Below are 72,089 nucleotides of genomic sequence, written 5' to 3' on the forward strand. Positions count from 1 at the left end.
GCCATGATCTTAGTTTTCTGAATGTGGAGCTTTAAGCCAACTTTTTCACTCTCTTCTTTCACTTTCATCAAGAGGCTCTTTAGTTCTTCTTCACTTTCTGCCATAAGGATGGTGTCATCTGCATATCTGAGGTTATTGATGCTTCTCCTGGCAATCTTGATTCCAGCTTGTGCTTCATCCAGCCCAGCATTTCTCATGATGTATGCCGCATATAAGTTAAATAAGCAGGGTGACAATATATAGCCTTGACATACTCCTTTTCCTATTTAGAACCAGTCTGTTTTTCCATGTCCAGTTCTAACTGTTGCTTCCTGACCTGCATACAGATTTCTCAAGAGGGTTTTTAGGGCAGTGAAAATATTGACTAGGATATTTATAATGACGGATATATGTCATTTTGCATTTGTCTAAATTCTGAGAATGAATGACCTCAAGAGTGAATCCTAAGGTAAACTAGAGACTTTAGGTGATTTTGATGTATCACTGTAGATTCATTCTTAGAAAGAACTACTATTCTGGTGAGTGATGCTGATAATGGGAGGAGGTTTAGCATGTGTGGGGTAAGGAGTATATGAGAAAACTGTACTTTCTTCTCAGTTTTGTTGGTAATCTGAAACTCCCCTATAAAAGAAAAATTTTTTAATGTGGTAAAGATTCAGAGACATTTTTCCTAAAACAGACTTACAAGTGACCAACTGGTGTGTGAAAAGATGCTCAATATCACTAATCAAGGAAATGTCAATCAAAACCACAATGAGATACTATTTCACATCTCCATGAGATTATTGCAACAATAGCAATTGTTTCTGAGAATGTGGAGAAAAGGGAACCCTTGTTCACTATTAGTGCAAATGCACAATGGTACAGCATCTATGAAAAACAGTGTAAGAGGTTCCTAAAAATTAAAAATACAGTTCTTATATGATCCATCAATCTCATATTTGGTGTTTATCTAACATAATTGAAATCAGGATCTCAAAGAGATATTAGCACCTCAGTGTTCATCACAGTACTATTGACAATAGCCAAGATGTGAAAACAACCTAAATGTCCATTGATATGGATAAAGATACAGGTAAAGAAAATCTTGTCTCTACATACAATGGGATATTATTCAGCCTTAAGAAAGAGGAACTCCTCATTATAAAATAGCAGGGATGAGCTTTGAAGACCTAAGGCTAAGTGGAATGTCAGGCACAGAAGGACAAACACTGCATAATTCCACTTTTATGAGGTACATAAAATAGTTAAAATAGAATCAGAGAGTAGAATAGTAGTTTTAAGGGGTTGGGACATGGCAGGGAATGGGGAGGAATGGGAAATTGCCAATCAAGGTATATGGTTTCAATTATGCAAGATGAATGTGTTCTAAAGCTCTTCTGTGCCTATAGTTACACTACCGTATTGTACAGTTAAAAACTTAAGAGGGTAAACCTCATGTTGTGTTCTTACTAAAATAAAACAAAAATTTAAAAAAAAACTTTAATCAAATATTTGTGTAAATTTGCCTCTCTGAAATGTTCCATAAAGAGATATAAAGCTATAAAATCCTCTTCACCAGTAACTGTTCTTAGACTTGATAATTCACTGTTACTCATTTTACTCACTAGAATCTAAAAAAAAAAAAAAACAGTTTCTGCCTCCATTTTTCATTTTGCAGAGTCATACTATTCAACAAATCTGTTCAAGAGCACCTTTAGTCATTTTACCATCCCCTTCAAAATTTTACAATAGCTTTTCACTGCCTCTCAAAACATAACTGTCTTATCCTGGAATTCAGAAACATCTATAACATCTTAGAATCTGTCATAACTATAGCAGGATCATCTGCCACACTACTGACATTGAAGCTGAGCCCATAGAAAAGGGGAGGAAGCTCACTGCAGACAGAAATGAAATCAGGAATATCATTTTTAACTGAGCACTGGTCTCTCCAAGCCAAATTTTACTGTTCCTAACTCCAAGGAATAGGGTGAACTAGGTCTTGATCTGTGTTAGTGGCGATAGTGAGTGCCGTCTGGTCTATAGAGTGGTGGGTAGGACACGTTAGCAGTGTCATCTACCATGATGAAAGCAGAAACATCTTTCAGAACAACAAAAGTGCCAGCAAGTCCAGTGTTCTTACCTGGAGAATCCCAGGGACGGGGGAGCTTGGTGGGCTTCCGTCTATGGGGTCACACAGAGTCGGACACGACTGAAGTGACTTAGCAGCAGCAGCAGCAGAGTTAGAAGTAGTTTCCATCAGAGGTGAGAAGATTCTTCCAAGGGCTTAATAAGGGGCTGGATCCAAGCCAAGAACGTCTCTGTTGACAGCAGGAACAGGCAGTGTTATTTAGACAAGGCAGTTGGGTAGTGCAGTTCAGTTCAGTTCATTTCAGACACTCAGTCGTGTCCAACTCTCCGTGACCCCATGAATCACAGCACACCAGGCCTCCCTGTCCATCACCAACTCCCGGAGTTCACTCAAACTCATGTCCACAGAGTCGGTGATGCCATCCAGCCATCTCATTCTCTGTCGTCCCCTTCTCCTCCCACCCCCAACCTTTCCTAGCATCAGAGTCTTTTCCAGTGAGTCAACGCGTCGCATGAGGTGGCCAAAGTATTGGAATTTCAACTTTAGCACCAGTCCTTCCAATGAACACCCAGGATTGATCTCCTTTAGAATGGACTGGTTGGATCTCCTTGCAGTCCAAGGGACTCTGAAGAGTCTTCTCCAACACCACAGTTCAAAAGCATCAAGTCTTCGGCGATCAGCTTTCTTCACAGTCCAACTCTCACATCCATACATGACCACGGGAAAAACCATAGCCTTGACTAGACGGACCTTTGTTGGCAAAGTAATGTCTCTGTAATGCAGTAGGGTTTCCAAATTCTATGGGCTGAGCATGCAGGTATGCTTAGTAGCTCACCTATCTCCAACTGTTTTTGACTCTTTGGACTATAGCCTGCCAGACTCCTCTGTCCATGTAATTTTCCAGGCAAGAATAATGGAGTGGGTTGCCATTTCCTCCTCCAGGGGATCTTCCCAGCCCAAGGATCGAATTCAAGTCTCTTGTGGCTCCAGCATTGCAGGCATATTCTTTACCTGCTGAGTCATCAGGGAAGCCCCTTTGGACTGAGAATTCTCTATAATTGTAATTAATAACTTCAGCTAAGGGAACATGGGGTTGCCCAGGGTTCATGCAATTAATTCTGCAAACTGATATCCTTAATCACACTTTACATAAAGATCCTATCTCACTGTCAGGTATAACATTCTTCTGATTGGCTCAGATCCCATAGAATTAAGAATATTCATCAATGGTTGATACAGAAAGTAATAGTAACTACAGCAAGTTTCTGCTTTTGTGCTCCTGAAACCAGGCTAAAATCAGAGATCAAGATGAACAAGATTTTTGAAAATTTAGCAGTCTTTCTTTTAGCAAAATTATTACTCAGTGAGTAAAGTCTGTTTTCTCATATGCCGATTTTGAAACTACCTAGGGTTTAGTGGATCTATTGATAGGGATTATATACTGTAAGGTATTGAAAAACACAGTCACATGCTTCATATTTTCTAATGTAAACAAATTAAGGCAAGTTAATTTTTTAAATTCCAGACTTAGAATTCAATAAAGTCTTTTTTCTTAATAGTACAAATGAGCCTATTGACAAAAGAGAAATTGAGTTACAGATGTAGAAAACAAACATACAGTTACCAAGGGGGAATGAAGAGGGGAGAGATAAATTGGCATATTGGGATTGACAAATGCACACTGCTATACATAAATAGATAACCAGTAAGTACCTATTGTATAACACAGGTAATTCCATCAGTATATATATACACAAATAAAGATGTATGTGTAACTGTTCCTTGGAAGAAAAGCTATAACCAACCTGCTGCTGCTGCTGCTAAGTCACTTCAGTCGTGTCCGACTCTGTGCGACCCCATAGACGGAAGCCCACCAGGCTCCCCCATCCCTGGGATTCTCCAGGCAAGAACACTGGAGTGGGTTGCCATTTCCTTCTCCAATGTGTGAAAGTGAAAAGTGAAAGTGAAGTCGCTCAGTCGTGTCCGACCCTAGACGGCATATTAAAAAGCAGAGACATTACTTGGCCAACAAAGTTCCCTCTAGTCAAAGCTATGGCTTTTTCCAGTAGCCATGTATGGATGTGAGAGTTGGACTATAAAGAAAGCTGAGCGTCAAAGAATTGGTGCTTTTGAACTGTGGCATTGGAGAAGGCTCTTGAGAGTCCCTTGGACTGCAAGGAGATCAAATCAGTCAATCCTAAAGGAAATCAGTCCTGAATGTTCATTGCAAGGACTGATGCTGAAGCTGAAACTCCAGTACTTTGGCCACCTGATGCAAAGAACTGACTCATTGGAAAAGGTCCAGATTGAAGGCAGGAGGAGAAGGGGATGGCAAAGGATGAGATGGTAGGATGGCATCACCAACTCAATGGACACAAGTTTGAACAAGCTCCAAGAGTTGAAGATGGACAGGGAATCCTGGTGTACTGCAGTCCATGGGGTTGCAAAGAGTCAGACATGACTGAGTGACTGAACTGAACTGATAATTGACTCACTTTGTTGTAATTAACACATTTTAAATCTATTATACTCCAATAAATAGATAAGTCGGAGAAGGCAATGGCGAGCCACTCCAGTACTCTTGCCTGGAAAATCCCATGGATGGAGGAGCCTGGTAGGCTGCAGTCCATGGGGTCGCTAAGGGTAGGACATGACTGAGTGACTTCACTTTCACTTTCACACATTGGAGAAGGAAATGGCAACCCACTCCAGTGTTCTTGCCTGGAGAATCCCAGGGACGGGGGACCCTGGTGGGCTTTCGTCTATGGGGTCACACAGAGTCGGACACGACTGAAGTGACTTGGCAGCAGCAGCAGCAGCAGCAAAAGATAAGTAAAATAAAAAACAGTGGATTTTGGCAGTCTTTAGCAACTGTGCTGTACTGTCCTGTACTTAGTCACTCAGTCATATCTGACTCTTTGTGACCACATGGATTTTAGCCCAGTAGGCTTCTTTGTCCATGGGGATTCTCCAGGCAAGAATATTGGAGTGGGTTGCCACGCTCTCCCCTGGGGGGTCTTTCCACTACACTTTACTACTTTATCCTGTTACTACCCCTGCCAAAAGAAGTCAATCTTGTACTAAGAGAGTACAGCAATACCATGATGAAAATAGAACTACTCCACTGCATAGTGACATCAACCATGAAAATAAAAAGATGCCTGCTCCTTGGAAGAAAAGCTTTGACAAACCTAGACAGCATATTAAAAAGCAGAGAGATTACTTTGCCAACATAGGTCTGTCTAGTCATAGCTATGGTTTTGTCAGTAGTCGTGTATGGATGTGACAGTTGGACTATAAAGAAAGCTGAGAGCCAAAGAATTAATGCTTTTGAACTGTGGTGTTTAAAAAGACTCTTGAGAGTCCCTTGGACTGCAAGAAGATCAAACCAGTCAATCCTAAAGGAAATCAATCCTGAATATTCATTGAAAGGACTGATGCTGAAGCTGAAGCTCCAATATTTTGGACACCTGATGTGAAGAACTGACTCATTGGAAAAGACCTTGATGCTGGGGAAAGATTGAAGGCAGGAGGAAAAGGGGATGACAGAGGATGAGATGGTTGGATGGCATCAGCAACTTCAGGGACATGAGTTTGAGCTGGCTCCTGGAGTTGGTGATGGACAGGGAGGCCTGGCATGCTGCAGTCCATGGATTTCCAGAGTTGAACATAACTGAATGACTGAACTGAACTGAACTGCATGTGCCCAGGTGCCTGCAAGTCTGCAGAAATCTACCCTAAGTAAAACAAACAAACAAAAAAATCTTTACAATAATCATCATGTTAAAAGTGCTATGTGTGAAACTATGATATACCCAAAAGTCATACCCAAAAGAAGTATGTCATGTCTTTTGGTTGTTGTTTGTTTCTTTCAGCTTTTCATTCAATCCTATTGTGCTAAAGAGAAAAGAAAAGCAATAAGCACTTTTATACATGATTGAATAGTGGTTTATTTACTGTTTCCATAGAAAATGCAGATATCCTGCAAAATGTAAAATAGGAAATAATTTCCATCCTGTAAGGATTTTAGCTTTTGGGTTCAGAACCTAAATTTCTACAGGCATATGCCAAGCAGGTAATAAAAATGGCAACAGCGTTCTTGTTAATTCATAATCACTATACCTATTTCATTAAATGAAAATATAAGCATAATACTTTACACAACTGTGCCTGGTATAGGGGATTATAGTTTAAATTGGAAATCTTAACAAAAGATTTTGAAAATTAAAATAACTAATTACTTTTAATGATATAATACTTCCATTAGCAACAGAAAATCTGACTTATTTTTTATTTACACTAACTTATTTGTCAGATCTTGTATTTTGTGCTGTACAAATTTAGTCTCAAATTTTATCTGTTGTGGTAAGGCATATTTTAATTAAGGTTTAAAATAGAAAAAATAAGATCTTTATATAGCAATGTTATCTAAGATTGTGGTATAAAACCCTGCACAATATTTTAAAAGTTATTTTTAGAATCCTGGCAATTGGAAATCATCCCATGTATTTGTCAGAGTCCTTTCTTAATCTTCACAGTAAATACCATTTTTAACATTTTATTTACCTAATCAATATTTATTGAGAAAGGCAAACTGATCAATGTTATTTCATTATTTCATAAACGGTTCAGATTTTAGCCCCATGCTTTAAAAAATGTAGTTCAGATGATTCTTCCCTTCACCAAATCAGTGCTGAGGACACATTTTGTAACAAACATTTTTCTGGACAGTCACTGAAGGTATTGTATGAAGATGAAAGTCTCTGCTCTCCCAGAACTTAAATTGTAATGAAGAAACAAAAAAATTAAAAATATGAATGGTTAAGAAAGGCCTTTTTAGGAAAGCAATTAGTAGACTGATAAGCAAATGATAAAAAGAGGTTGTTACACAAATATTTAAGAGAATAGACTTTGATTTGAAGAGATACTTGTTTCTGGATACAGTTGCTTCTGGATACTGATGGTATAATAGGAAAAATCAAAACTGCATAATGAGTTTCTCAATTTACAGTATCACTAGGAGAGAGTAAATCATGGGAGACAACTATGAAAAGTGTTTATAAAGGGTGTAATTTCAAACAGTCTACTCTTTGCTGGTGAATCAAAATGAGATTCTCCCTTGAATACTATTATTGTAGCATAAATTTAAGAAAATTCCCAAATACTGCTTAATACATCTGGCACAAGCATACAATAATTTCCCCTAAAGTCTGGAACAGATGGAACAAAATACTATTGCTATTTTTCTTAAGCGAATTGTGCTAAGTTCACAGCACACTCTAGAAGATGATTCACAGGTGTATTTTCAGAAAAGAAAAGCTTAAATTTTTTTGGATTAGGAATTCTCTTTAATTACAGTTAATTCATATGTCTCCATAGACAGAGTGTATTTCTTTAGTCAAGAGTTAGTTAGTTCAGTCGCTCAGTCGTGTCCAACTCTTTGCGACCCCATGAATCACAGCACGCCAGGCCTCCCTGTCAAGAGAGGCAATACCAAATTCTAATTGGATTTCACTATTAATCCATAATATTGTTTCTCTAGAGAAAGTAATAAAATCCATCAGAATACACGGCTATTGTTGAAAGTCACTCTATATTTACTACGTGTGTTTGTCAATGGACACTAAATGCCTAGTGAGTTACTCTTATTTAATCTGCTGAAGAGTCTTACTGCCTTCAGAGGATAAAGAGTCCCATCTTTAGATAACAAGCAGAAGGTAATGTGAGTAATGTCTAGATATTGTTCAGAGTTGTACCGGAATGTTGCCCACCTAGAAAATTCCTGGAGAGTGGTATTTTTCTGAAAGTCAATTATCATCCCACTGATGTCCACTGAGACATGAAGGTCCAGAGATTGTAAACTGCCCTAACTGAGGAAAATGTAATGGCTCTAGGAGTGACATCACTCCTCAAAAAGTAAAATGAGGAGTTTACATGCAGTGGGTAAAATTTCCATGTGAAAAGTTTTAGTTCCCATTCAGATATGATAAAAACCCAATGCAAGGGAACCAGTTAGAATCTTGAGGATGATCCTTAAACTAACCACTGAGATGTGATTATTGTTTTAAAGTACCATATGTAAAAATGTTTACATCATAAAAATAAACTATCACCCATTCCTGTGAGTCATCAATCAAATACAGTCTCCTCCCTATTTAAAGGATACAGTTATTTTACTAACGTGTGTAGTTGAGAGGCAGTGTGACAAATGGTTAAGAGGTTGACTTTTGGATTTGTCCATTTGGGCTTAAATTTCTGTTTATTCACTTATTAACTGTGTACTTTAAGCAAGTTATCTAAATTTTCTATACCTCAGTTTCCAAATCCTAAACTAAGAATTATAATTGCAATTACCTTTTAAGACTGTGAAAGAGCAAAAATATTTAAACACATACAGTGCTTTAAAATGCCTAGAATATAGTAAACATTCAGTAGATATTAGTAGTTATCATCATTATTATTCTTAGAATTAATGAGGATGCCAACCAGGTGCTGGTAGATATAGATGTCAGTCAATTAGTAATAAAGGAGTGAAGAAAGCAATTAGTATTCTCTGGGAAGTGTGGGTAAAATGCAACAGAGCCACTAGAGAGTAATTAAAATAATGCCTGAGGTCAAAGGTCCTATAAATGGGAGGCATCTGAATGTGCTTAGGGGAAATCATCATTGAAAGAATAAGGAATTCAGAAAAGAAAATCACTGAGCAACAAACTGTAGAAAATTAAGTAGGATGGCGAGGTCTTAGTGGAGGAGCAGGAAAGAGTTACCCTTTGACACTGTAGGAGAGTAATTTTGAATTGTTATAAATATATTTTGAGTAATGTTGACTAAAAAAGATGTACAACTTGAAAGTTCAAGTTAAGTTTTTTGGGGGGCAAAATAAAGACTGCAGCCTGGGAGGCAGCAACTCAAATAACTTTCAGAGACTACTCCCCAGATGCAGTAGGGGAAGGTCAGTATATAAGGCTTTGGTGAAGGGGGAGTTCAATACCATTAAGCACTCATTTTATAAAAGGTTTTTTTGTTCGTCATGAGGATCTGATGTCACCATGAAGGGATTTGGTGCTTCTCTAGATATGAGGAGATGCAAGGATTGAGATCATAAAATTTGTTCCTAAAAGCATCCAACCATCTAACGACCTGTCCTACCAGATTCCCTGGAGCACAGAATGCCACACTCCACACTGAACTCCCTCAGTGGTTGTTGAAGGTCAACAGCCATAGCAGCACAGGGTACTCCATAGAGGCAGATGGCAGATGCCTTTGTGTTGTTCAGTTGGCAATGTTCTTGATAAGTGTCAGTTTGTAATTGACAGTAAGGATATGAGACTATATAAACTCTCATTTGGTGGCTAAATTTTTTATTTTCAGAGAATCAATGACAGATATTTATGAAATGAAATCATAGAGTCTTATGCTAAATTTTGAGTGAGAAAATAAGAATTTAGAATCACATGGGACAGGAAAGAAAGAGAGATGATCAAAGAAAATTAAAATAGTGACTGTACATTGAAGACAGATATGGTTGTAGTTCATTAGCTACAAATAAAAACTGTCTGAACCTTGCAGTACATCCTTCAAAAGAATACATTTTCTTTGTACAGAAGTGAAAAATATCAGATTGGAATAGTGATTTAAGGGGCTTGAATTTTAATAGAAATATAAGAAAGGTATTAAGAGATTCTTTGTAAAAGGAGTTGAACAGAAAGAAAAAAGCAACAGAACAAGAAGAATGATGAATTTAAGAAAATTTGAAGAAATTTGTCATCTGGGTCTCTGTAACATTGAATTGTGGGTTAATCTCAATGGTAAAATGGCTGTCTGAGGAAGGTTTACAAATAGCTGTGAAAAGAAGACAAAGTGAAAAGCAAAGGAGAAAAGGAAAGATATCCATCTGAATGCAGAGTTCCAAAGAAGAGCAAGGAAAGATAATAAGAAAGACTTTTTCAGTGATCAGTGCAAAGAAATAGAGGAAAGCAATAGAATGGGAAAGACTAGAGATCTCTTCAAGAAAATTAGAGATTCCAAGGGAACATTTCATGAAAAGATGGGCTCGATAAAGGACAGAAATGGTATGGACCTAACAGAAGCAGAAGATATTAAGAAGAGGTGGCAAGAATAAACAGAAGAACTATACAAAAAAGATCTTCAACTCAGATAATCTGAAGGTGTGATCACTCACCTAGAGCCAGGCATCCTGGAATGCGAAGTCAAGTAGGTCTTAGGAAGCATCACTAGGAACAAAGCTAGTGGAGGTGATGGAATTCCAGCTGAACTATTTAAAATCCTACAAGATGATGCCGTGAAAGTGCTGAACTCAATATGCCAGCAAACATGGAAAGCTGAGCAGTGGCCACAGGACTGGAAAAGATCAGTTTTCATTCCAATGCCAAAGAAAGGCAATGCCAAAGAATGCTCAAACTACCACACAATTGCACTCATCTCACATGCTAGTAAAAAAAAATGCACAAAATTCTCCAGGCCAGGCTTCAACAGTATGTGAACCGTGAACTTCCAAATGTTCAAGCTGGTTTTAGAAAAAGCAGTGGATCCAGAGAACAAACTGCCAACATCTGTTGGATCATCAAAAAAGCAGGAGAGTTCCAGAAAAACATCTATTTCTGCTTTACGTGTAGAAGGAAATGGCACCCCACTCCAGAACTCTTTCCTGGAAAATCCCATGGACAAAGGAGCCTGGTAGGCTACAGTTCATGGGGTCTCAAAGAGTCAGACACGACTGAATGACTTCACTTCACTCACTTCATACTTTATCACTGGAGAAGGAAATGGCAACCCACTCCAGTATAACTGCCTGGAGAATCCCACAGACAGAAGAGCCTGGTGGGCAATGGTCCACAGGGTCGCAGAGAATCAGACACGACTGAAGTGACTAAGGCACACACACTGCTTTATTGACTACGCCAAAGTCTTTGACTGTGTAGATCACCACAAAGTGTGGAAAATTTGGAAAAAGATGGGAATACCAAACCACCTGACCTGCCCCTTGAGAAATCTGCATGAAGTTCAGGAAGCAACAGTTAAAACCAGACATGGAACAACAGACTGGTTCCAAATATGAAAAGGAGTACATCAAGGCTGTATATCCTCACCCTGCTTATTTAACTTATATGCAGAGTACATTATGAGAAACGCTGGGCTGGAGGAAGCACAAGCTGTAATCAACATTTCCAGGAAAAAAATCAATAACCTCAGATATGCAGATGACAGATGCCACTCTTATGGCAGAAAATGAAGAACTAAAGAGCCTCTTGATGAAAGTGAAAAAGGATAGTGAAAAAGTTGGCTTAAAGCTCAACATTCAGAAAACTAAGATCATGGCATCTGGTCCCATCACTTCATGGCAAATAGATGGGCAAACAGTGGGAACAGTGGTTGACTTTATTTTTTGGAACTCCAAAATCACTGTATACAGTGATTGCAACCATGAAATTAAGAGACTCTTACTCCTTGGAAGAAAAGTTATGACCAATGTAGATGCATATTAAAAAACAGAGACATTATTTGCCAACAAAGGTCCATCTAGTCAAGGCTATGGTTTTTCCAGTAGTCATGTATGGATGTGAGAGTTAGAATATAAAGAAAACTGAGCGCTGAAGAACTGATGTTTTTGAACTGTGGTATTAGAGAAGACTCTTAAGAACCCCTTGGACTGCAAGGAGATCCAACCAGTCCATCCTAAAGGAAATCAGTCCTGAACATTCATTGGAAGGACTGATGCTGAAGCTGAAACTCCAACACTTTGGCCACCTGCTGTGAAGAGTTGACTCATTTGAAAAGACCCTGATGCTGGGAAAGACTGAAGGTGGGAGGAGAAGGGGATGACAGAGGATGAGATGGTTGGAAGGCATCACCGACTCAATAGACATGAGTCTGATTAAACTTTGGGAGTTGGTGTTGGACAGGGATGCCTGGCGTGCTCTAGTCCTTGGGGTTGCAAATAGTCAGTAATGACTGAGCAACTGAACTGAACGAACTCAGTGCCAAAATGGACAGATAGAATTGTGTCTTAGGAACAATGCAAGCAAAAGTCACACAGTCTTGCCTGACTCTTTGCAACCCCATGGACTATAGAGTCTATTGAATTCTCCAGGCCAGAATACTGGAGCGGGTAGCCCTTCCCTTCTCCAGGGGATCTTCGCAACCCAGGTTAAACTCAGTCACCAGCATTGCAGGTGGATTCTTTATCAGCTACACCACCAGGGAAGCCCATTAGAAACAACCCATTTCCGTTCCGTCGCTCAGTCGTGTCTGACTGTTTGCGACCCCGTGGACTGTAGCCTACCAGGCTTCTCCGTCCATGGGATTCTCCAGGCAAGAATACTGGAGTGGGTTACTGTTTCCTTCTCCAGGGGATCTTCCTGACCCAGGGATCGAACCCGGGTCTCCCGCATTGGAGGCAGATGCTTTAACCTCTGAGCCACCAGGGAAGCCCCTTAGAAACAATGGACTGGTTCAAAAATTGGAATGGAGTAGGTCAAGGCTGTGTATTGTCACCTTACTTTTTTAACTCTAATGCAGAGTAGATCATGTTAAATGCCAGGCTGGATGAATCAAAAGCTGGAATCAGATTGCTGGGAGAAGTATAAGCAACATCACATATGCAGATGATACCATTCTAATAGCAGAAAGTGAAGAGGAACTAAAGAGCCTCTGGACAAGGGTGAAAGAGGAGAGTGAAAGCTCTGGCTTAAAACCTAGCATGCAAAATCTAAGATCAGGGCATCCATTCCCATTACTTCATGGTGAACAGAAGGAGGGTAAAGTGGAAGCAGTAACAGATTTTCTTTCTGGGTCTCCAAAATGCCCATGGTTGGTGACTAGAGCCTTGAGATTAAAAGAAGCTTACTCTTTGGAAAAAAAGCTATGAAAAACCTAGACCACATATTAAAAAGCAGAGACATCACTTTACCAACAAAGATCCATATAGTCAAAGCTATGGTTTTTCCAGTAGTCATGTTCAAATGTGAGAGTTGGACCATAAAGAAGGTTGAATGTAAAAGAATTGATGGTTTTGAACTGTGGTGTTGGAGAAGACTCTTGAGAGTGACTTGGACAGCAAGGAGATCAAACCAGTCAATCCTAAAGAAAATAAAGTGTGACTATATTAAAAAGCAGAGACATTACTTTGTCAACCAAGGTCCATCTAGTCAAGACTATGGTTTTTCCAGTAGTCATGTATGGATGTGGGAGTTGGACTATCAAGAAAGCTGAGCTCTGAAGAATTGATGCTTTTGAACTGTGGTTCTGGAGAAGACTCTTGAGAGTCCCTTGGATGGCAAGGAGATCCAACCAGTCCATCCTAAAGGAGATTAATCCTGGGTGTTCATTGGAAGGACTGATGCTGAAGCTGAAACTCCAGTATTTTAGCCACCTGATGTGAAGAGGTGACTCATTGGAAAAGACTCTGATGCTGGGATAGTCTGAGGGCAGGAGAAGGGGATGACAGAGGATGAGATGGTTGAATAGCATCACCAACTCAACTGATATGAGTTTGAGCAAACTCCAGGAGACAGAGGACAGAGGAGACTGGTGTGCTGCAATCCATGTGGTCCCAAAGAGTTGAACACAACTTAGCAACTGAACAACAACAAAAACAGTGCTATTTTGAGGTTTACATTTTCTGAAGGATACATGTGTGTTCAATGATAAAAATCCAAGCTGTAGTCTTGTACATTAGAATTTACTGTGTAGGAGATAGCAATCATTAAGATTAAGATGTATCAGGCATTTTTTGTTTTTCTGGTTCTTTTTGTTGTTATTATTTCTGATTACAAATATATCATTAGGATTTTTATCTAAGGGATGCAAATGATGCAGAAATAATCAAAGAGAAAATTGGAATGCCACATTCATCCCACCCATCCCTCCAAGAATCTCTCTAGAGATAACCACTGTGAAAAATTTTATAAATGTTTCCTTAAATGGTACAATACAGTATGTGTGTGTACTCTTGTAACATTTTTTCCTTAACAATTAATATTCACTGAGCTACTTCATCTTTATTTTACTACTGGAGTACCTCATGCATACTATAATTTATTTAACTGCTTTTCTAATTACATCAATCTGTATTCAGCCAGTGAAACAGAAACACTCTGTAATCCAGATAAAGGGCTATAATAAGAAGACCGGAGGTAACAGCACAGATGTCATGGGAAGCCAGAGAAATGAGGCTGGTAGGTTACAGAAGGAGACACAGAATCTCAGCCTGAAGCACTGATGTGGGAACTGCCACCATAATCAAGAGGCTCTGGGAGAGGTTCCACTAAATATCGACAGTGGCAGCAGCCCACCAGGAGCTCTCCAGCACTCACAGAGAAACTGCTCTAAATCTCTCATCTCCCTAGGCATCTGGCTACAACCAACTTCTGAGAATAAAAGGATTTCTGCCTCTCCTCTGCCTCCCAAGCATTTCCAGAGTAATACCACTTGGCAAACATTGCCCTAAACCATAAGGAAAAGGAAAAACACAGCCTTCTCTTTAGCAAAGCAAAGGTGACTTTAAAACAGAGGGAGGATGCTGCTGCCAAGTTGCAAGAAGGAATGTAACAAACAATAGGAAATTAGGTTGTTTGTGACTTTTGACACTATAAAGACAACAAGGAAATCCGCACATTCACCCTAATGGGAAAAGAAGAGATATTTTTTATGACATGATCATTGAAAAAGCAAGAAAGATCCAGAAAAGCATCTCTTTCTGCTTTATTGACTATACCAAAGGCTTTGACTGTGTGGATCATGACAAAATGTGGAAAATTCTGAAAGAGATCAGAATACCAGACCACCTGACCTGCCTCTTGAGAAACCTGTATGCAGGTCAGGAAGCAACAGTTAGAACTGGACATGAAAAATCAGACTGGTTCCAAATATAAAAAGAAGTACGTCAAGTCTGTATATTGTCACCCTGCTTATTTAATTTACATGCAGAGTACATCATGAGAAATGCTGGGCTAGAGGAAGCACAAGATGGAATCAAAATTGCATAGAGAAGTATCAATAACCTCAGATATGCAGATGAAACCACTCTTACGGCAGAACATGAGGAATAACTAAAGATCCTCTTGATGAAAGTGAAAGAGGAGAGTGAAAAAGTTGGCTTAAATCTCAACATTCAGAAAACTAAGACCATGGCATCTGATCCCATCAATTCATGGCAAATAGATGGGCAAACAGTGGAAACAGTGGCTGACTTTATTTTTCTGGGCTCCAAAATCACTGCAGATGGTGATTGTAGCCATGAAATTAAAAGACACTTACTCCTTTGAAGGAAAGTTATGACCAACGTAGACAGCATATTAAAAAGCAGAGACATTACTTTGTCAACAAAGGTCTATCCAAGGCTATGGTTTTTCCAGTAGTCATGTATGGATGTGAGAGTTGGACCATAAATAAAGTTGAGCACCCAAAAATTGATGCTTTTGAACTGTGGTGTTGGAGAAGACTTTTGAGAGTCCCTTGGACTGAAAGGAGCTCCAACCAGTCCATCCTAAAAGAGATCAGTCCTGGGTGTTCATTGGTAGGACTGATGTTGAAGCTGAAACTCCAATACTTCGGCCACCTGATGCGAAGAGCTGACTCATTTGAAAAGACCCTGATGCTGGGAAAGATTGAGGGCAGGAGGAGAAGGGGACAACAGAGGATGAGATGGTCGTATGGCAACACCGACTCAATGGACATGGGTTTGGGTGGACTCCGGGCGTTAGTGATGAACAGGGAGGCCTGGTGTGCTGTGGTTCATGGAGTTGCAAAGAATTGGACACAACTGAGTGACTGAACTGAACTGAACTGATTTTGAAGCCAATGACTGCTAGAAAAACATGAATAGGTCAACAGAGTTGGGTTTGTTGCTTCGTTGCATAACAACATTCAGGGAGTTTGTTGCTGGTGGTGTTGGGTTGTAGGAGTCCTTTATATAGTCTAGATATAAATCTCATCAGATTTATGATTTACAAATATTTTCTTTCATTTTTGATTGCCTTTTTACCGTGTTGATAGAATATTTTGATTTATAAGGTTTTTAACATTGACATCTATTTTTTTTTGTTGTTGTTGCCTGTGCTTTTGTTGTCATGTCCAAGAAATCTTTACTAGAAAACTACTTATTCTTTGCACTCAATGTTTACTCTGGTTCCTTTATTAATTTATCTTATGCATTTATAATTATTTGATTGATTCTCTTGGACTTTCTATGTAGATCATCATTATATATCTTCCTTAAACAACATTTATAACTCATTTCCTTTTCTTATCTTGTGGCATTGGATAAAGTCCAGTAATTTTCAAGATACATTTCTGGAAAGCTTATCTTAATGAATTCTGAAATGTCCTTTGCATTTTGGCAGTATTTGGAGAAAGTTGAAGGGTATGAACCAGATCCAAAATATTTACTGAATAATGCCAAGGTAATTTCAGAGAGCAAAGCAGAAATATGGTGAGAGAGAAGGGAGACAGATTAGTTGGATAATTCATCAGACAGTAAGGAGCATATTAATATGGAATAAGAATTCATAAACACTAAAATTCTGCAAATAAGGATAGAGTAATGCTTGCTTTTCCAGGGCCATCATGACTTATAAAAATGATAGATGCTAAGATATTGGTGTCAAGTACCTTTACAATTCATTGTACACTTTATTGTAATACCAAGGCTGCCTGAAATTTCTAGAAAGTATTTAGATTGATTACAGAAAGATGGTAGAGAAAGACAGAAAGACAGAAACAGAAAGACAATCACTTTATGCATTTCTATGCTAGTGATCAATAACCTCAGATATGCAGATGACACCACCCTTATGGCAGAAAGTGAAGAGGAACTCAAGGACCTCTTGAAGAAAGTGAAAGAGGAGAGTGAAAAGTTTGGCTTGAAGCTCAACATTCAGAAAACGAAGATCATGGCATCTGGTCCCATCACTTCATGGGAAATAGATGGGGAAACAGTGGAAACAGTGTCAGACTTTATTTTTTTGGGCTCCAAAATCACTGCAGATGCTGATTGCAGCCAGGAAATTAAAAGAGGCTTACTCCTTGGAAGGAAAGTTATGACCAACCTAGATAGCATATTAAAAAGCAGAGACATTACTTTGCCAACCAAGGTCCGTCTAGTCAAGGCTATGGTTTTTCCCATGTTCATGTATAGATGTGAGAGTTGGACTGTGAAGAAAGCTGATCGCCGAAGAATTGATGCTTTTGAACTGTGGTGCTGGAGAAGACTCTTGAGAGTCCCTTGGACTGCAAGGAGATCCAACCAGTCCATTCTAAAGGAGATCAATCCTGCGTGTTCACTGGAAGGACTGATGCTAAAGCTGAAACTCCTATACTTTGGCCACCTCATGTGATGAGTTGACTCACTGGAAAAGACTCTGATGCTGGGAGGGATTGGGGGTGGGAGGAGAAGGGGACAACAGAGAATGAGATGGCTGGATGGCGTCACTGACTCGATGGATATGAGTTTGAGTGAACTCCGGGAGTTGGTGATGGATAGGGAGGCCTGGCGTGCTGTGATTCATGGGGTCGCAGAGAGTCGGACACGACTGAGCGACTGAACTGAACTGAACTGGCTGATGCTAGTGATGGAAGGGAGAGTGTTAGTTCTTTGCTTTCTGAATGATAGTAGGAAATCTATCTGGTCAGGGAATTTATTCTTATAGATCCATTATAATATTTAAAGAGTTAAATAATATTTGAATAAGTGAAATAAATAAATATTTAATCACTGATAATTATAGTCAATAAGAAGTAAAATAACAAATTATCACTGTCACATGCCAAACTCTACTGTTCTATGTACTCCTGCTTCCATTCAGAGCGAGCAATACCAAGTTGTGGTATATTCTTAGCTTTGAAATGCATTTTAGTGATCTATAGATACATAAAAAGATATGCTGGTTTAACATGTTTCTTTTTACAGACATGGAATGTCATTATCTATATTATTTAGAAAGTTCCTTAACAAATAGTGTATCACACATATATCCTCATATTTCAAACTCTATCTCTAATTTATTTATTCCATTATATAGTTACATTTTCTTCCTTTATCCATTCTCTGCTCAACTGACATTTATAGTCCCAGGCATTTGTATTTTTATAAATAGGAGGGTAATGATAAAATTGGTTAATACATCTTTGGGCATATGAGTATGTTTAGAAGATAGATACATCTAGAATTGGAAATAAGAGTTAAAAGAGAATTCAGATTCATATTGATAGAAAATCTACTAAATTGATGAAATGCTTAAGTACTCATTCTTTCTTGGCCTATTGAAACTTAACTCATTCTTTGAGACCAAAGTTAATGCCATATCCCACTTAGACCACCTAAGATCTCATTTACTTCAAATAAATTGTGCATTCCTCTTGTAATTTGACTGTACTTTAAAAAATTTGTTATCTTTAACTTAAAAACAGCGTTGCATGTTAACATTCACAGGCTTTTATTGCTCATGAGGAAGGCAACATAAGTTGAAACAAACATGAACTTTTCAGATATACAGCTTTACCTACAATGCCAGACTCACTACAGCACAGCTTGTGGGATCTTAGTTTCCAGACCAGAAAGTGATGAGAACTAACCACTGGACCACCAGGGAATTCCCTGATTAAATTTCTTAATCACACAGCATGTTAGTTTCTGACATGCTCTGTAAAAAATAATTTATAATGCAAACCTAAAGTTCAAACCATATTCAAAACAAATAGCATCAATATTAGTTTTTCATGTTTTTAGTCCAGATAATTATATAAGACTGATGAATTCAAGGGGTTCTTGATAAAAGATCTATTACTAAAATAGAAATTTAAAATAAGACACTCAAAGAATTCTGTACTTTAAGCAACAGACTTATTAATATGCTATATGAGATATATTCAAAGATATGTTCACATGTATTTCCATTTCAACTGTTGTTATTTTGAATCTTGTCTACTGAAAATATGAAAAATGATAGAATTTTAGCTAAATAGTTATGTTTGTTTTGAATATCTAAAACTTTACTTTGTCCCATTATATAAAAATATTTTATGAAAAAGAAAAACTGTAAGACTGCTTAAAATATTTTGATCGATTCTATAAAATTCCTTTATTGAAGAAATTATATTCACTTTATATTTATAAATGAATCCATAAACACAAATCCTTGTTCTGTGCTTTTTGTCTAGCATGACTACAGCAAATATTTATACCATATCAGTAAAAGGGAGTAACGGAAAATAATTTTTTAAAAAAGAAGGTTCAGTTCAGTTCAGTCGCTCAGTCATGTCTGACTCTTTGCAACCCCATGAATCATAGCACGCCAGGCCTCCCTGTCCATCACCAACCCCCGGAGTTCACTCAAACTCATGTCCATTGAGTCGGTGATGCCATCCAGCCATCTCATTCTCTGTTGTCCCCGTCTCCTCCCACCCCCAATCCCTCCCAGCATAAGAAAAAGAAGGTGGAGCTACCTAATTTATAAAGTCAATAATGAGTAAATATAAACAAGGCCTCCAGGAACCTTTAGTTGAGTTAAATTTATTGTTTAAATTTCTAGTTGTGCAGTGGATATAATTTATGCTTCCTCTGCCAGTGGCTAATAATAATGAGATCCTTCCTAGTTAAGTAAAATCACATCAGCTATATTAAGCAAACATTTATGAACATATTTTATAAATATTCTGTTCAAAATTTTTTGGAGGATAAATATGGAATCACTGAGATCATTGCAGAAAGATATACTTTGCAGGGTTTGGTTATGGCTTATGATTTAAAGAGAGCATTTCTATTTGAACATGTTGTATTAGATCACAATATTTTAATAGTATGATTAGTGGCTAATGGTTTCCTCTAGCAGAATCTGAGACAAAGATTCTTATAGAAATGATTTATTTAAAAAATGCTGCAAAAATTGGTAAGATACTAGAGGAAAGCAGGATGGAGAAGAGGAAAAAATTATAAGGAGATGCTTGTGCTGATGAAGCAGGAATTGGGATTATAAAAGTCACTGGTTTGTTCTCCACTGAAGTGAGGGAGCTGGACTTTGATAATTGTTTTCTCAATCCTGAATCAGTCAGTTTTGGGGTGGAGGAATGAAATTTCTGGCACAGTTATCTTTGAGGGCATCTGACTCAATGAGTATCTGGTGCACAGAACCACTAAGGGGATCCTGGATGATCTGGTCAAGAACTGACTGTAGTTACTTGAAGGAAATTTCAAATAATTGAAGTAGAAATGATCATGAAAGACATTTCATTTTAATTGTTTAACATTGGTAGCAATAAAGTCATTGGATATCATTTTTAATAATTATAAATTACTGGCATAAAAGATCATAAAATCATAAAATTGAGAAGTAATAAGATGATCTCAATATTGAGTAAGCAGAAGTCATGGGGGGAATGCCAGTAATAATTCCACAAGTGGAAATTTCTCTCAAGAGGCCTGACCAATGCAATATCATTGAAAGAAATTAGGGTTTAACATAAACATATATATATATACTCATATTAGTTGGCTGAGGAATCGATATGAATAGAACAGAAACTGTATACCAGGTATTTTATAATAATTATCACATTTGCCTCTTAATATGACTTGGTTTTTTGGTGTTATATATCAACACCGATATCAGATTAATTATATTCTTTGCAGCCAAAGATGGAGAAGCTCTATACAGTTAGCAAAAACAAGACCAGGAGAAGACTGTGACTCAGATCATGAACACTTTATTGCTAAGTTCAGACTGAAATTGAACAAAGTAGGGAAAACCACTAGACCATTCAGATATCACCTAAATCAAATCCCTTATGATTATACAGTGGAAGTGAGAAATAGATTTAAGGGACTAGATATGATAGACAGAGTGCCTGATGAACTATGGATGGAGGTTTGTGACATTGTACAGGAGACAGGGACCAAGACCATCCCCATGGAAAAGAAATGCAAAAAGCAAAATGGCTGTCTGAGGAGGCCTTATAAATAGCTGTGAAAAGAAGAGAAGTAAAAAACAAAGGAGAAAAGGAAAGATATAAGCAAAAGAGAAAGGAAAGATATAAGCATCTGGATGCAGAGTTCCAAAGAATAGCAAGCAGAGATAAGAAAGCCTTCCTCAGCTAACAATGGGAAGAAATAGAGCAAAACAACAGAATAGGAAAAACAAGAGATCTCTTCAAGAAAATTAGAGATTCCAGGGGAACATTTCATGCAAAGATGGGCTCGATAAAGGACAGAAATGGTATGGACTTAACAGAAGCAGAAGATATTAAGAGGTGGCAAGATTACACAGAATAACTGTACAAAAAAGATCTTCATGACTAAGATAATCCTGATGGCGTGATCACTCACCTAGAGCCAGAATTCTTGGAATGTGAAGTCAAGCGGGCCTTAGAAAGCATCACTATGAACAAAGCTAGTGGAGGTGAAGGAATTCCATTTGAGCTATTTCAAATCCTGAAAGATGATGCTGAGAAACTGCTGCACTCAATATGACAGCAAATTTGGAAAACTCAGCAGTGGCCACAGGACGGGAAAAGGTCAGTCTTCATTCCAATCCCAAAGAAAGGCAATGCCAAAGAATGCTCAAACTACCGCACAATTGCACTCATCTCACACGCTAGTAAAGTCATGCTCAAAATTCTCCAAGCCAGGCTTCAGCATTATGTGAACCGTGAACTCCCAGATGTTCAAGCAGGTTTTAGAAAAGGCAGAGACACCAGAGATCAAATTGCCAACATCCGCTGGATCATGAAGAAAGCAAGAGAGTTCCAGGAAAACATCTATTTCTGCTTCATTGACTATGCCAAAGCCTTTGACTGTGTGGATCACAATAAACTGTGGAACATTCTGAAAGAGATGGGAATCCCAGATCACCTGGCCTGCCTCTTGAGAAACCTGTACGCAGGTCAGGAAATAACAGTTAGAACAGAACATGGAACAACAGACTGGTGACAAATAGGAAAAGAAGTACGTCAAGGCTGTGTACTCTCACCCTGAGTATTTAACTTATATGCAGAGTACATCATGAGGAACGCTGGACTGGAAGAAGCACAAGCTGGAATCAAGATTGCTGGGAGAAATATCAATAACCTCAGATATGCAGATGACACCAACCCTATGGCAGAAAGTGAAGAGGAACTGAAAGGCCTCTTGATAAAAGTGAAAGAGGAGAGTGAAAAGGTTGGCTTGAAGCTCAACATTCAGAAAACAAAGACCATGACATCTGGTCCCATCACATCATGGGAAATAGATGGGGAAACAGTGGAAACAGTGTCAGACTTTATTTTGGGGGGCTCCAAATTCACTGCAGATGCTGATTGCAGCCATGAAATTAAAAGACGCTTACTCCTTGGAAGGAAAGTTATGACCAACCTAGATATTATATTAAAAATCAGAGACATTACTTTGCAACAAAGGTCCATCTAGTCAAGGCTATGGTTTTTCCAGTGATCATGTATGGATGTGAGAGTTGGACTGTGAAGAAAGTTGATCACCGAAGAATTGATGCTTTTGAACTGCGGTGTTGGAGAAGACTCTTGAGAGTCCCTTGGACTGCAAGGAGATCCAACCAGTCCATTCTAAAGGAGTTCAATCCTGGGTGTTCATTGGAAGGACTGATGCAAAGGCTGAAACTCCAATACTTGGGCCACCTCATGCGACGAATTGAGTCACTGGAAAAGACTCTGATGCTGGGAGGCATTGGGGGCGGGAGGAGAAGGGGACAACAGAGAATGAGATGGCTGGATGGCATCACCAACTCTGTGGACATGAGTTTGAGTGAACTCCGGGATTTGGTGATGGACAGGGAGGCCTGGAATGCTGTGATCCATGGGGTCGCAAAGAGTCGGACACTACTGAGCGACTGAACTGAACTGAACTGAACTGATATATGTATATATTTTTTATTTTGATCAACAAACTGAGGGTCTAGGAAAATTACTTTTTGTTTCTAAATTTACACTGTTCTTGATTGAACTTTGAATTCAAATAATTCTAAGATATGCACTGTTTTCAATATTTTTATCTATTTCCTAAAGATCTAATTTTGATTATCAGATCTTTTGGATCATAATTGCAAAGTAAATGAAGTTAATGTAAGCCTCAGTGTAGAAACTTTCCTCTTAGAATTTTAATCATTTCTTTAAATAATGGGGATTAAACTACTGCTAGGTTTTAGAATTTAAATAATAAATATAATTATTGAAACAAAAATTGGAAGTTTACTACTCAATAAGACCTAGCTATGAAAATGGCATGATTTAATAAACTTGTATTCCTGAACACTATGAAGTAGATAAACCAACAGTACATAAGCCTGTCTCTATCTTCTATCTTCCACCTGGCCTTAAGAGAAAATAAGGAAATGAAAACGGTGTGCTGTCCTTCTTTCTCATGTGGTTTAATGGTCTTTTATTTTGAAAACATTTAGTTTTAAAAACAACAGAATTAGTGACTCATGTAGATAATCTAGGGAAATTTTATCAAAAACTAAAGAAGTTTGTTGCAGTTAATACATAAATTTCTTTATGTGTCAAGTACTATTTGTGTATGTGTGTATGTGTGAGTGTGTGTATATAAATCCTGTAGAATAAATTCATTGTCTCAGAGGAAACATTTATCTACATGTAAGCTGTGCATATTCAATGTATGGAAGGATTATTTAGCGCTGCTCTTCAGCAATATTTTGGGCTTCCCTGGTAGCTCAGATGGTAAAGAATCTACCCGCAATGAGAAAGACCTGGGTTTGATCCCTGGGTTGGAAAGATCCCCTGGAGAAGGAAATGGCTACCCACTCCAGTATTTTTGTGTGGAGAATTCCGTGGATAGAGGAGCCTGGTGATCTATAGCCCATGGGGTCACAAAGAGTCGGGCATGACAGCAACTCACACTTTCAGCAATACTTTAAAGAAAGTTAAAAAGATTAGGAATATATACCTTCATACACCTATATAATTTTTAAAATAAAAAAAATTGTGAATCACTATATTACATACCTGAAACTTCTGTCATATTTTACATCAGGAATATTCCTAGGAATATATACATTCATACGCCTCTTTAAATCACCATATTTGTTTCTTTTGTTATTTGTCAGAGGTTGATCTTTTTATCTACTGAAGTATAGCTGGCATATAATATTGCATAAGAAAAAAAAGAAAAAGAAAATAATATTGCATGTTTCAGGTATATAATATAGTGATTCACAATTTTTAAAAATACTGAATATACTCCCATGTTTCCCCTATTGTACAATAAATCCTTGTAGCTTATTTTACACATAATAGTTTGTGCCTCTTAGGCTCTTTACCCCTGTATTGCCCCTTCCCACTTCCCTCTCTCTACTGGTAATCACTAATCTGCACTCTATGTCTGCGAGTCTGTTTCTTTTTGTTATTTTTGATACATTGTTGAATTTTCTAGATTCCACATATAAATGATAACATACAATATTTGTCTTTCTCTAACTTATTTCACTTAGCGTAATACCTGCCAAGCCCAATCATGTTTTTGCAAATGACAAAATTTCATTCTTTTGTGGCTGAGTAGTATTCCATTGTATATATACCACAGTTTATCCATTTATCTGTTGATGGACACTTATGTTGCTTTTATACCTTGGCAATTATATAATAATGCTACTGTGAACATTAGAATGCATGTATCTTTCTGCATTAGTGTTTTCATATTTTTTAACACCCAGGAGTAGAATTGCTAGACTGTATGATATATTTTTAGATTTTAAAGTAATCTTCATATTATTTCTATAGTGATTGCACCAATTTACATTCCCATGAACAGCATAGGGGAAGTTCCCTTCCTCCACATCCTCACAAATATTTGTTATTTGTGTTCTTTTTGATGATATTCCTTCTGGCAGATGTGAGGTGATATCTCAATGTGGTTTTGATTTGCATTGCCCTGATGATTAACAATGCTGCACATCTTTCCATGAGCCTGTTGGCCACTGGCATGTCCTCTTTGGAAAAATGTCTATGCAGGTCTTCTGTCCAGTTTTCAATTGGGTTGTTTGCTTTTTGGATGTTGAATGAGCTGTTTATATATTTTGAATGTTCAATGAGTATTCTTCTTAGCTTCTAGTGGTGGCTGTCAGTTGTTGGTATTCCTTGCTTGTATAGATGTATCATTTGAATCTCTGCCTTCATCTTCACATGCCATTTCCATGTGTGTTTTTGTCTTCACATGGCCATCTTCTTACACAGATACTAATCATATTGGATTCAGGGCCCATCATATTCCAGGATGACATAATCTTAATTCAGTAGCCTCAGCAACAGCCCTGTTTCCAAACAAGATCACATCCTGAAGTACTGGGCATTAGTAACATGTTTTTTGAGAGAGACACAATTCAACTTATTACAGAAAAGAGATGTGGGGAAAGGGCATGGGGCAGGAAGTCTCAGGCTCTCCTGTGGTCTTCATAAGACCCAAGGAGATGTGCAGTTACTGCCCATGCTTCCTCTTCTTTGTTTTCTTTTTTAAAACCTGGTTTCACATTTTGAAGGAATAGGAGAGATATGGTTGGAAATAAACCAGGCTAAATAATCAACTCTTCTTTAAATATGATGTGATATTTACTCCATGATATAGTAATAAAATGATAAATATTATATTTATTAAAATTGGGATTCTGGAAGAAACATTTCTCACACCCTATTTATTCTGATAAGCTCCATCTTAAAAACCAATATGTACTTATTAATTACAAGTTATAAATTCTCAAGGGGTAATAGATTATCCAATTAGGAATCGTTCTGCCTTAGATTCATAGAGATAATTAAGACAGTCTGACACATAAATATAAATTGATTAATCACTACAACTTTTCTTATGAACCTAATAATTAATTTATTTTCAAATGCCCAGTTTGGGAGACAATTGTTTTACTTTTGTTCTACAGAGAAAGTTCTACTGAGAAGATTTCTTTTTTAAGATGATATTTTAAAGTTGATCTGAAAAGCTTTAAAAAAATAAAAACCAGTTGTGCCTTGTCAAATATTAAGAAGAAAAGATGAGAGAAGTGATTCATTTTAAGGCAATAACACTAGTGACAATGATCTGTGAAGGGTTTTATTTTTATAATAGAATTAATTCAAGAAGTAACTATGGAAAAGTTGAAACCCTTGAGCTGGTGAGGCATACTGCTGTAATTATCTCAGCTTTTTTCTTCTTTCACAGAAATGAAATCACTTCAAACAAAACTATTTTAAAAAGAGACAAAGACCACCCCCCCCCATATAAAATCCTCAAGCCCAGGAAAAGTCAGTTGCTTTAATGAATACAAAGCAAAGTCAAATGAAATGAAATGAATGACACTGAGTAGTACAAACATGATTTCCATTTTTTGCCTTCCTTTTAGGAAAACATCTTTATGCTTCATTTTTTAAAATTATAATATAAAAATAAAAAGTTTTTACAAAGGTAACTGTCACTGTCAGTAAGCAGATTTTTGTTCTCACATAAGAAATTTTTTTCTCCTTGTTCGATTGGGAAAACTTTCTTATTTCATTAATATAATGTACTAAAATACAATACTTATTTCCAACATTTTGCTTGTAATCATTCAAAAGTTAACTTTTGAGAGTAATTGAGATAGTATTTGAATGACTATCTAATACAAATGACATTTGTATTAGAATGACATTCTAATACAATTACCAATAATTCTTCAAAAATATTTATTTGGCAACTTGCTTGAAGCAGTAAAACCCTTAGCTTCAAGTAGAGCAAATAATATGGAATTCAAACAGAATGATAATTGACAACTGTATTTTTACTAGGTTTTATTGAGTTATAATATGCACACAGCAAAATTCAATCTTTAATGTAGAGTTTTATATTTTGAAATCGATTGTATGCAATCATGTAACTATCACCATAGTCAGGATATACAAAAAGTCCATTACCTCTCAAAATCCTCTTGTTGTGCTAAGTTGATTCAGTTGTGTCCAACTCTTTGTGACCTTATGGACTGTAGCCTGCCAGGCTGCTCTGTCCATGGAATTCTCCAGGCAAGAATACTGGAGTGGGTTGCCATTTCCTCTTCTAGGGAATTTTCGTGACCCAGGAATTGAATCAGTCTTCTGCCTTGAAAGGAGGATTCTTTACCACCAGCTCCCACTGGAAAGCTCAAAATCCCATCACACTACCATTTCCAGTTATTCCTCCTGTCTTATCCAGCTACATGCCACCACTGAGCTTTCTATCCATATACATTTATTTTTTCTAGAGTGCTTTCTTGCCTGGAGAATCCCAGGGACGGCGGAGCTTGGTGGGCTACCTTCTATGGGGTCACACAGAGTCGGGCACGACTGAAGCGACTTAGCAGCAGCAGCAGCAGAGTGCTTTTTATATAAATGGGATTATGCAAAATGAATCTTTTTGTGTAAGGATTCTCTTATTTGAGATTCAACCACGCTATTATACATTCCCCGTGGTTCATTTATTTTTCTTGTCCAGTAGTATTCAATTGTAGGGTTATACCACAGTTTACCCATTTAGCAGATAAAGGACATTTGAACTGTATCCATTTTTTCATCATTAGGGAAAAAGTTACTAATAAACACTCATATTTTTTTTTGTGAACATAGTTTTTGATTTTTTAGGAAGATACATGTGAATGGTATAGCTGCCTAATATAAACATGTGTTTAGCTTTATGAGAAATTGTCAGTCTGTTTTCCAAAGTGTCTCTACCACCAGAAAGGGTATGATTGTCAAAGCTGGTACATATTCTGTAGGAGAATTTGTAATTTCTATTTTAATTTTTTTTTGTCATGCTACTAGGTATAGAGGATATACTCTTTCAATAGAAAAGGTATTCAGTCAGTTCAGTTCAGTTCAGCTGCTCAGTCGTGTCTGACTCTCTGCGACCCCATGAATAACAGCACACCAGGCCTCCCTGTCCATCACCAACTCCCGGAGTTCACTCAAACTCATGTCCATAGAGAACAAATTAATTTAAATGGAGCTTTTTAATTGAGCATAAAGTATAATATTTGGAATATTGTCTTGTGTTCTTCTGAAAAGTAAAGCTAGTCCTCTCTAGAATAAATTAATATATATTTTCAATATTCCTAGTAAAATAGCAATTCAAGACAATTTATCATTATATAAATTGACAATTTTGTTGTTAGGGTACATCAGAACATCTAGGACAGTGGATCTCAATAGCTATCTAAATGTACCCGTGTTCATTTCAGAAATAGGACATCTACATAACAGAATTTTTTTTTCTTCTTGAAGTGAGAAAATCTACTGAGAATCCAATATTTTCTGAAGTAAATTTCCATAAGAAATTTAAATGAAATTAAGCTGAAAGGTTAACACATTTCTTTGGAAGTGTAACGTGAAGATCAAGAAAATATGTGCTCAGTTGTGTCCTATAGTGTATATGGTCCCATGGTTCCTCCACCCATGGAATTTCCCAGGCAAGAATATTGGAGTGGGCTGCCATTTCCTACGCCAGGGGATCTTCCCAGCCCAGGGATCAAATCTTTGTCTCTTGAGTCTCCTGCATTGGCAAGCAGATTCTTTACCACTAGTGCTACCTGGGAAGCCCATTGATCAAGGAGTAGTTTTAGTCCTCTAGTTGTAGGGTTTAAATTACAAGCAAAATTTTTACAAAATTGAAGCTTAAATGTTGAGTATCTCTCTCTCAAAAAACAAACAAACAAAAAAATCTCTCTAGAAATGAAGGTAAATAAAAATTATGTGATCTGCATGTGTGTTTCAAATATCAGCAACATTCTGAAGATGACTGTCAAATTCTAATTTTTAGCTAAGCTTTATCATCTTAATCTCACCAGTGATAGAGACTCTGATAGCATGATTTTATCCATTTAGCATATAATCCATGAATGTACCACTCACAGAGGAAGCATCAGCAATTAACAGTTGGCAAGCTGCTTTCTCAAGATTCTTCTAGGAATTCAGGAATCTGGCATACTGTAAACTCCTCAGCAAAATGTGACAATTTCATTTAACTAATGTTTAGATTTTGATTACTTGCCTCCCAAGTTAGTTAATTAAAAGAAAATTAAAAACATAAATAGAGCACTATATAGGAGAAACATGCTTGACAAAAGAGCTTCAATTGGACTCACAGTTGTGTTTCTTGGAATTCCTTGCTATATGAGAATTTTCACTAAAAACATGTGGGTTTTTCTGAGAAAAATAAAATAAGAATGGCAATGATAATGATAATAATAGAGCTTGATCATCTTTAAGGGGTAAATCTAATTAATGGTTTCTTTAGTTAATTTCCACATAACTGATTAAAAAAATGTTCACTTTATATTAAAATGTATTTAAATTTGAAAAATTAATCAGTTGATTTTTTTATTATTTAGCATGCTTTTATAGACATTTCAAAATATATTTATTACTGAAGATAATTTTTTAAAATTTGTTATTCTATTCATACATTTTCTGTGCAGAGGGATGCACAGAAATGGGTTTTATCACTATACTCTTTTTCTTCCTTTATATATAGCATGATCAAATAGATAAAACTATAATAGCATTATATTGAAATCATAAGAAAAAGGTTTTCTTGAAAGTTACTGAAAAGATAGCTCATGCAAAAATATTCAATGGAAAACTGGTTAAATTTACATATTTTTATCCACTAAGTATCTTCTTCTTAATGAAGGAGATTGTGACTGTCATTTCCGTGCTCCAGAGAGGCTTGAGTTTACCAGAGTTATGGTGGCATATTTTTTATGTTTTAAGACTAAATTTAATGTGCCAGAATATAACAAGGGCACAAAGACAAGAAATGCTGATAGCTGTCAAACTCAACTAAGTTAATTAGGATGAACTGACATGCACAAAGCTAATTGTGTCAGATAAAATATCACACTTTAATTATGTGTTTAAGAGATGTGATGCTAACTTCAACCCAATCATTTATTATTGCAAAAGTTCTAGCTGCTTTCATATGGGAAATTTGAATTTGTTTGTTCTTTGATGACTTGAAAAGAGGTATAAAATTCAAAAATCTTATTTTGATACATGACTACAGGTTTATGCTCCTGCTCATAAATTAGGTAAACTAACAAAACAGGAGAGACCTATAAATTCTCAGAAAAAAACCCTCACCCCAATATTTACCTTAGAGTGGAAACAAATGGAGAATGGATTGCTGTCATTGAAGGCAAATTAGAAATAATTAACATCTAAAAATTAAACACCACTTTGCCTTCGATAGGTACTTAATAAAATTATTTTGAATACAATTTTTATTCTTATTAAATCTAAACTGGAACATGTTTAGTTGAGCCATATATTGAATTCAAAGTTAATCATTAAGTATCAACTTCATCTAAAATTTTAACTGTCAGAGATACAGTCCCACATAAGAAAAAACCTTCTTAATAAGCAAAATTGACTGAAGTTACTGTGATTTATGTTTTACTGATATGGCTAATATGATATGCAAAAATGGCCAAGGCCTTAAAAGAGAAATTGAAGTTGCAATTAATATATTTTAATCCTTTTATCAAAATTCCCAGGTGACCTAGTGGTAAAGAATCTGCCTGCCAATGCTGAAGATCCAGGAAATGTGGGTTCAATCCTTGGGTTGGGAAGATCCCGTGGAGGAAGAAATGGCAACCCACTCAAGTATTCTTGCCTGGAGAAACCCGTGGACAGTGGAGCCTGGAGGGCTAAAGTCCATGGGGTCTCAAATAGTTAGACATGACTAAGGGACAGAGCACATACATGCAACCCTTTTATCTTGTAGTTACAGAATTTGTGGTTAAAGAGGTTAAATTAGTGATCTGGGATTGCATGATTATTGGGATGTAGAAGAAGGAACATATTCCTGAGTTAGATCTGAGCCAGAAACCTGCTCTGCCATCTGTTAGCTATCTGGCATAGAACAAGTTCCTTAGACCATATATCTTACCCTAAAAATGTTGTTTTTTTTCTTTTTTTTCAAGTGTAAGCCTAGTCTTTATTATTAATGATACTTTGACAACAGGAAGAGATCAAGACTTTCCCAGGAATACTGGGAATTAATGATCTCAACTTCATTTTCTTCATCTGGTACATCCATTGGTTTACCTAATATTTTTTTTAAGAGGCTACTTCTAGAAGTTGTACCTACTGAAGAGTTTGTGCCTTCCATGGCAGGTATTAAGGGGCTTGGGGAATGTCAAGATTTACTAAGGAAATTTATGGATGTGGCTCTCAATCATGTGGATCACGGATGTTAGGCATTAGTTGTCTCCATACAGGGGAAAGAGCTGATATCCTGGAATGTTGATTTTACTTAGCAGTATTTTGTAGCCAGTTATTCATGACAGATAATGTAAATATGTGTATGTAAGAGTGTTGTAAAAGATGATTCAGAAAATTCAAGTTTTTGTTTTATATGTCAAGATGAAAAATGGACTATTTACTTATGGGTCTGCAGGACAATTATGAAAGAGAAAATCTTTGGTGCCAGCTGGCCAGTCTGAAAGCTCACACAGATTGCTTTCAGTGAGGTACATAGCTCGCTGCCTTCTCTGCCAGTAGAATAGATACACGGAGGATCATGATTAGAATATCATGAACCTGAACAAACTGAATAATCTGAAAATTCTGACACATTACAATAACTGTGCCCTTTAGGAAACTGTATCAGAGATGGCAAAGAAGCAGCCAGAGTAATTAAGAAAGCCTGATCCTTTCGACTACACACTCATTTCTCCTGCTAATGGTGGCTAAGCTGAATGGGTTCTGCCCCACGTTGTGAACTTGGAGGAAGACATTTATGAAGAAATATGCATTTGTTCTTCCTGTTACTTTTCTCTGTTACTTATTTCAGAATAGAGACTGAAAGCTACACTCTTAACTTGACATGCCAGGGGGCCAGGAGGAGCAGTGAAGTACAATACCAGAAATCTTAGCTTAGCTCGGTAAATACTAACCACAGGAGGATGGAGTGAGACATCCCAAGTTAATTAGATTCTGCTAGGAACGAATTTATAAGAACAGCCCTTGAAGACAAAATCACTTGGTATGTCTATAGCTGCCTGTCTGCAAATGACTGACTATGAAAACTTCAAACCTCATTTTTACAAGCAACTAACACATACCTGGCAGATGGATACAGCCTGGCAGGTGACTGGTTGAGACAGCTTTTCTCCTCAGTAGACATGCAGAACCTTCGAGACTGTCTCCAAATGCCAAACCATTCACTATGTCAGGAGTATCAATCACCATACACTGTGTGTGCATCCACACTTACAATCTCTTTTCTCTCTTGTTTAACAAAAGGAGGGTTCTCGAACCTCTCAAGACAAGGATTTGTGCTTGGGTTAACTAAGCTTTCCACTGGTGGCTCTGATGTAAAAGAATTTGCCTGCAATGCATGAGACTGGGGTCAATCCCTAGGTGGGGAAGATGCCCTAGAGAAGGGCATGGTCAACCCATTCCAGTATTCGTGCCTGGAGAATTCCATAGACAGAGAAACCTAGTTGGCTACAGTCCGTGGCGTCACAGAGAATTGGACATGCCTGAGCGACTAACACTTCAGTAAACTTTCAACTGTTCTTTTCAAGATCTTCACTACTCTCTCACAACACTAATTTATCCCTGCTAACTGGAAAACACACATTAGCATACATATGACCATAACCTGTTCTGATGTTTCTTGTTATTCTAAACCCAGATAGGTATTTTTTAAAGCAGAATTTTTATTTATTTATTTATTTAGGGCTATGCTGGGTCTATTTCTATTTCTGCTCCATTGACTATGCCAAAGCCTTTGACTGTGTGGATCACAATAAACTGGAAAATTCTGAAAGAGATGGGAATCCCAGACCACCTGACCTGCCTCTTGAGAAACCTATATGCAGGTCAGGAAGCAACAGTTAGAACTGGACATGGAACAACAGACTGGTTCCAAATAGGAAAAGGAGTACATCTAGGTTGTATATTGTCACCCTGCTTATTTAACTTATATGCAGAGTACATCATGAGGAACGCTGGGCTGGAAGAAGCACAAGCTGTAATCAAGATTGCCGGGAGAAATATCAATAACCTCAGATATGCAGATGACACCACCTTTATGGCAGAAAGTGAAGAGGAACTCAAAGGCCTCTTGATGAAAGTGAAAGAGGAGAGTGAAAAGTTTGGCTTGAAGCTCAACATTCAGAAAACGAAGATCATGGCATCTGGTCCCATCACTTCATGGGAAATAGATGGGGAAACAGTGGAAACAGTGTCAGACTTTATTTTTTTTGGGCTCCAAAATCACTGCAGATGCTGCTTGCAGCCAGGAAATTAAAAGACGCTTACTCCTTGGAAGGAAAGTTATGACCAACCTAGATAGCATATTAAAAAGCAGAGACATTACTTTGCCAACCAAGGTCTGTCTAGTCAAGGCTATGGTTTTTCCCGTGTTCATGTATGGATGTGAGAGTTGGACTGTGAAGAAAGCTGATTGCCGAAGAATTGATACTTTTGCACTGTGGTGTTGGAGAAGACTCTTGAGAGTCCCTTGGACTGCAAGGAGATACAACTAAAGGAGATCAGTCTTAGGTGTTCATTGGAAGGACTGATGCTAAAGCAGAAACTCCAATACTTTGGCCACCTCATGCGACGAGTTAACTCACTGGAAAAGAGTCTGATGCTGGGAGGGATTGAGGGTAGGAGGAGACGGGGACGACAGAGAATGAGATTGCTGGATGGCATCACCGACTCGATGGACATGAGTTTGAGTGAACTCTGGGAGTTGGTGATGGACAGGGAGACCTGGCATGCTGTGATTCATGGGGTCGCAAAGAGTCGGACACAACTGAGCGACTGAACTGAATTGAACTGAAGATGCTGGGTCTTCGTTGCTATGTGGGCTTTGTGTAGTTGTAGAGAGTGGGGACTACTCTCTAGGTGCAATGCACGGGCTTCTCACTGTGGGGGCTTCTTTTTAGCAGAGTATGGGCTCGAGGCCAGCACATGGGCTTCAGTTGTTGCAGCTTATGGTATCTGGAGCACAGGCTCAGTAGTTGTGGCACACGCTCCCAGTTACTCTGTGGTGTGTGGGATCTTCCTGGGCTAGGGATTGAACCTGTGTCTCCTGCACCGGCAGGCTGTTTCTTTACCACTGAGTCACCAGGGAAGCCTTCAAATAGATATATATTTTTTTTACCTTAAACTTCCTTTCAGTCTCTGATGCCCTTCTTTGTACCATTTCTCCAAAGGTTTGTTTACAGATGTCATTTTCCCATATTTACTTTCATTTAGTCTTCAAAACTCTGAATAATTTCTGACCTCAACAACCACAACATTCTCCTTGCCTTCCCCTTCCTACTCCAAATTTCTTTTCCACTAACCATCAAGAGTGTTTTCAAACATGTAATCATACTCTTGCTCCTCTGCCATTGTTCCACTCTGTAGCTTCGGGCTAAGCTTTCAATGGGCCTCAAGATTCTTTGCCACAGGATTTGCCTTCTCCGTCACTTTCTCCTTCTTCATAACACCTAGATACAATTGATTTTTTTTCTCCCTTAAACAATCCAAACTTGTTCAACTTAAGGATGTTTCACTCTTTCCCTCTACTGAACACTTCCCTGCAGAACTCTCTGGATCATTCTTTTTCACCATTCAGATCTCAAATAATGTTTTCTCTGAAATGACTTATTCAGTCACTCTGAAGGATAACCCACCTCCAGTGTCTGCCCTATCACCTGCTAAATTTTATTCGTCGTTTGTTACTTTCTGAAATTATGAGATGGTTGGATGGCATCACTGACTTGATGAACATGAGTTTGAGTGAGCTTTTGGAGTTGGTAATGGACAGGGAAGCCTGGCATGCTGAAGTATATGGGGTCACAAAGAGTCAGACATGACTGAGCAACTGAACTGAACTGATGAGATAAGGGTCAAAGGGAGAGAAAGGAGCTCTTCTTTTTATTGCTCACAATTGTCCCCCCAGTGTTTAGAACAGAGCCTGAAATATAATCAATATTTTGTTAAAGAATCTATCAGTTCAGTTCAGTTCAGTTCAGTCGCTCAGTCGTGTCCGACTCTCCGCGACCCCATGAATCACAGCACGCCAGGCCTCCCTGTCCATCGCCAACTCCCGGAGTACACTCAAACTCATGTCCACAGAGTCAGTGATGCCATCCAGCCATCTCATTCTCCGTCGTCCCCTTCTCCTCCCGCCCCCAACATTTCCCAGCATCAGAGTCTTTTCCAGTGAGTCAACTCGTCGCATGAGGTGGCCAAAGTATTGCAGTTTCAGCTTTAGCATCAGTCCCTCCAATGAACATCCAGGATTGATCTCCTTTAGAATGGACTGGTTGGATCTCCTTGCAGTATAAGGGACTCTCAAGAGTCTTCTCCAACACCACAGTTCAAAAGCATCGATTCTTTGGTGATCAGCCTTCTTATATATAAATGTCAGGATAAATGTTCATGATTACATTAAGCTCACACATGAAGAAATCTAGCTAAGTTAGGTAGCTTTGGAGGATGTCTTTAGTTCAAAATAAATCACTGGGAAAGAAGAATCTCCTGATTCATTAACAAATATAAGGGCTATGGGTTAATCAAGTGATTTCTCTCTAAAACCTATAACACATATTTTGCATGCTTTATAATATGAACTCTTCTAGGAAATCAAAACAACTCAAGAAAACAAATCTAATGATCCTTCCCAACTAATGCACCATTTACTTTCACTTTGATGATACAGTGCCAACTTTATTCACCTAAACCTAAATAAATTATTATATGTTGTGGGGTTGAACATATTTTTTGAAAAGTTCAATTTTAAGATGAACAGTCGTGCAGATACACTTCTTTAGCTGCCAACCTTGGTAGACTATTTTTTATAGACTATAAATAGTCATGGAGTAAATAATACGTTAAAGATAATGAAAACTTATAAAATGAATACGGATCTTTGAAGCTGTAGTAAGTGTTTCTCTAAGGGTTTCATTTATGGACAGCTCATGTATCCATGGCAGAGCCTGGTGGGCTGCCGTCTGTGGGGTTGCACAGAGTCGGACACGACTGAAGTGACTTAGCAGCAGCAGCAGCCTGTATCCACAAATGTCCTTTTGATGAAATGAAGGAGAAACATTTAAACTCTCAAGGTGACATGAACTCAGTATCAACCTTAACATTTTGGGGAAGGTTGGAGACTGAATCTGGGAGGTTGAACACACTAGAGAAGTTATAACACCTGAAGTTAGGCATTTGGAATTTCACTAAAACACAAAAACAAATCTAATGGTTATTAAATAGCTGGTTTCACAGGGAGGAGGAAATATATTATCAAGCAACAGTACCTTTTAATAGAGGATAATTTATAATAGAATTGTCAGTTTGTTATTTCAAGATTGCTGAGTGAGATGGATGAGCTGCTAGTTATTAAATTTATTTCCATTTTTAAGCACCTAGGGGAAATAATTTAAACTGTTGAATATGGAAGTTTTTAAAGTATTAACTGAAATGAAAAACAAATTACTTAATATTCTGCTTTCTCTAGCCATCATGTGTTGTAATACAAAGTGAAAACATAATAATGTATAGGAAGTGATGAAAATGATTCAGTGAGCAATAGAGAAAGGGTTAATTTAATATTGGGCTATCCATCATATATGTTAACAAATCTGTACTGCAGATATCAATTAATTGACACAAAAAATTGAACATTTAACTGTTTCATAATAAGAATATTCTTCTTTTGGTATTTATTATCTCAAACTAAGAACACTGACATGTGAACTTACCAGGAAAAAGTTACATCCATGGGTATCTAACTCAATCATATGGATCGTGGGTATTATGCATTAATTTTCTTTATAGAGGGGAAAGAGCTGATATCCTAGAATATTGATATTAACTTAGCCATGTTTGGTGGCCAGGCATTCATAACAGATGATGTAAGTATGTATATGTAAGAGTTTAGTAAAAGAGAATTAAAAAATTTAAACTTCTGATTATCCTGCTTATAGGAGGGGAAGGGAAGAGGAGCAACATTTCATGACTAGTCATCATATTCCTATTGCCTAGTAAGTCACAGTAGTCTTGCTAACCCATTGTTTTTCCCTCACAATCATGTGCATTATGTTATATAATTTACATGTATTTCATGGCTGATAAGGATAAATTAAAAACATTGTAATTAAAATTAAATGTTCTTCAATTTTAAAAAATACTTACATGTAATTGTCTGAAGCAACCTTGCTGGTTAATGCCCCAGCTATGGTTTCTAAGCAGTTCTTCCCAAGTGAAAAGTATACAGTGCAGCTTCCACATAACCTGGTGGTCTTATCCTGGGATAGGGGCGATGGGGCAGGAGAAAGCTCAATCAGTGTGTAAGCACATGATTAAGTCATTAGTCATTATTTGTAAGGACAAGGGAGCAGGCAGTCTCAAACTTAAAACCTCTTTTTCTTTAACTCAATTCATTCAGATGAGCTAGCTCTATTACATAATGTTCTAGAAAGTAAATTAAACAAGGAACCCTGCACTGTAAATGGCCTGTTCACAATTTTCCATGACACCTATTGTAAGACGAAGAGCATGGTCTCCCAAGAGACACAATTTATTTAAATCTTTTTAAGAAATAAATTCTTAAAAACAGCAAAAAGAAATCACCCTTTTCAGAATTTGCATAAAGTGTCTCCTTTATCTTCATAACACTGGTAAGAATGAAAGAATACTGTTCTCGCCTTGTTATAGATGCGGCACACAATTCCTTAATCAGAGGCCTCCGTTTCCTCCTCTATAAAGTAAGACTGCTGCTCTCAAAGAGTTTTGGAGGGATGAGAGAAACTGTAGAATGTGCCTAGCGTGTAGCATTTGCACCATAGCTATTATTTCCTTTTCGTCTTTTCTCATTAAGTTGGCTTACACAGAATACAACACATATAAAATTGTAGTCTTTTCAGGGCACTGCTAATCCCCTTGATAGCAGAGTAATTATTTACCTCATCCTTGAGCCCCCACTGATCTCTGAGATATAGACTGAGTAGAACTGAACTGAACTGAGAATAAGCCATTGGACTAACTAAAGAGAAATTGGTCTGCATTGTAAGAAAAACAAGAACTTTATTTCATCAAGTAATGCCATGAAACTACAATTAGCAAAAGCATTGCATCAGACTAGATGGCAGAGTAGCAAACATAAATCACAGGCAGATTACTTAAGGCTTTTATGCAGGCATTTATACCTCCCACTTACAAACTATGATGAAAACAGCTTATAGATATAGAGAAGTGGTCAAACAGGAGATGGCAAGAGTGAACATCAGCATTTTAGGAATCAGCAAACTAAAATGGACTGGAACGGGTGAATTTAACTCAGATGATCATTATATCTACTACTGTGGGCAAGAATCCCTTCAAATAAATAGAGTAGCCATCATGGTCAACAAAAGAGTCCACAATGCAGTATTTGGATACAGTCTCAAAAAAGACAGAATGACCTCTGTTTGTTTCCAAGGCATACCATTCAGTATCACGGTAATCCAAATCTCTGCCCCGACCAGTAGTGCTGAAGAAGCTGAAGTTGAATGGTTCTATGAAGACCTACAAGACCTTTTAGAACTAACACCCAAAAAAGATGTCCTTTTTATTCTAGGGGACTGGAATGCAAAAGTAGGAAGTCAAGAAACACCTGGAGTAACAGGCAAATTTGGCCTTGGAGTACAGAATGAAACAGAGCAAATGCTAATAGAGTTTTGCCAAGAGAACGCACTGGTCATAGCAAACACCCTCTTCCAACAACACAAGAGAAGACTACAGATGGACATCACCAGATGGTCCAACACTGAAATCAGACTGATTATATTCATTGCAGCCAAAGAAGGAGAAACTCTATAGTGTCAGCAAAAAGAAGACCGGGAATTGACGGTAGCTTAGATCATGAACTCCTTATTGCCAAATTCAGATTTAAATTGAAGAAAGTAGAGAAAACCACTAGACCTTTCAGTTATGATCTAAATCAAATACCTTACCATTATACAGTGGAAGTAAAATAGATAGACAGAGTGCCTGATGAACTATGGATGGAGGTTCATAACATTGTACAGGAGACAGGGAGCAAGACCATCCCAAAGAAAAAGAAATGCAAAAAAGCAAAATGGCTGTCTGAGGAGGCCTTACAAATATCTGTGAAAAGAGGAGAAGCAAAAAGCAAAAGAGAAAAGGAAAGATATACCGAATTGAATGCAGAGTTCCAAAGAATAGCAAGGAGACATAGCAAAGCTGTCCTCAGTTATCAGTGCAAAGAAATGGAGGAAAACAATAGAATGGGAAAGACTAGAGATCTCTTCAAGAAAATTAGAGATGCCAAGGGAACATTTCATGCAAAGATGGGCTCAATAAAGGACAGAAATTGTAGGGACCTAACAGAAGCAGAATATATTAAGAAGAGGTGGCAATAATACACAGAAGAGCAAGACAGAAAAGATCTTCACGACTCAGATAATAATGATGGTGTGATCACTCATCTAGAGTCAGACATCCTAGAATGCAAAGTCAAGTGGGCCTTAGGAAGCATCACTGTGAACAAAGCTAGTGGAGGTGATGGAATTCCAGTTGGGTTATTTCAAATCCTAAAAAATGATGCTGTGAAAATGCTGCACTCAATATGCCAGCAAATTTGGAAAATTCAGCAGTGACCACAGAACTGGAAAAGATCAGTTTTCATTCCAATCCCAAAGAAAGGCAATGCCAAAGAATGCTCAAACTACCACACAATTGCACTCATCTCACATGCTAGTAAAGTAAAGCTCAAAATTCCCCAGGCCAGGTTTCAACAATACTTGAATTATGAAATTCCAGACTTTCAAGCTGGTTTTAGAAAAGGCAGAGAAACCTGAAATCAAATTGCCAACATCTGTTGGATCATCGAAAAAGCAAGAGAGTTCCAGAAATACGTCTTCTTCTGATTTATTGACTATGCCAAAGCCTTTGACTGTGTGGATCACAATAAACTGTGGGAAATTCTGAGAGATAGGAACACCAGACTACCTTACCTGCCTCTTGAGAAATCTGCATGCAGGAAGCAACAGTTAGAACTGGACATGGAACAATAGACTGTTTCCAAAAGGAAAAGGAGTACTTCAAGGCTGTTTATTGTCACCCTGCTTATTTAACTTATATGCACAATATATCAAGCAAAATGTCATGCTGGATATAGCACAAGTTGAAATCAAGATTTCTGGGAGAAATATTAATAACCTCATATATACAGATGACACCACCCTTATGGAAGAAAGTGAAGAAGAACTAAAGAGCCTCTTAATGAAAGTGAAAGAGGAGAGTGAAAAGTTGGCTTAAAGCTCAACATTCAGAAAACTAAGATCATGGCATCTGGTCCCATCACTTCATGGCAAATAGATGGGGAAACAGTGGAAATAATGGCTGACAATTTTGGGGGACTCCAAAATCACTGCATATGGTGACTGCAGCCATGAAATTAAAAGAAGCTTGCTCCCTGGAAGGAAAGTTATGACCAACCTAGACAGCCTATTAAAAAGCAGAGACATGACTTTGCCAACAAAGGTCCATCTAGTCAAGGCTATGGTTGTTCCGGTAGTCATGTATGGATGTGAGAGTTGGACTATAAAGAAAGCTGAGTTCCGTAGAAATGATGCTTTTGAACTGTGGTGTTGGAGAAGACTCTTGAGAGTCCGTTGGACTGCAAGGAGATCCAACCAGTCCATCCTAAAGGAGTTCAGTCCTGAATATTCATTGGAAGGACTGATGTTGCTGAAACTCCAATACTTTGGCCATCTGATAAGTGCTGATTCATTTGAAAAGACCCTGATGTTGGGAAAGATTGAAGGTGGGAGGAGAAGGGGATGACAGAGGATGAGATGGTTGGAAGGCATCACTGAATTAATGGATATGAGTTTGGGTAAACTCTGGGAGTTGGTGATGGACAGGGAGGCCTACCGTGCTGCAGTCCACGGGGTCACAAAGAGTTGGACAGGACTGAAAGACTGAACTGATAGAGAAATGCAAACACATCTATATAGAACCAGCTAATTCGATGTCTTATTGATTCTTGCTGTTACACATATGGGTGCTCGATGTGTAATTACTCCATTATTACTGAACATGTGTTGACTTACTTCAGAAATCATTATTATGTAATGAAGTAATATTTTAACATATTTTTGTCTCTCTTCAGAGGATTTTCTAGTCACCTTAAGTGTGATGACGGGAAAGTGCTATTTGGCCCCCCAAATGAACTACTACTTGCTCAGTTATATTATGACCAAATTAAAGCCATTTTCTCTTTGAGGTTACAATTAAAATTCAACCTATGAGACTCTCCTTTGAAGTTTTGGTTGATTTTATGCAATAATACACTGCCTGGCAGAAGAATTCTAAACATATCAATAATGTTAATACCTTGCACATGGGGCTTCCTAGGTGGCTCAGTGGTAAAGAATCCGCCTGCCAACGCAGGAGATTCCAGTTTGATCTCTGGGTTGGGAAGATTCCCTCACTTCTGTTCAGTGAAGTTCAGTCACTCAGTCATGTCTGACTCTTTGTGACCTCATGGACTGCAGCATGCCTGGCTTCCCTGTTCATCACCAACTCCTGGAGCTTGCTCATACTCAAGTCCATTGAGTCAGTGATGCCATCCAACTATCTCATCCTCTGTCACCCCCTTCTCCTCCTGTCTTCAATCCTTCCCAGAATCAGGGGCTTTTCCAGTGAGTCGACTCTTCAAATCAGGTGGCCAAACTATTGGAGCTTCAGCTTCAGCATCAGTCCTTTCATGAATATTCAGGACTCATTTCTTTTAGGATTGACTGGTTTGATCTCCTTGTAGTCCAAGGGACTCTCAAGAGTTTTCTTCAACACCACAGTTCAAAAACATCAATTCTTTGGTGCTCAGCCTTCTTTATGGTCCAACTCTCACATCCATACATGACTACTGGAAAAAAAACAAAGCTTTGACTAGATGGACCTTTGTCAGCAAAGTGATGTCTCTGCTTTTTAATATGCTGTCTAGGCTGGTCATAACTTTTCTTCCAAGGAGCAAGTTTCTTTTAATTTCATGGCTGTAGTCACCATCTGCAGTGATTTTGGAACCCAAGGAAACAAAGATCCCCTGGAGAAGGAAATGGCAACCCTCTCCAGTAATCCTGCCTGTGAAATCCCATTGACAGAGAAGCCTAACGGGGTCCATGGGGTTGCAAAACAGTAGGACACAACTTAGAGACCTGGTGTATTCTCTTAATTTCTAGATCTTTTCAGTAGTCAAATATCAAACTTTTAAGGATGTCATTATTTTGTAAATATGTAACAATGAAATGTGTTAAAACAAATATTTTCTAAGACATTAATTTTCAGTTCTGGATGCATATTACATATTTGTGCACAGGGAATACTTCGTGGTCCTCATTGAAATCGTGAATTCTAATCCCTTTCTCCTCCTTTCTGAGTATCTACCACGGTGATACTAATCTGTCGTTCTCGCTCTTACTTAATTCATTGTCCTCATGCCCTTTTTCTTCCTGAGTTTCTTGAAGTTATTTTCACATGGATTGTGTTATACATCATATTTTCTTCAAATTTATTTTGTATTTTGTGGCTTTTCTTTCTTTAAAATTTCAATTTGCTTTCTCTTCAATTTATTTCTTCTTCTGTACAACTCTGTCTCAAGATAAAACTGTGGATCTATAAAATGCAAATGTGTGTGTGGACACAATGTACATATGGTTTATTCAACTGTTTACAGTAGTTTAAAAGTGATAATTGAAATATTATATAATCAGCCATTTTTAGGACATAAATTATAGAACTAACAGACTCACTAGGGGGCTTTCTTCTCTGGAAGCAAATAATTAAGTTAGGAAAATACACACACATATGCACAGAAATAGACACCCCAAATTCCTTTAACCTCTTCGTAAGAAAACTAATTCTGCATACTTAAGGATGAATATAAACAATTATTCAACTAAAAAAGTAAAGATAATTGTAATATAAAGCAATTTCTCTTTTTTAACATAAAGCAATTTCTTAACTATATACCTATTCATGTAAAATTATAGGAACTCGTAGCTCCTGCCATTCTGCTGTGGTAGGAGCATTCCTACCATTCCCCATATACTTCTTGGATCAGAATGGTTGCTAGAACTATAGCCGTCACTACAGACTTCTAGGATCAGAATGGAAGAATAGCTTCCTGTTATAACTACGTCCTGAAAATGCCTCACATCACTTTTTTCTGATATTTCAATATTCAGACACTAACAAATAAACATACTAGCCTGCAAAACTCCTGGGAAATGTAGACTTTTATTCTGGTCAACAGTGTAATGGATTAAAATTGTGAATTTTGTGATTAATGGAAGGGGGCAATAGATACTGATAAGTGTCTAATTGCACACTTATGTCAGTTTAATTTTTTGTTTTAGTTCATTATATTGTTTCTCTTCAAGACAGCACATAATCTGTAATTAAGAAAAATGAAGACAAATATTATACACTATGATTTATATGTGGAATCTAAATATGACACAAATTAACATATCTACAAAACAGAAAAAGACTCACAGATGCAGATAAGAGAACTGACTTGCAATTGTCAATGGGGTAGGGGTAGGGGAGGGAAGGATTGTGACTTTGGGATTAACAGATGCAAACTAGTATATATGGGTATATATACTAATTATACATATATGGATAAACAACAACACCCTCCTGTGTAACACAGGGAACTATAATCAATATCTTATGATAAACCACAATGGGAAAATGTATATATATATATATAAACATATATTTATGTATATATAAACTGGGTGACTTTATTGTATACCACATATTAACATTGTAAATCAACTATACTTCAATAAAAAGTAATAAACACAAAAAATAGAGAGCACACAATCTCATGGGAAAAATATAAATTAGTAATGCTAATTGCATGGCATAGGCCAGAATTGCTAACAAATTTATAGATATAACAATATTACAAACTCCAGGGAAGCTTACCAAAGTGAGTATAAGTTCAACTGGGTCTTGAAGAATGGATTAAAATTGATGAGTTTCTTCATTTGTCATTATTAAATTGTTCAGGAATAGCAGAATGAAATCTAGTCTAGATGACACCACTAGCCAGTTTAATAAGGACATAGCATTTCTATCACAGGATATCAGTAAGCTTTTACAATTTATTTATTTTATGTTTGTAACATGGCTACATTAAATTTATTTTATAAACAAACTTGATTTTTAATTTAAAAAATAAATGGATAGTTACACCCGTCACTATATTTTAAATGTTAACACTCTTTCAGTTCAGTCAGTTCAGTTCAGTCACTCAGTCCTGTTTGACTCTCCACGACCCCATGAATCACAGCACGCCAGGCCTCCCTGTCCATCACCAACTCCCAGAGTTCACTCAAACTCATGTCCATCGAGTCGGTGATGCCATCCAGCCATTCTTTGTCATCCCTGTCTCCTCCCACCCCCAATCCTTCCTAGCATCAGAGTCTTTTCCAGTGAGTCAACTCGTCTCACGAGGTGGCCAAAGTATTGGAGTTTCAGCTTTACTTTAGGAAATGGCAAATAAAGGAAAATAATTTCTATAATACCTCTTAAAATTTAGCTATGTGCCATTAAGAGGAAGGTAGTTTTTATGTAGGTATATGTTATGTTATACAGGATCTAAAAAGAGGTAAGGACTGTAAGTTTTCAGCCACAGTTTTAATTGCACTGCTCTTTGGTCTCTGTGAGTCTATGAATGAAGGACTGTCTCTAATTCCACGTTTTACAGAAACCTTAGGACAGCTGTTTAAATAAAGCACTAACGTATCAGAATATAATAAATCCAAATATAAAAGACAAATTCTTTTCAGTCCACCTGCTTTTTTAAATCCTGTATTCTGTTTCTTGCACGGTGTTTTGTGTTTCATCTCAGGAGCTCACATGACAATGTCACTGGCATTTAGAGCATGTTGACACACTTGACATCCAATTTAGTTAATGCTGGGTCAGTCTGGGAGATGCAGAAACACTGCTATGTATGCAGCAGAGAAGGCTACGTGTGAGTACTGAGGAATACCCTCTAATTCCCAGGATACTTGTTAAACAATTCTAATGTCAGAATACCAGCAAGGGAACTCTAACAATCAGTGTCACAATAAAATACATAGGTAACACATTGTTTTGAGAGTCAATGTGCTAAAATACACTGCCCCTTTTTTCTGTCTCTGAAATGTATTCTTGCCATAGCTCTTACCATTACTTTAAGATTCAGAGAGATGACAACTGACTTTACATAGTATTATTGGAATAATCATTGCAGTCATATTTTAACAGAGTGTAGTATTTATTTATTTAAGCTTTGTCTGTAGTGCTGTTTAATTTATCTGATGTCTGTCAACTTCCCCAGGAATTAACTTGCAAAGTGAGTTAGTCATTGTATTAGCAAATCTATAAACATAGAATGATGCACATTGCCAATGCAAATTAATATCAAGAGAATTGTACAGTGCCGCCAAAATATAAATATTTGTATATGCTGTTAAAACTGGTGACTTCATTTTTGTGGTGTTTTTTTTTCTTCCTTTTTTCTTTTTTTTTACAAATTGTACATTATGGGAGATCAATCAAGATGGTGGAGTAGGAGAATGTGGAACCAACCTCTCCCGTGGAATATATCAAGAATTCATCTACATGTGTAACAATTCTCACTGAAAACTAACTAGAAACTGGAAGAAAGACTCTTATACTCATATACTCTAAAACTATAAGAAAAACCTACATGGAGTTGGGTAAAGGGAAGAGAAGTGATCAGGTCAGGACCAATGGCCCTGAGTGGGGGACTCAGCAGAAAAGGGAGATCGCATGGGCAGAGATCCACCCTGGGGGGTGAGAATTATAGCTACATATTGGGCACCCTAGTCTGGAGGTTCAAAACAGGAAAGACTTGCCCCCTTGGCTGGTCAGAGAGCAGCTGAGACTCACTGGAGGGCTCTGTGAAACCTGGACTCTGTTCATGAGGAGCATGAGTTCTGGCTTGCTCCCAAATCTGGACAGAGAGTGGACAGAGGAATGCTCCAGTAGCTACCTGACTTCCCACAACTGTGTACCCCAGTCTGAGGAGAGCAATCTCTCCAGGCCTGCTTATGTCACCTCAGAGCTCTGCACTAAAGCAAGGGCTGCCATAACTGGAGAGCAAGCTTAGCTGTGGTCAACAGGGGTGACTTATACCTGGGGAATCGTCTGAGAATAGCGGGTCTGGCCATTGCTGGTGCTTCCTCAGGCAGCGTGTTGGAAGTAGAACCAACACACTGAGAGCTTAGCTGGGCCCCACCTGCCCTACAGTGTAGTTCCATCAGGGTGGTGGTAGCATAAGCGGTGGGAGTGATCAGCGGTGAGAGGTAAGTTAAACTCAGACCCAAATCTAAGTCTGAACACAGCAGGAGCAGCCATTGCTGGCACTTTCATGGGTGGTGCATCAGAGGCAGCCTGGACCACTGTCTACAATTGGCCCACCACAGCTGAAGTGTCATTACTAGACAAGAGCCTGCCTAGGCCCCTCATGCTCCAGAACTCCTCCCCTCTGGGCAAAACTCCTGGTGCTGGGAGAGGGAAGAGCACACACTTAAAAGGATCAGAAACAGTTCACCCCTGACTCACCCTGACCCCAACTTGAGATAAGACCACATCCTAATAGAGTATAATATCACTGAGCAAAGGGGAGGCCTTGCCACATACCGACTCCATCCCCAACCTCTCTATCTTTAGCTCCTCTCCCTATCAAGGCAGTACTTGCCAGCACACCTGAAGGAAAGACATAACTTGTGTTCATGTCAAATCCAGCCCTCCTACCAAAGGCACTGGGCACATATAGATAGTATAAGCATGTTCCCACATAAAGACACTCTTTTAAGATGGCAATAGATAACTATTTTATCTCAAGTCATAGAAATAGAGAGAATTAAGGAAAATTAGAAGGCAGAGCAGCTGGTCTAAACTGAAAGAGCCAGAAAAGAAATCCTGGGAAAAAAAAACAAAAACAAACAGGAATAAATATTTTACCAGATCAAAGATCTGAATCATTAGTAATAAGAATGCTAACTGAGTAAGGAGAAGTGAAGATGAACACACTGGGAATTTTAACAGAGAACTAGAAAAAATTTTAAAAAGGAACCAGTCAGAACAGAATACAATAATTGAAACAGAAAACATACTAGAAGGAATGAATAGTAAGACGGTATAAGAGATCTGGAAGATAGAATAATGAAAATCACCCAATTGGAACAGCAAAAAGAACTAATTAAGAATGAGAACAGTTCTAGAGATGTCTAGGATAACATAAAGTATACTAACATTCACATTATAGGGGAACTAGAAGGAGAAAAGGTAGAAAAGGTGATAAAAGCATATTTGAGGAAATGATGTCTGAAATCTTCCCAAAACTAGAGAAGGAAAGATATGCACAAGAAGTATACAGAGTCCCAAACAAGATAAACTCATACAGACCCACACCAAGACCTAGCATAATTAAAGCAGCAAAAGTTAAAGAGAATATTTTAAAGGCACAAACAGAAAAAAGCAAAGAATCATATATAAGAGAAATCTCATAGGGTTATGAGCTGACTTTTTCTGCAAAAATGCATTAAGACCTAAATCTTAAATGTAAGACCAGAGACTGTAAAATTCTCTGAGAAAAACATAGAACACTCTCTGACATAAATTGCAGCAAACTCTTTTTTGATCCACCTCCTAGAGTGATGAAAATTAAAAAAATAAAATAAACAAATGAGACCTAGCTAAACGTAAATTTTAATTTTTAAGCACAGCAAATGAGACCATAAATAAAACAGACAATCCATAGAATGGGAGAATGTTTGCAAAGGAAGTACCCAACAAAGGATTAATCTCCAAAATATACAAAGTGCTCATATAGGTAAATATCAAACATACAAACATCCCAATTACAAAACAAATGAGTAGAAGATCAAATTAGACATTTTGCAAAAAAAGACATGCAGATGGCCAGGAGGTGCATGAAAAGATGCTCGGCATCACTAAGTATTAGAGAAATGCAAAGCAAAATGAAGTATCACCTCACACTGGTCAGAATGGCCATCATCAAAAAATCTGCAAACAATAAATGCTAGAGATGGTGTAAATAAAAGGGAACACTCCTGCCCTGCTGGTAGGAATGTAAGTTGGTACAGACAGTATGGAGAACAGCATGGAGACTCCTTAAAAAACTAAAATTAGATCTACCATCTGATCCAGAAGTCCCACTTCTGGGACATATAGCTGGATAAAACTATAATTCAAAAAGATTCATGTACCTCAGTGTTCATTGCAGCACTATTTATGATAGCCAGGATAAGGAAGCTACCTAAATGACCATCGAAGAAGAAATGAATAATGAAGATGTGGTACATATATACAATTGAGTATTACTCAGCCATTAAAAAAGGAATGAAATAATGTCATTTTCAGGAATATGGGTAGACCTAAAGATTGTCATATTAAATTATGTAAGTCAGAAAGAGAAAGACAAATATTGTGATATCTCTTATATGTAGAATCTATAAAAAGTGGTACAAATGTACTTAGTTACAAAGCAGAAACAGAGTCACAAGTTTAGAAAATATACATGTTTACCAAGGGGAAAATGTTGGGGAGGGATAAGAGAAATTGGGATTGACATATACACACTACTACATTTAAATAGATAACTAATAAGGACCTATTGTGTAGCACAGAGAATTCTACTCGATACTCTCTAATGACCTATATGGGAAAAGAATAAGAAAGATTGGATAAATGTATTTGAATAACTGGTTCACTTTGCTGTAGTTGTGAAACTAACACAACATTGTAAATCAATTATACTCCAATTAAAATGAAAAATAAATAGAATACTACATTACATTTAGAGACCATGTCTTCTTAGGCTACACTTGATAGTAATACTTTTGTACCTTTCTTTGTTTTTCATGGCTTTGACATCTGGACAAAGTCTTATTCAGGTATTTCATAGAATGCCCCTTGATTGGTATTTGTTTACTTTCTTTTTTTTTTATGATAAGACCATCAGTTGTATCATTGTTTTTTGGCTATCAGTTGCATTGGTAAATGGAGAAACTGAGTAGGAAATCAGAGGGGGATGAGGTTGTGTTTTAAATTTCCATGGTTTTCGCTCGGTGAGGAACTTGGGTTGACTGTATTCTTCAAATATAGTGCACAACTCTGTTCCTCAAATACAGTGGCAATCCTATTCATAGTGTCTCTGTCTACAGTTTTCAGGTTCTTGTACCCACTATCTCTCCTTGTCATTTCAGGGATTTAAAGTAATTGCGTCTTCACTCTTACTATTCCTAAACTATTTCATTACCCCTCATATTTCCAGTCCCTCCCACACATCTTTGAAAACAGTCCCTTTATTAAAAATTTCTTGGATCATCCTAATGAAAGTGTGCCATTTATTCCATTGGAATCCTGTCTAGTATATTATGAATCAAATGTAACTTCTCCTGACATTGAGGCAGAACTTTTTAAAAATGCATTTTTATTGTTATGTAGTACCTCTATGCGGAGAAGGCAATGGCAAGCCACTCCAGTACTCTTGCCTAGAAAATCCCATGGATGGAGGAGCCTGGTAGGCTGCAGTCCGTGGGGTCGCTAAGGGTATGATTGAGCGACTTCACTTTCACTTTTCACTTTCACACATTGGAGAAGGAAATGGCAACCCACTCCAGTGTTCTTGCCTGGAGAATCCCAGGGAAGGAAGGGGGAGCCTGGTGGGCTTCCATCTATGGGGTCACACAGAGTTGGACACAACTGAAGTGATGCAGCAGCAGCAGCAGCAGCAGCAGTACCTCTATGAGGAATTATTTGTTAATAATTATTACTATTCTTCATTTAGCACTATCATTTCTTTGAAATCCTCCCAAATATGACAGATGTTTATTTATTTAGTTTTCTATTTCATTCCCTAAACTGCTGCTGCTGCTAATTCACTTCAGTCGCGTCCGACTCTGTGTGACCCCATCGACAGAAGCCCACCAGGCTCCCCCGTCCCTGGGATTCTCCAGGCAAGAACACTGGAGTGGGTTGCCATTTCCTTCTCCAATGTGTGAAAGTGGAAAGTGAAAAGTGAAAGTGAAGTCGCTCAGTCGTGTCCGACCCTTAGCGACCCCACGGACTGCAGCCCACCAGGCTCCTCCATCCATGGGATTTTCCAGGCAAGAGTACTGGAGTGGCTTGCCATTGCCTTCCCTGATTCCCTAAACTACTGACTACAATTTCAACTAAGTCCATTTCATTGTATCTCTCTTCCCAATCCATTTAGATTAGCTAAACATCTCCTTACCAAGACAGAGCTGATTGCTGCTATGTCTATGGTCACAGGGAATAGCCACAGGCTGTTAGTTTATGAGCTGTCATGTAAGAAACCAACTACCTTGTGTCCACTAAATCATATAGGTGCCTCTGTCAATCCCAGATGAGTTCAGCCTTTCAGCCATCCTCTCCAAACCACAGAATACATGTGTGAAGACACTGTGTACCTTCCAATTGGGCCTATCTGCTGAGTTAATACCACAAAGTTTTCTTATGTGACATCACATAAGAACTAACTAGCCAAGCTTTACCCAAATGCCTGGTCTAGAAAAACATGAGATGTAATTTTTTTAAGTTGCTATTTTAAGCACTTAGGTTAGCTAGTTTGCTGTGAATAAATACAAAACCAAAGCAGAATCTAGTACCTGAAAGACATGTTCTTTCCTAACATTGTCAGCATAAGGCACTGCTTTTGATTTGGAACAGATGGCAGAAGCTTCAATGGCCTCAATGGGACCAATTCTGAAGGCTGGAAATGAATACTAGATAAAGGCATTAAAGACAACAAGAAAAATGTTACTGGAGCCTGGAGAGAAGAGAATGATGATATGTTGTTATGAGCTGTTTGGCAACACTGTCACATATAGTAAACTAGAACACTGGGTACATGTTGCCATACATGTATTCAAGTTCTGTTTAGAAGGCTACTAATAAGGTAGCTTTTGACACCTTGACTGCAAGGAGATCCAACCAGTCCATTCTAAAGATCAATCCTGGGTGTTCATTGGAAGGACTGATACTAAAGCTGAAACTGCAATACTTTGGCCACCTCATCCGACGAGTTGACTCACTGGAAAAGACTCTGATGCTGGGAAGGATTGGGGGCGGGAGGAAAAGGGGACGACAGAGAATGAGATAACTGGATGGCATCATCGACTCGATGGACATGAGTTTGAGTGAACTCCGGGAGTTGTTGATGGACAGGGAGGCCTGGCGTGCTGTGATTCATGGGGTCGCGGAGAGTCGGACACGACTGACCGACTGAACTGAACTGAACTGAGGCACACTAAAGAAATAGCATTATTTTATTTGCGTACTCTTGTTATAAAAATACACACATATGCTAATTATTTAAAAAACTGGTAGTGTGTATCATGGTGGTACTTTATTAGTCTAACAAGAAAGTTTCATGGCTTATATTTGATTGAGGAAGTACTAAGCTTCCATGACTTGAAATATTTCCTTTCCTCCATGTTAATCTTCAACTTTTCCTTTTAAATTATTTTGTTATTTAAGCACTTCATTATGTCACTTAGATATACAAATCAGTAACCACCATTATCAAAGCTCTTAATTATGCATTAAATCTAAGCAATACATTCCTCAATAATTCCTTGTACACGATTCTAGAATTAGTCATCATGGATGTTAATTACAATTGTAGATTTGGGTTTCTAAGAATCATTGAAGACTTTCATTCTCTAGTTTTAAAGTGCATTTGTAGGCTAGTATACCTGATGTGAGCAAAATAAATGTGCTTAAAATTGTATTAGCTCTTCTAATAGTGAGACAGTGTTCAAATTGATCTCAAAAATGTTCAATTTAGCTGAAATCTTCTTTGTCAAGTAATCAATGTGTTTACTGAATGATAAAAGTGGTGTCACGAAGCTAGCAAGACTTAAAGTTATTTCAAAGATAGAAAGTAGTCCAAGGAAATTTCACCGACTTGAACTTTACCATCATTAATCAGAACCGATGATATCAAGAGAAAAATGGAACATCTGTTTGCATTTTTCCAAACTGTAAGAGTGAGGTAAGTAGTTGACCTCATGAATAAACACTGAAAAAACAACTGGTAAAATGGGTATGTACAACAGATGGTGTTTCCCATCATTGATGGCTTTAATTTTGATTTGAGAGAGTTTATTCATATTGTAGGAGCTGAATTAAAATACACAAATCACTAAAAAATAATTGATAAGTGATATTTAATTAGATGTAGTTTGTTCTATTCTATGCCTTTCATCTACAACCTTACACACACAGGAAAACACATAAAGCATGTATTATTATGGCTTGACTATCAGCTATCAGGCAGAAGTAGATAACTTATCCTTCCCCCAACCTGTTTTGTTATAGTGATCACATTGGTCGTTATTTAAATATGAAAAATAGACACCGAGTCATGAGAAGAAGGAAGCCTTGAAGAAATGTCCTTGATGCTGGACAAAGCTTGTACAAATGGCAAACTTTTGAGCACAGAATAAATGAGGTAATTAATTACCATTCAGTTTTACAGATGGAAAAGCTGAGTCACCAGGAGGTCAAGTGGCTTGCCCAAGGTCACAGAAGAAGCTATTAGCATTATTATGCAGTTCTACTGATTCTTTTTTATTTCTTCTCATATTTTATCAAGTGAGTGATAGCAAGAAGCACTAAAAAGAAATATTTTCCACATATACAGCAAGTTCATTCCTTTAATTTGGTATTGACACAAAAACAATGAAAGCAATTTTAAGGTTTTGTTTTGCTTTGCTTTTTTTCCATATAAATATACTTTACTCTTTATTTCTCTTTTCGCTATCATTGCAGAAATTGATTTGTTCCTTTAAAGTCTCTAAAACAGCAGAAATCAACTAGAATATAGGAGTTATTTCTACCTTAGTGTGTATAGGAAAGTGAACATATGTCAGTGGAAAGCCCTCTTTAAAATAACCCTGGCTTTCTTCTGATGACTGATCTAATAGAAATCACTTTGTACTATATGAATGACAGGAAATCCAGTAAACTAAAACAACTTTGATATCATATTGCATAAGTCTACTACAACAGTTATGTTTCTAAGTTGTTAGCACTCTGATTCACATATTACATGACATTTAATGGAAATAGTAATTTAGTGTGGCATACATGGGCTAAAAAATACTTGGATGCCACTTAATGTCTTATGGAGTCAAAAATTTTAAAAATGTTTTAATTTGATATAAACACTAGTTATATATAATGCCATATTAACGCATGCCTTGGGAAAAATCTTATGTGTCATATATAAATTCACTTCATGGTTGGGCATGAAAATATAGTTTTTAAATAGAAGCTGATTTCATATTTTTATATCCAGATACCTCTGTATATAATAAATAATGTCTTCACTTTCACATGGTTGCTTAGCCTAGAATGTGTTAAAATTTACCTTCTTGCTATAGTCACCAAACTAGATATATAACTGTGTAAAGAATTTCTGTTCTATGAATGTTACAAAATATGTTCATGGGTATAAATTTTTACACATACATGCACACATGTCTCAGTTCTCAGGATCTCAGTTCGCTTCTAAGGCAAACCATTTAATATCACAGTATTGCAACCCACTTGAGTATTCTTGCCTAGAGAATTCTGTAGATGGAGGAGCCTGGTGGGCTACCGTCTATGGGGTCGCACAGAGTTGGACACGAATGAAGTGACTTAGCAGCAGCAGCAGCAATCCCAAGTATATGCCCCAAACACTAACGACAAAGGAGCTGATGTTGAAAGTTTCTATTAAGACCTACAAGATCTTCTAGAAATAACACCAAAAATAGATGTCTTTTTCATCATAGGGGTCTGGAATGCAAAAATAGAAAGTCAAGAGATACCTAGGAAATGCAAGTTTGGCCTTGGAGTACAAAATGAAGCAGGGCAAAGGCTAACACATTTGCCATGAGAAGGCACTGGTCATAGCAAACACCCACTTCTAACAACACAAGAAACAACTCTACACACGGACATCACCAGATGGTCAATGCCAAAATCAGATCGATTATATTCTTTACAGGTGAAGAGAGAGAAGCTCTATGCTGCTGCTGCTTCAGTCATGTCCGACTCTGTGCGACCTCATAGACGGCAGCCCACCAGGCTCCCCTGTCCCTGGGATTCTCCAGGCAAGAGTACTGGAGTGGGCTGCCATTTCCTTCTCCAATGCATGAGAGTGAAAAGTGAAAGTGAAGTTGCTCAGTCGTGTCCGACTGTTCGCGACCCCATGGACTGCAGCCTTCCAGGCTCCTCCGTCCATGGGATTTTTGAGTACTGCAGTGGGTTGCCATTGCCTTCTCCAAGAGAAGCTCTATAGGGTCAGCAAAAGACAAGACTGAGATCTGACTGTGACTCAGATCGTGAACTCCTTATGGCAAAATTCAGACTTAAATTGAAGAAAGTAGGGAAAACCATTAGACCATTCAGGTATGACGTAAATCAAATCCCTTAAAATCATACAGTGGAAGGGACAAATTGATTCAAGGGATTAGATCTGATAGAGAGAGTGTCTGAAGAACTATGGACGGAGGTTCATGAAATTGTACAGGAGGTGGTGATCAAAACCCTCATCAAGAAAAAGAAATGCAAAAGGCAAAATGGTTGCCTGAGAAGGCCTTACAAATAACTGAGAAAAGAAGAAAAGTGAAAGGCAAAGGAGAAAAGGAAATATACACTCATCTGAAGGCACAGTTCCAAAGAATAGCAAGGAGAGATAAGAAAGTCTTCTTATGTGAACAATGCAAAGAAATAGAGGAAAACAATAGAATGGGAAAGATTAGAGTTCTCTTCAACAAAACTAGAGATACAAAGGGAAGATTTCATGCAAGTATGGGCACAATAAAAGACAGAAATATTATGGACCTAAAGGAAGCAGAAGATATGATGAGATGGCAAGAATACATAGAAGAACTACACAAAAAAGGTCTTAATGACCCAGATATTCATGATGGTGTGATCACACACCTAGAGCCAGACATCCTGGAGTGCAAAGTCAAGTGAGCCTTAGGAAGCATCACTATGAACAAAGCTAGTGGAGGTGATGGATTCCAGGTGAGCTATTTCAAATCTTAAAGGATAATGATGTGAAAGTGCTGCACTCAATATGCCAGCAAATTTGGAAAACTCAACAGTGGCCACAGGACTGGAAAATATCAGTTTTCCTTCCAATCCCAAAGAAAGGCAATGCCAAAGAATATTCAAACTACCAAATAATTGTACTCATCTCACATGCCAGCAAAGTAATGTTCAAAATTCTGCAAGCAAGGCTTCAACAGTACATGAACTGAGAACTTCCAGATGTCCAGGCTGGATTTAGAAAAGGCAGAGGAACCAGAGATCAAATTGCCAATATCTGTTGGATCATACAAAATGCAAGAGAATTCCAGCAAAAATATCTGCTTCTGCTTTATTGACTGTGCCAAAGCCTTTGACTGTGTGGATCACAACAAACTGTGAAAAATTCAAAAGTCACTCAGTTGTGTCTGCCTCTTTGCAACCCCATAGACTGTAGCCTACAGGCTTCTCCTTCCATGGGATTTGCCAGGCAAGATTACCAGGGTGAGTTACCGTTTCCTTCTCAAGAGGATCTTCTGGACCCAGGGATCGAAGGCAGGTCTCCCAATTGCAGGCAGATGCTTTACACTCTGAGCCACCAGGGAAGCCTAAAGAGATGAGAATATCAGACCACCTTACCTTCCTCCTGAGAAATCTGTATGCAGGTCAAGAAGCAACAGTTAAAACCAGAAATTGAACAATGGACTGGTTCCAAATTGGAACAGGATTATGTCAAGGCTGTATATTGTCTGCCTGCTTATTTAACTTGTATGCAGAGAACATCATGCAAAATACCCAGCTGGATGAAGAACAAGCTGGAATCAAGATTGCTGGGACAAATAACAATAACCTCAGACATGATGACACCACTCTAATGACAGAAAGTAAACAAGAACTAAAGAGCCTCTTGATGAGGATGAAAAAGAGGAGAGTGAAGAAACTGGCTTACAACTCAACATTCAAAAAACTAAGATCATGGCGTCTGGTCCCACCAGTTAAGTTCAGTCGCTCAGTTGTGTTCAACTCTGCGACCCCATGGACTCCAGCTCTCCAGGACTCCCTGTCCATCACCATCTCCCAAAGTTTACCCAAACTCATGTCCATTGAGTCAGTGATGCCATCCAACACCTCATCCTTTGTCATCCCCTTCTCTTCCTGCCTTCAATCTTTCCCAGCATCAGGGTCTTTTCAAATGAGTCAGTTCTTTGCATCAGGTGGCCAAAGTATTGGAGTTTCAGCTTTAGCATCAGTCCTTCCAATGAACACCCAGGACTGATCTCCTTTAGAATGGACTGGTTGGATCTCCTTGCAGTCCAAGGGACTCTCAAGAGTCTTCTCCAATACCACACTTCAATAGTATCAATTCTTCAGCACTCAGATTTCTTTATAATTCAACTCTCACACTCATACACAACTACTGGAAAAATCATAGCCTTGGCTAGACGGATCTTTGTTGGCAAAGAAATGTCTCTGCTTTTTAATATGCTGTCTAGGTTGGTCATAACTTTCCTTCCAAGGAGTAAGTGTCTTTTAATTTCATGGCTGCAATCACCATCTACAGTGATTATGGAGCCCCGAAAAATAAAGTCAGCCACTGTTTCCACTGTTTCCCCATCTATATGCCATGAAGTGATTGGACAAGATGCCATGATCTTAGTTTTCTGAATGCTTGGCTTTAAGCTAAATTTTTCACTTTCCTCTTTCAGCCTCTTCAAAATGTTCTTTAGTTCTTCACTTTCTGCCATAAGGGTGGTGTCATCTGCATATCTGAGGTTATTGATATTTCTCCCAGCAATCTTGATTCCAGCTAGCGCTTCATCCAACCCATCACTTCATGGCAAATAGATGGGGAAACAATAGAAATAGTGACAGGCTTTATTTTCTTGGGCCCTGCAATCACTGCAGATGGTGACTGCAGCCATGAAATTAAAAGACACTTGCTCCTTGGAAGAAAAGCTATGATCAACCCAGACAACATATTAAAAAGAATACATTTGAATCAGTTCTAATGAGGTGGATGAAATTGGAGCCTATTATACAGAGTGAAGTAAGCCAGAAAGAAAAACATCAATACAGTATACTAACGCATATATATGGAATTTAGAAAGATGGTAACCTTAACCCTGTATACGAGACTGCAAAATAGACATAAGTATATAGAACAGTCTTTGGGACTCTGTGGGCGAGGGTGAAGGTGGGATGATTTGGGAGAATGGTGTTGTAGCATGTATATTATCATATGTGAAATGAATCATCAGTCCAGGTTCGATGCATGATACAGGATGCTTGGGGCTGGTGCACGGGGATGACCTGGAGGGAGGATATGGGGAAGAGAGAGGTGGGAGGGGGGTTCAAGAAAGGGAACACATGTACACCCGGGGCAGATTCGTGTCAATGTATGGCAAAACCAACCAATATATTAATGTAAGGTAATTTGCCTCCAATAAAATAAAAAAATAAAAAAAAAAAAGCAGAGACATTACTATGCCAGTAAAGGTCTGTCTGTCAAAGCTATGGTTTTTCTAGTAGTCATGTATGGATGTGAGAGTTGGGCCATAAAGAAAGCTGAGCACTAAAGAATTGATGCTTTTGAACTGTGGTATCGGTGAAGACTCTTTTTTTTTTTTTTTAATTTTAAAATTTGACATCCAACTTTATATTATTTCCATTTTGCCCTGAAAGATAACTTAAAAAATATGACCCTGCTGGAACAGGCCATCTTGCTTAATATAAAAAATTGGTGAGAGCAAGAAATTGTATCACTGATATGCATAATTTTTGTAAATAGTTATCTCTTCAAATCATTAGAAAAATGCTTAAAGATAAAAAATAAAATAAAATATAATATGATGGTGGTCCCTAAGCTATTTTGAAGGCAGGTAGCTTAGTCTAAGCTAAAACATTTTTTTCACTCACAGGAATCATCCTCCCCTCAAATGCCCTTTAAAAAAATGCATGAAACAATACAATAGTAGCAAGAATCAAAGAGCAGAAAATGTATTTTCAGGAACAGAAAAAAATCTCTAGTGCTGAACGGTGAAGACTCTTGAGGGCCCCTTGGACTACAAGATCAAACCAGTCAATCCTAAACACAATCAACCCCTGAATATTCATTGGAAGGACTGATGCTGAAATTCCAATACTCTGGCCATGTGATTTGAAGTAATGACACATTGGAAAAGACCCTGATGCTGGGAAAGGTTGAAGGCAGAAGAAGGGGATGATAGGATGAGATGGTTGGATGTCATCACTGCCTCAATGGTCATGAGTTTGAGAAAGCTCTGGGAGTTGATGATGGACAGGGAACTCCGGTGTGCTGCAGTCCATGGGGTCGCAAAGCGTTGGATATGACTGAGTGACTGAACCGAACTGAACCAACCATCAATTTGTCACTCTTGCCTTTCTCAAGGGCTAACAGTTTTTTTCTCTATGGCATGTCAACACATACCCAAAGGGTCTAGTCATGTACATCAAAGGCACACACTATTTTTATAATAACAGTTAAGTTTAAGAATCAGATTTGTGGCCAATCAGGATGATTCCACTAACAACATTCTGGCCTAATGTGAAACCCTAGTCAATAGTCAGGACCATACTATAGGCGTATTTTAAGAATTGCCCTAAGACAGTATTAAATAACCTTTTCCAGCTCTTTTTCATCTTAGTAACAAAATTTTTTCTCACTTTTTGAAATATGTTCTCTCTTCCCTTGGCTTAAAGCTGACTCCATTCCATTCTGGTTTGCTTTTTATATCTATCAATTTCCACTTGGTTATTGTTTTATTTTTTTCTTGCAAGTGTTTTACTTTACATCTGCTTATCTTCTGATTTGGGACCCTTAAATATCAATTTCTGTCTTCAGCTTTCTTCTTTTTTTATCTCTGCAATTTCCATGAATAACCATAAATGTTTTCTGATATTTTTAAATCTACAGCTCCAGACCGAATTGGCTGCATAAAACTTCTTGGATATTTTGTAGGTGCCTCATACTCAAAATTTAACTCAATACCTGCCAAACAAAATAGTTTACTTTTCTTATGCAATTTGTCTGAGAGAATGGGGCTACTTATATTAATCAGCTCCCACTAGATAATAATCTATTTAAAAAAGCAACCTCAAACTCATTTAATTACTCAAACCCCTAACTGTCATCACTGACCACTTCTTCACATATATAATCCACAAGCAATTATTTAGAAAGCCTTGTTTATTCTCATCCTCTAATGACTCTCATGGAGAAGGCAATGGCACCCCACTCCAGTGTCCTTGCCTGGAGAATCCCAGGGACAGGGGAGCCTGGTGGGCTGTCATCTATGGGGTCGTACAGAGTCGGATATGACTGAAGTGACTTAGCAGCAGCAGCAGCAATGACTCTCAAAATTTCTTCATTCCCCCCCCCTTTTTTTTTTACAATCTCTATTACATTAAGTATCATTAGCCATGTCTTATTTGTATCATTGCAATAGCCTTCTAAACTGAATGCACTCTCACCAACTCTAAATTTGTACAATTCTATTTCCCCAAATATCAGAGTGACATTTCTGAAAATTATCTTATTGTATTAACAACATGTACATTTGGGTCAGATTGAAATACTGTCTTCTCATATTTCCTCTCACTGAAAAGGATAAGAAAGTTCTGGCTCTGTGAGTTCAAATTTGATTGTATGACTTACTTTGGTCAAGAAAGTTATGTGGAAAATACTTGGTTGGTGATGATTTAAGGACCTATGTGTTTTTACAACATTCTCTCTTACCTTTGCCACAGTAATTGGCAATGTCCAGAAAATGGTTCTACTGTTGCTCTGTTAACCTGGTTCTTAGAGTAAAAAAGACAGTGGCAGAGCCCAGTCATACCACCAGCCACTTGTCAGTACCCTTCACAAGAGCATTCCCTCTGAGTCACCAAATAGAAAGATAGATAATAATTAGATAGGTATGTTCAGTTCAGTTCAGGTCAGTCGCTCAGTCGTGTCTGACTCTCTGCAACCCCGTGAATCACAGCACGCCAGGCCTCCCTGTCCATCACCAACTCCCGGAGTTCACTCAAACTCATGTCCACAGAGTCGGTGATGCCATCCAGCTATCTCATTCTCGGTCGTCCCCTTATCCTCCCACCCCCAACCTTTCCCAGCATCAGAGTCTTTTCCAGTGAGTCAACTCATTGCATGAGGTGGCCAAAGTATTGCAGTTTCAGCTTTAGTATCAGTCCTTCCAATGAATACCCAGGATCGATCTCCCTTAGAATGGACTGGTTGGCTCTCCTTGCGGTACCCTTATGGCAGAAACTGAAGAGGAACTCAAAAGCTTCTTGATGAAAGTGAAAGAGGAGAGTGAAAAGGTTGGCTTGAAGCTCAACATTCAGAAAACAAAGAACATGGCATCTGGTCCCATCACTTCACGGGAAACAAATGGAAAAACAGCGGAAACAGTGTCAGACTTTATTTTTTGGGGGTCCAAAATCACTGCAGATGCTGATTGCAGCCAGGAAATTAAAGGACGCTTACTCCTTGGAAGGAAAGTTATGACCAACCTTGATAATATATTAAAAAGCAGAGACATTACTTTGCCAACCAAGGTCCGTCTAGTCAAGGCTATGGTTTTTCCAGTGGTCATGTACGGCTGTGAGAGTTGGACTGTGAAGAAAGCTGATCGCCGAAGAATTGATGCTTTTGAAGCACCGTGTTGGAGAAGACTCTTGAGAGTCCCTTGTACCGCAAGGAGATAGGTATATAACTCTATGTTTATACAGATAGATATAAATGGATATCTATCTATCTGCTATCATCTAGCTCTCTACCTAAGAAGACGGAGAGATTGATATAGTTGAACAAATTGGCATGCACAACTGGCAAATCCCAAATATGTGTAGCAGGCTGACAGACTGGTGACTTTGGGAGGAATTATAGTTCGAGTCTACAGGCTGTCTCTGGGGAGACTTTCTTCTTCTTCAGGTAAGGTCAATTTTTGTTTTTCTTTTCTATGAAACTCTTGAACTGATTAGATGTGGCGAACCCAATTATGAAATTGTTGCTATATTCCAAGACTAATGATTTAAATGTCAATCTCATCTAAAAAAAATGCCTTCACAGAAACATCTAGAATGAGTCTGACCAAATATCAGGGTGCCATTTCCAACCTAGTTGACACAGAAGATTAACTATCATACTCTCTCTAAGGAAGTTGGGAAAGCTAGATATTTTCTTTCCCATCATCCTCAGCAGCAAGGATATGGCATGGGCTGAAGCATGAGATACATATAATCCAGACACTGAACTGAAAATCAGTGATACAAATAGAAAAGTTGTAAGAAATGATCTATGGTTATGAGGTGCTTTCAGCAAGAACAAACCTCTAGTTTCTTTAGGTTCAGCATCGTGGTTCAAGCTGCAGCATTCAAAGCACAAGGCAGTAGCATTGATAGGATTTTGTCCTTTCTTCTTCCTTTCAAATTCTGAGATCTGTTCTCTAGATTTCCTGGTGAGTCCAGGAGGGCTTACCTGTTTTAATGAACAGGTGAGCTCTTTATACCTCCCTGTTTTAATGAACTGAGATAGGCTGCTGTTAGCAAGAACCATGGCTGATTCTTATAAATATCTTGTAACACAATACTAAAATTCCTGCTACCAAATGCAAACATTTGAGGCTTGTCATGTAGCCTGTACCACTTGTGGTGTGTCTCCTTCTTCTTAAATTCTAGGGTTTATCATTTATGTAAGTATATTTCTCTGTCCTGGACTATCTCTTCTACTATTGACTTATTGAGTAGTTCAAGAAAGCTTATTCAAAAAGTATAAAAGTCACTGGCTCTAGAAATCTTGTAGAAATCTAGAAATCTTACTCTAGACATGCTAAAGCTGAAACTCCAATACTTTGGCCACCTCATGTGAGAGTTCACTCATTGGAAAAGACTCTGATGCTGGGAGGGATTGGGGGCAGGAGGAGAAGGGGACGACAGAGGATGAGATGGCTGGATGGCATCACCGACTTGATGGACATGAGTTTGAGTGTACTCCGGGAGTTGGTGATGGACAGGGAAGCCTGGCGTGCTGTGATTCATGGGATCGCAAAGAGTCGGACACAACTGAGCAACTGAACTGAACTGAACTGAACTAATACTTTGGATCATTTTAAGTATTGCTATCTCTGTGATACTTATTTTTCAAACTTCTATCAAACTCATAATGATGTATTACATTAATTGTCAAAAACTCATATATCAAAATGATGACAGAAGCCATTAAACCACTGTCTTTTCATTTCCAGACTCTATGTAAAGCCTAATAGCTCATATATGTTTAATAAATTTTTGAATGAATGAAAATATAAACAGAAAATACTTAAGAAATAAAAAGAAGTTTGAAAGAAAAGACAAAGTTAAAGAGACAAGATCAGATCATTTAAAGAGACAGACCAGGATCAGAGAAGTATTATTAGAAAAGCTGGCTTTTTAAAAATACGGACAAAAGTGAGTCACCGATCCCAGGTGGTGCAGTGGTAAAGAATCCACCTGCCAGTGCAGGGGACACAAATGCCACAGGTTTGATCCCTTTGTCAGGAAGATCCTCTGAAGCAGAAAATAACAACCTGCTCCAGTATTCTTGCCTGAAAATTTCCATGGACAGAGGAGCTTGGCGGGCTATAGTGCTTGGGGTTGCCGAGTTGGACACAACTGAGTGACTGAACACATATACACACACATATAAGTGAATTAAATTGAGATGTTAAGAGATAGGGGGCAAGGGGCTTTTTCATTTTCCTCTAGAAATCTTGGTCAAGTACACATACAGAATTTATAGAATTACAATATTTTCAAGTATTAAGTAATATTCTTATGAAGTATAAATTTATTTAACACAAATCGTTGATAATAATGTATTTAGAAACTTCAATTTGTAGTGAGAAACCAAGACTTTATAATTAGTTCTTTCACTAAATCTTTAAGTCATCAGTAAAAGTGACACAGAAAAAGGGGAAGGGTGGAATGGAGATAGGAATGGATGAATGTTTAGACAAATATGCTCTGTAAGGTGTACTTGAAATCAATCACTATTAATCTTGTTCCATTAGGTGAGCAATTGCTTAACTAGACTGCTTTTCTGAACTCAACACTTGCTTTAGCCATTTTTTTCTTTGTCTTTATTGATTGCCAATGAAGTTGTCATTTTGAGTAATGCATTTATTTAAGGGCATCAAACAATGATGATCTTGTTCCTTTGGCTTGTGGGAAAGCGATGCCTCTCTGGATTTCAGGGAGTAGGTATACAAAAGGAAAGTGTCTTAAAAAAAAAAAAAGACTAGATACAGAAAGCATAAAATAAAGAAGGGAAAATGGAAATAGAAAAAGCATCACATGGAGGATAATATGGAGTTTTGTTTTTCATGAAAGACTTTTTTGTCTTTTTGGTTTCATAAAGAAGTAAGTTTAAAATGGTCATATCATTTCCTTAAATTCCATCTTCTTAGTATATATATTTGTTTTCAACTAGATCATTTAGAGAGATGGGGTTTGCTAAAATGCAAATTATACAACTGGATCACTCTTGGCCCTCTTTCTGGAGGCTTGCTGCCTCCTATTTTCTTCTCCATCACTACATCAGAGGGATTATATCACAGTGTATACCTCATTATTACTTCCTTGCATACATTTCACTAATGTTCTCCACATTCCCTACCTTGACAACGGGAAGTCTTCTCAAAATCCTAACTCATCTCATATCTCCATCTTGTTTTCTATGCTCCAGCTTTCAAACATTACCCCTTAAGCTTCTTCATGCCAACTGCCTCCAATGAAGGCACACCTGAAGCTTTTCTATTGTCTACTCTGCAACTTTCCTATGCCTCTGCCTGCATTTGAATCTCTGACAAAATGCAAGAGATGATGGTTGATTCTCTTGCCCTAAAAAGTTCTGAATAAATAGACTTTGGTTCTCATTTGGTTGTAATTCATTTATTTCCATGAATGTTTCAGGTTTTAAAGTAAAGATTGTGTGTATTCTCCTGGGTATTAAACAGGGCTCTAAATTGCATTGGCTGAGAACCAAAAAAGGATTAAAGAACATGTAGGTGTGGAGGATGAAGGCTGACTTATGTCCTGAGTCATAGCTTGGATGTAATACCACCAACATAGTCCCAATTCTTTCAATATCACACTAATGAACTCAGAAGACTGGGCTACATGCACTTTCGTGTACTGTAAGATCTGAAATGTTCATCTCAGCAACTAGATTTTGTGTAAGATAAAGAACTCTGCATTATATTTGAGGAGAAGAAGCTGCCTCAGAGACAGGCTGGAAAACAGAAAGGAAATATCTGTTCAAAGTCCTACTGCAATTATCGCTAAGGAGTACTTTCTTGACATCAACTGTGGAAACACACTTATTGGTCTTTTAGTGTTGTGCAGGATGATACTAATAACTATAATGAGAAATATGTTAGACTGTTTCTCACTACCTTAGAATTTCTATTAGTGAGAGAGATAATTATCACTATGCCGATTCCACAGTTAACGAAAACTATAAAATGCTTCAGTATAAGGAGAAATAGATCTTTAGGTAAAGATTATGCAAGGATCATATGAAATATTTTATATTTATGCAGAATGTGGCTCAGATGGTAAAGAATCTGCCTGAAAATTCAGGAGAACCAGGTCTGATCCCTGGATTGGGAAGATCCCCTGGAGGAGGTTATGCAACCCACTCCAGTATTCTTGCCTGGAGAATTCCATGGACAGAGGAGCCTGGCAGGCTAGAGTACATGGGGTCTAAAAGAGTTGGACAAGACTGAGAGAATAACACTTTTCTCATTTTTCTATGCAAGAATTATATGAAATATTTTATATTTATGCAGAATACAGCTACTAAGATAATTCATATGTAATATTTTACCTGAATAATACCTCTTACCGTGATAAGATTTGGAAATTAGCATTTGGGATAATAGTGAAGATACATGGTCTATAAACATGACATAAGTAAGCAGAATCTAGATCCACAAAAGATAAACATATCACTTGCTGGACATCATACTAATAGAAATAAGTGTACTTAGTTCGATATGTGTAATTCTTTTTTTGAAGAGGGTCTGTTCATTAAGAGAAAAACATGAAAAGTTTACATTTTGGCAGTACCTATTTCATCTATGATAAATATCCTCCAACCTGCCTCCATTTTTCCACTGGAAGTGCTCGTTTCCTTAACAACATCTCAATTTACTTCCACAGCTTCTCAGTTATTCATTATTAAGCTGTCATTATTATTATTCTGGACTTTATAAAAACTTTAGCATCATATTGAATTAAAATCTCTTCTCTCCGCCAGCAAAGAGTCTTGTAATGAATGTTGTCATACAGTCGGCTTTTCCATGACAACTTCTCTCCTTCCCTCCACCATGTGCTTGCTCCTTAGGCAAAGTAGAGAACAGGCAACAGACAGAATCCTCTCTACAAAAACCCTCACTGGCCCTTTTAATGGGATGTCTCTACTACTCCAGGCCTTTTGTCTATGGGGTGACTGCCTTCTTTCACACTGATGAGGAAGATGCAGATGAAGGTTGACACCAGCTTCTTGGTGGGGCAGTCACAACTCCCTTTTCCCTCTCTTCTCCTGAGAAAGGACCTGGCTGTGCATGGGAAGAAATGACAGTCTATTCCATATGCAGTTACTCTTTCTTTACACGCGTTGCACTCCCTAAGAGCTGACTGATCTGCTTCTCCCCAGATATATTTTTTTGTTTTGGGGGTTTAAGATTCATGGATTGTAGGAGTGAAGATATTGGAAGGGTGGCTTTTAGTGAAATGGTGATTATTATCAGAGAATATTTAGAAATATGGTTGGCCTCAACCAATGAAATCTTTCTCAATATAGAAGGAAGGGGACTTAGATCTTTTAGTTTTAAAACTCTAAGCTTGGTCACAATTCTGGGCATACACAAGTAATCTCCCTTCCAATGTTAATAATTTCTGATAACTCATGTATTTATAAAGTATATGACAAAATATAAAATATATGCTGACAATATTGCAATTGTTCAATTTAATATGTTTTTCTAAATTTTTCTGGAGATTCTAGAGATTTTTACAACTCTACAAATGCACTTCTCATAAGGAGTAAATTTCATCAATGCAAAATATGAAATGAGGTGAGCATACTGAGAACACATACTTTAAGTGACTCAATCTAACTTACATTTTAAAAGTTAGTAAAAAATGTCAGATATTTATTTATTTATTTTATTTTACAATATTATATTGGTTGGTTTTGCCATACATTGACATGAATCCGCCCCGGGTGTACATGAGTTCCCCTTCCTGAACCCCCCTCCCACCTCCCTCCTCCTTTTACCTCCCTCTGGGTCATCCCCGCACACCAGTCCCGAGCATCCTGTAACATTCATCAACCCTGAACTGGCAATTCGTTTCACATATGACAACATACATGTTTCAATACCATTCTCCCAAATCATTCCACCCTCACCTTCTCCCACAAAGTCCCAAAGACTGTTCTATACATCTGTGTCTCGTTTGCTGTCTCATATACAGGGTTATCATTTGCATCTTTCTAAATTCCATATATATGCATTAGTATACTGTATTGGTGTTTTTCTTTCTGGCTTACTTCACTCTGTATAATAGGCTCCAATTTCATTTACTTCATTAGAACTAATTCAAATGTATTCTTTTTAATGGCTGAGTAATACTCCATTGTGTATATGTACCAAAGCTTTCTTATCCATTTGTCTGCAGATGGACATCTAGGTTGCTTCCATGTACTGGCTATTATAAACAGTGCTGCAATGAACATTGGAGTACATGTGTCTCTTTCAATTCTGGTTTCTTCGGTGTGTATGCCCAGGAGTGCAATTGCTGGATCATATGGCAGATCTATTTCCAGTTTTTCGAGGAATCTCCACACTGTTCTCCATAGTGGCTGTACTAGTTTGCATTCCCACCAACAGTGTAAGAGGGTTCCCTTTTCTCCACACCCTCTCCAGCATTTATTGCATGTAGACTTTTGGATAGCAGCCATTCTGACTGGTGTGAAATGGTATCTCATTGTGGTTTTGATTTGCATTTCTCTGATTATGAGGGATGTTGAGCATTTTTTAATGTGTTTGTTAGCCATCTTTATGTCTTTGGAGAAGTGTCTGTTTAGTTCTTTGGCCCATTTTTTGATTGGGTCATTTATTTTTCTGGAATTGAGCTGCAGGAGCTGCTTGTATATTTTGGAGATTAATCCTTTATCAGTTGTTTCATTTGCTATTATTTTCTCCCATTCTGAAGGCTGTCTTTTCACCTTGCTTATAGTTTCCTTTACTGTGCAGAAGCTTTTGATTTTCATTAGGTCCCATTTGTTAATTTTTGCTTTTATTTCCACTATTCTGGGAGGTGGGTCTTGGAGGATCCTGCTGTGATTTATGTCGGAGAGTGTTTTGCCCACGTTCTCCTCTAGGAGTTTTATAGTTTCTGGTCTTACATTTAGCTCTCTAATCCATTTTGAGTTTATTTTGGTGTATGGTGTTAGGAAGTGTTCTAGTTTCATTCTTTTACAAGTGGCTGACCAGTTTTCCCAGCACCACTTGTTAAAGAGACTGTCTTTTCTCCATTTTATAGTCTTGCCTCCTTTGTCAAAGATAAGGTGTCCATAGGTGTATGGATTTATCTCTGGGCTTTCTATTTTGTTCCATTGATCTATGTTTCTGTCTTTATGCAAGTACCATACTGTCTTGATGATTGTGGCTTTGTAGTATAGCCTGAAGTCCGGCAGGTTAATTCCCCCAGTTCCATTCTTCTTCCTCAAGATTGCTTTGGCTATTCTAGGTTTTTTGAATTTCCATACAAATTGTGAGATTATTTGTTTTAGTTCTGTGAAAAATATCATTGGTAGATTGATAGGGATTGCATTGAATGTATAGATTACTTTGGGTAGTATACTCATTTTTACAATATTTATTCTTCCAATCCACGAACACAGTATATTTCTCCATCTATTAGTGTCCTCTTTGATTGCTTTCAGTAGTGTTTTATAGTTTTCTATGTACAAGTCTTTTGTTTCCTTAGGTAGATGTATTCCTAAGTATTTAATTCTTTTCGTTGCAACAGTGAATGGAATAGTTTCCTTAATTTCTCTTTCTATTTTCTCATTATTAGTGTATAGGAATGCAAGGGATTTCTGTGTGTTGATGTTATATCCTGCAACTTTACTATATTCATTGATTAGCTCTAGTAGTTTTCTGGTAGAGTCTTTAGGGTTTTCTGTGTAGAGGATCATGTCATCAGCAAACAGTAAAATTTTACTTCTTCTTTTCCAATTTGTATTCCTTTTATGTCTTTTTCTGCTCTGATTGCTGTAGCCAAAACTTCCAGAACTATGTTGAACAGTAGTGGTGAGAGTGGGCACCCTTGTCTTGTTCTGACCTTAGGGGAAATGCTTTCAGTTTTTCACCATTGAGGATAATGTTTGCTGTGGGTTTGTCATATATAACTTTTATTATGTTGAGGTATGTCCCTTCTGTTCCCACTTTCTGAAGGGTTTTTATCATAAATGGATGTTGAATTTTGTCTAAGGCTTTCTCTACATCTGTTGAGATAATCATATGATTTTTATTTTTCAGTTTGTTAATGTGGTGTATTACGTTGATTGATTTGAGGAAATTGAAGAATCCTTGCATTCCTGGGATAAAGCCCACTTGGTCATGATGATCTTCTTAATGTGTTGTTGGATTCTGATTGCTAGAATTTTGTTAAGGATTTTTGCATCTATGTTCATCAGTGATATTGGCCTGTAGTTTTCTTTTTTTGTGGGATCTTTACCAGGTTTTGGGATTAGGGTGATGGTGGCCTCATAGAATGAGTTTGGAAGTTTCCCTTCCTCAGCAATTTTCGGGAAGAGTTTGAGTAGAATAGGTGTTAGCTCTTCTCTAAATTTTTGGTATCCAGTCTTACTTATACACATACATACACATACATACATACATACACACTCCTACTAATAAATATGTGCTAGAAATAAATATCAACTTGTGTTAGTTATTAAATGTGTATATCCTACTGAAACATCGTGTTAGGTATACAGGGCCAAAAAAATAAAGATATAAATGGGAAAGATAGAATATCATGCTCTTTCTTCAGTTACTATTTTCAAAAATCAAAATTTGATGCTAAAACTTTTAAAAACATAATTTGACATTAAATACTAATTCTTATACTACATTGAAAAGTGTGTATCTTAAAATCAACCACTTAGGTAGGTAGATTAAATTATTCATTTAGGTAGATAGATTAAATTATTCATTTAATTACATTATTCACAGAAAAATTAAGGATACTACTCTAATGTGTGCCCTTTTAAATGTATATATCCCATTCACTGAAAAACAACATGTTAATTTGAATTTATTCACCTATGCAATTGAGAAATGAATCTCAAGTTAGCAGAAATAAACAAATAACAAAATGATTTATTTTTCAGTTTTGTTAATACTGTAGTGCAAACATTACTTGGAGAATTGAATCACCTTATTAATCAATTCGACTATAACTTACCATCCTGTACTCCCTCCCTCCACCCATATTAAAGACATAAACAAAAACACAGGAAGCATGGGAAATTAGGATTATTTATGAAATATGCTAGGTGAGGAAATAAGTTTATTTCCTTTAGTTTTAGTTCCGTGAATGTAAATAAACATTTATATAAATATTAGATATTCTTCATTTCCAGAGTTTCTCACTTAGAAATACACTATGCAGCATTTTCCCTATGTACATGAATAAATAAAGCTTTCCTCTTTGAATTTGCTAATTCAATTATCTAGTTGAAGTGATAAAAAGGCACTTGCCATAAACATGCTGTTGGCAAGAATCACAATAATGAGAACCAAAAAGCATCCTTTTGAATTTGTTGAGGAGTTAGAGGACAGCATTGCCCATGGAGACTGAGAGACCTGTGCTTTGCACGAATTCATCTATCAAGGGCATAAGCACAAAAGTTGGGATCCAATAGCAGTACACAAAGAAATATCTTTTTTTTTTTTGAGGAGTAAGGGTTGAATAAAATTTAAAAATTTGAGTAAGCAATAAAATATTAGACTCCACTTGGACAGAAATGGGCAAATGGAAAGTTGTTAGGGAGTATGGAATTATCAGGAAAAGAAGGCCTTAAATTTTTGTCAGTAATTGAAAGTGAAGAATGCAGATGTAATGCCTGATAGTAAGAGGTTCTTAGCTTAAATAGTTTGTGCTGTGCTTTTATTATCATTAAAAATTATCCACTCTATCAGTCAAATAAAATTTTATAAGCTTCAATCAGGATACAGAATGATACTTTTCCAGTAAAATTCTCAGCTTTGCTTTTGTGATAAAATATATTTATCTGGACTGGAACAATCATTTACTTTAATTGTTGATGGAAATTCTGTCATGAAAATCTGGCTTCAGAGAAACATTACAAATAAATTTCACATCCTTAATGGTGCCTTAGCTGAGTAATTATTGGGCATTGTGGACTATTCATGTCAGACCATCACAAAGACATTTTAGAAACAGATGCACACATTAATCTGTAATAATTTAATTTATTTACACTTAATTTACAATGTGTATGGATGTGAGAGGTGGACTGTGAATAAAGTTGAGCACCGAAGAGTTGATGCTTTTGAAATGTTTTGCTGGAGAAGACTCTTGAGAGTCCCTTGGACTCCAAGGAGATCCAACCAGTCCATCCTAAAGGAGATCAGTCCTGGGTGTTCATTGAAAGGACTGATGCTGAAGCTGAAACTCCAATACTTTATCCACCTGATGCGAAGAACTGACTCACTGGAAAAGACCTTGATGCTGGGAGGGATTGGGGGCAGGAGGAGAAGGAGACGACAGAAAATGAGATGGCTGGATGGCATCACCGACTCGATGGACATGAGTTTGGGTAAACTCTGGGAGTTGGTGATGAACAGGGAGGCCCGGAGTTCTGCGATTCATGGGGTCGCAAAGATTCAGACAGGACTGAGTGACTGAACTGAACTGAACTGAATACACCGATGCAATGGACATGAACTTGGGCAAACTTTGGGAGATGTGAGGTACAGGGAGGCCTGGTGCGCTACAGTCCACAGAGTCTCAGAGTCAGACATGATTGGGTGACTGAACAACTGCAAATATTTTTGTACTACCAAATGTTTGAACTAATGACTAGTGTTTGCTTCTTTGTATATTTTTTAAAGTATTATTAAATACCGTTGAAGAATATCAAGAAAATAAGGAAAGAATAGTTAGTACTTTGATATATTAGTGAATCTCCTGCAATATAACTACAACTAGATGAAGATGTGCTTTTATTTATGAAGATTCACTTGTATTTCACACATTTTCCCTAAGATTTCTTCTTCTTCTCCTTCTTTCTCTCTTCCTACCTGTCTCCCTCCTCTTCCTCCTACCTCTTCTTATCTTTCTCCTCCTCACCCACCTTTTCTTTCCTTTTCGATTTACAATGTGTAAATTATGTCAGCTCTACAATAGATTATAAAACGGGGCCAAAATTAAAGGTGTTTGATAATCTGACACTTTTTTCCAAAATATGCATTCCAAAATATATTGAGATGAAAATATTCTGTGCTGAATATACTTCATTTTGATTATAGTCAGTCAATTTCCTCCTTTATCTGAAGTCTTTTTATGCTCTTCTGTCTGCTTAAAATGTCCTATCATCTTCTCCTTACTTATACTTGAGAAATTCCACCTCATCTTTAGGTTCAGGCATCATATTATCTAGAACAATTTGTCTAATTTCTCAATCTCATCAGCTAGGAAATCCTTCTTTGTGGTCTGATAGATTTATGAATATGACTTATCATTATATTTAATCCATTCTTTTATAATT

The sequence above is a fragment of the Moschus berezovskii genome, chromosome 18 (genome assembly GCF_049115385.1).
Source record: "Moschus berezovskii isolate FMDL1 chromosome 18, NW_MosBer_1.0, whole genome shotgun sequence".
NCBI classification, from domain to species: domain Eukaryota; kingdom Metazoa; phylum Chordata; class Mammalia; order Artiodactyla; family Moschidae; genus Moschus; species Moschus berezovskii.